The sequence below is a fragment of the Cervus canadensis genome, chromosome 2 (genome assembly GCF_019320065.1).
Source record: "Cervus canadensis isolate Bull #8, Minnesota chromosome 2, ASM1932006v1, whole genome shotgun sequence".
Taxonomy (NCBI): Eukaryota; Metazoa; Chordata; class Mammalia; order Artiodactyla; family Cervidae; genus Cervus; species Cervus canadensis.
The window spans coordinates 13,826,180-13,884,726 of record NC_057387.1 but is presented as its reverse complement, the minus strand read 5'-3'; the positions used below and the strand labels follow the sequence as shown (position 1 = coordinate 13,884,726).

Here is a 58,547-nt window from a genome sequence, read left to right as displayed (position 1 = left end):
GCCCATAACCTCACTATACAAAAGATAAAACTGTAGACATATGAAGACTTCCTTAGGCTCACACTGATTAGTTGTAGAGCAAGGATTTCCAGCTGGCACTAGCAGTAAAGAATCCACCTCCCAAGGCAGGAGACATGGAGACATGGGTTCGATCCCTGGGTCGGGAAGATCCCCTGGATGAGGGCATAGCAACCCACTCCAGTATTCTTGCCTGGAGAATCCCCATGGACAGAGGAGCCTGGTGGGCTACCATCCATAGGGTCACAGAGTAAGACACGACTGGAGACTTAGCAGCAGCAGCAGTCGTAGAACTTTTAGCCTCAGAGCTTAAGACCAATTAATAACTGCTAAACTCCCCTTACATAAAATCTGGATGTAAGGGTTTGTTTTGACCTTTTTACCTGGGGTAAGGAGAGGATAGTCTTGCCAAAAGATCAGAGGATGAAAGCAAGGACTTAGCCATATTCCTAGCACTTTTCATACATTCCTCTCCCAGCCCTGACTTATAGGAGTGGTGGGTGGGGTGGGATCTGATAACTTATATGGTTTGGCAATCACGAATGGAAGAGAATGATCCTTTCCATTCCTAAACCACAGATTACAGATAGCTGTGATCAGTTATCCCTTTACCTTCAGTGATTCTGAACACTTTCTTTTAAATATTTTATTTGGTTGTGTTAGGTCTTAGTTGCAGCATGCGGGACTTTGCTTGCATCACGTGGAGACCTTTTGCTGTGGTGCTTCGGCTCTAGAACGAGCAGGCTTCAGTAGTTGTGGAGCACATGGGCTGTTGCCTGCAGCATGTGGGATCTTAGTTCCCCAACCAGGGATGGAACCTGCTTCCTCTGCATTGTAAGGCAGATTCTTAACCACTGGTCTAGATACGGCTTTACAAAAACCCTTTAAAACCAAGAAGTGTCTTCAGCCAGCCTCCTCTACCCCAGGAAACAAACATCAAGACACCCTCACAACAAAGACCATATCATTTATTTACAAAGGCCAGTGTGGGAGTTGGGGGAGGTAGGGAGGGAAAGCCATACAGACATCCTCTCTGGATTGCTTGGGACCCTTTCCCACTTGGGAGAAAACTCAATTCCTCTTGCCTCCGTATTCTCAGTAACGGGTCCTCCAAGCAGCTGGGCTTAGCAGCAGAGAGAGGAGGTGATTTTGAGCCTCCTCTGTGCTCCACTAGAGTAAAGTCCAATTCCAGATCAAAGGCATCATTGCTGCCCTCTCTTTTCCTTCCTCAAATAGAACTTTCTGGCCTGGAGGGAAACAGTGAAAATTCAAGGGCCGGAGCGGCCAGGGGTTCTAGAGAGAAAGACTCCTCCCCCACTATGCCCCGAAAGCAATGAGAGGAGGGGTAATTAAGGGTGCCGGTCACAGCCCTGACAGCTTCAGAAGGGGTACCCACGCTACCCAGGCATCCAGAGGCCTAGGGGACCTAGCTCTCCAGGGTGTATATATTCCTTTCCTAGACAGGCCCTTCTGCCTATTTCTGTCTGGTGGGATAAAACTCTAAACCAGAAATCAATAAGGTATCCACCCTCCCACTCAACTCACATGCACATGTGTGCGTGCACGCATTCATGCACCCACCCACCCACACACACCCCCACTGCTGAGACAGACCCCAGTCCTCTTCATGTCTTCTGAGCGGGGCTTAAATCACTGGTACCTGGAGATGCGGGCAGGTCCTGGGTTCATGGAAATGTGTGTGAATGTACAGAAGCAGGTGTGTTTGAGGCAACGGAACCAATAATCCCTTGTGAGCCATACAGTTTAGCTTCACTGAACCCTTTTCTTCAACTCAAATTTCATTACCATCTCTAAGTCTCCTTTGCCAGGCCAAAGTCTGGACTCTGTGGACTAAAAGAACTATTAGTGTTTCCATTCCCTGTCAATTCCAACTTCCAAGTCCTCTGCTCAGGCTGTTTCCCCCATTCCCTTCCTCTAGGAAGTCTCACTCCCTCATCCCCTTATTAGGCTGGTCCACGGTTTGTTACTCCTGCTCCAGGGGGCTGCATCTCACGTCTCCCTTCAGACAGGGGGAACAAGCATCTTCCTTCCACTGGGAGTCCCAACAGACCCCATGAAAGTGATCAGAACAGGGGGTGAGGAGGAAAATCACAGCCTGCTTCACCTGCCCCTCCTTCAGAGGATGGAAGTCTAGCACTGGGTAGGCTGGAGGTGGGAGGGGATGAGGGGAAAGAGAGGAGGAAGAGTTACCAAAAGTAAACATAAGACAAGAAAAATCCTAGTGGCAGAGACAGAAGATCCTGTTCTAATAAAGCAGAGAGCGGGTTCCTCCTTCAACGCTGCACTGCCACTGAGACGTGTGAAGGCTGCAAAAGACGGTGGTGGGGTAAGGAGGTGGGGCCAATCAACAAAAACTGAAAACTGTTTAAATAGCTCTGCTCAAGCAGGCAGGACCAGGAGAGAAGGTTCTACAAGAGGTGAAGTAAAACTGGAATTCTCAGACCACGGGGCTGGGCCCACCCCTCTAAAGTCACCCTGCTGTCTGAAGAGAACAAGGGAGGAGAACAGAAGGGATGACAAGCTGCAGAGGGTCGGGCCAACAGAGGAACCACACGCGGCATCAAGGGAAGGGAGACGTATGAGGCCCGGGCTGAGGGATCAGGAGAGCTGAGAGCCCAGGAGTCGCTCAATAGCCGCGTTGATGTCCCCTCCCGTAGCGATCAGAGCCTGCAGGTTGGCCTCACGATTGATGAAGCCCATGGAGTTGAGCTGCTCCAGCTGCTGCTGAAATCTCACTTCCGGCGTCTGCACCTGGAGGGGGACAAGCCTTGTGAAGTGGGCTCAGGACCAACCCCAGAGGGCCTAGCTGATTCTGAGGGTTTTTGATGGAGAGATGAAGTCTTCCTCAGAGTCAACCAATGGGGCAGGGGTCGATAACCAGCAAACAGAAGCCAGCGGAGCCGGCGTCCCAAATCACTAAACAGCTGTGTCATCATAAGGTGGGGGGGCATCTTTCTTGAAATTTCAAAGTAACAAATAGGTCTAGATTAGCTGATATTCCTAACTGCTTTTCATCAGCACTCTGGAGATGTTAACAGGCAGTCCAAAAGCCAAATGTTCTGTGGTCAGTAAATACTGCCCCCAAACCTGCTCCTGGCAACTGTCACACACACGGCCACATTAAAGGTCAGAGAAGGGCCCCCGGAAAACACGAACCTGTTTAATTGTGTTTAACCATCAACAAACAAAGTTATTTACAAAAGAGGAGGCTTTTCATTTCTGACACTCCAAAACACATCTGGAAATGTTTTCCCCAAGGGATGTTCAGGAAGCCATAGCCTAGATCATGAACAGAAGACTCAGGGTTGGAAGGAGCCCAGCAATCAGAGCCCCCAGCCCGCAGCACAGGAGCCCTTTCCCACCCGGGGATGTTTTCATCACAATCCACCCACACTGGGCTCCAGATCCAGCTGGACTGGGCCTTGAAGAGCCCTTCATCCAGCCCTCCCAGTGCCTTGCACAGAGCTGGGCACACTTCCATTTTTGTTGAAAGGCTTTCCCCAGATGTCACAGAGGTCGGAGAAAGGTTCAGGGGCTTACCTGAGATAATCCCCTGCTCTGCCCCCAAGCCCCAGGCCTAGACTTTTTAGCCCAGGGCTCTGGTCACCTCTCCTCCCAGAATCCTCTTCTCCAGTCTCATAGACAGAGGCTGCTTTATTTATTTTTATTTTTGTTTTGGCCACACCACATAGCATATGGGATCTTAGTTCCCTGACCAGGGATAGAACCCGTGCCCCCTGCAGTGGAAATGTGGAGTCTTAAACCACTGGACTGCCAGGGGAGTCCCAAATAGAGGCTGCTTTAATTATCAAAAGAGTCCTCTGATACAGTAGAAGTAGTAAAACACAGTGGTTAAAGTGTAAATTCTGGAACCAATATGCCTCGGTTTGAATTTTAGTTTCATTACTTACTCACTGTGTGACTCTGAGAAAGCCACTTAACCTCTCTGGGATTTAGTTTCCCCCTTTTGTAACACAGAAGGAGTAAGAACAAGGCTGCTATGAAGAATAAAGAAGTGAGCTCTTATGTACAAGGCACATAGACCAGTACTCAGCTGACCCAGTAAGTGCTGTTACTATGCTCATCTCCAGGTCACAGCTGTGGAAACTAAACTTGTGGAAGATCAGTTACTTACTTAAGGCTAGAAAGTAGCAGACCAGGAACTATAGCCAGAGCTGGCTGCTTCCACAGCCTGCTGCTTCCATTTGATCGCCACCCTTACTACTGCAGGGCCCTAGCACCAGGCCCGCTGCCCTGCATACCTGTGAACTTCCGCTTCCAGCCAAAAGCTGGATCATCTGTTGCATGAGCTGCTGCTGAGCGCTGGAGGCCCCTGCTGGAGATGATGTGACTGGGAGGGCGGGCGAGGAGGTGGGCGCCTCGGGCGCAGACCCGGCGTTGCTGCCTGCCGAGGATGCCGGGGGCCGGGCCATCCCAAAAGAGCCAAGGCTGCAGGCAGGAGAGACCAAGGAGGGGGAGATGGCCTCTGAGAAAAGGGTGGGAATGTGAGATCCCGCAGGAAAAGCAGTTGGAAGAAACAGGAAAACAGATCCTCAGGGACATAAGGGCTGCTGAGAGCAGCAGGAAAAGGGCTTGAGGGGGAGGAGGAGCCAGACCCCTTTGCCCACTTGCCCCCGCCCCTCACCTGGGTACCAGCCCTGGGGCTTCGGTCTGCAAGGTCTGCAGTCCCTGCTGGATCTGCAGCAGCGCCTGCATGGCTCGGGGATTGGTGAGAATGGAGAGTGACTCTGGGTTCTGCATCTGGTGGGAAACAACACGGAAAGGCGACAGGAGGTGACGGGAGACAGGAGGTGGCCTAGACCCCGAGTCCACAGCCCAGTGCGGCCCCTCCCTTAAGCTCCACCCACTGGGCCTCTGGGTCTACCCGGGTGGCCCCCAACCTCCACCCGTCCAGGCTCCTCACTTACCTGCTGCAGGAAGACTGGGAGCTGCAGGCGGAGCTGCTCCTGCAGCTGGGGGTTCCCCGCAAAGAGCGGCACGTTCACCATCATCTGCCAGGGTGAAGGTAGCAGGGGGAGGCCTGGGCCTATCCACCCGCACAATGTCCCCACCGCCTCATCTCCCTCAGCACCCCACCACTGTAGGAAACCGGGCCAGCTTTTCCAAGGATCTCAGAGTATCCTGAAGTCCTAGGTGGGACAGTGAGAGGAACTGGAACTATACTCTGGACAAGGACCAGAGTCAGAAGCCAGTCTGATGAGGATGACAATAGCGAACATTTCTGAGTACACAGGGCTTACTCTGTGCCAGGCCATGTGCTAAGCACTTTATGTTATTAACTCACTTAACCCTCACAACTCCAAGGCAGGTACTACTGTTATTACCATTTTACCCATGAGGAAACTGGGGATAAATAACTTGCCTGGCTCATGCAGCTAGGAAGCGGCAGAGCTCAATACAGAAACCCAGGCAGTCTGGCTCTGGAGCATTTTGATCATCACAAGTCACAGCCCCCAGCACACTCCCTCTCATGCCAGTTCCATACCTGAGCAGCAAAGTCGGGGTTCTGGGCAAGCGTTTGCATCATGCTGCGCATGTAGGGGGCTGAGATCACGTTCTGCATCAGCTGGGGGTTCTCAGAGATCTGCTGGAGGAGGGCCTGCATTTCTGGGCTGTTGAACATCCCTAGGATAGGAAGGGGAAAAAACCAACATAACAAGAGGAAAGGGGTCCAAATGGAAACCAGATGCCTCACTTCAATCTACCTTACTTCAGGCACTGAGTGGTTACAAAACTCAGAAAGGCAACAGTGGGCACCCAAGTGCTAGGGAGTGGGTCCAAGTCTCTCTTGACTCTGAGGTCATCTTGCCCTTCTTTGGGCTGGCTCCTTCACCATCTGCTCTGCTATGATCAAGCCGGTTACAAACTGGGTCTGATTCTTATCCCTCTGTTCCCGCCACAGGTCAGATAACATTAGAGTTGGAAAGGATTTGACTAAAGATGACCCAGATCAATGGTTTTCAAACTTGTCCTAGCAATAGAGACCCTTTCCTCAAACCAAATCTCACTTGGAAACCAAGTATGTCAACAGTCTGGCTGGAGCTGGGGCAGAAGGCCTGGAGCCTTTCCCATATGGTCTTTCCTCATCTTGGCGATGGTCCAGACCCCTCAAGCCTCAGAAGTATAATTCTGAAACCATGGATCAGGTTCAAGTCCCTTATTTATGAAATAAGCATATAGAGGGGAAGGGACTTTCCCGACCAAGATATTCCCCAGAGTACAGAGAATTCATGGCATCTACCAGACATCCCCAGGGCCATTTATAGTCATAGTCTTGATAAGTGGGGCATCTCCCAGGGTTGTGCAGTACATAACCTACGCTTCTGTACAAGGCAGCTCTGCGCATCCCTCTCGCCCAGCCTCACATCTACCTGTCCCTCATTCTTCTCACACACCCTCATCCCCAGTCTAACCCATTTACACTGGATAATACCAGCAGAGTTGAAAGAGCTTAGAAAGTGGGGCCTGGTTTACTCATGAGCCTTCACTTAGGTTGCTCCTGGGGACACTGGGGCTAGAACCCAGCCTCACCCTCTGAGGGGTGAGGCCACCACTCTAGGCCAGAGAGCCCTGCCAGTGGCTTCAGTACAGTCTCACCTCTGTCTTCAACATTCTGGAGCAGTGTGAACCCCCTTCAGTCCTGGGGCAGAGGGACTGCCCTGGTGACCCCACTCAGCTCCTTCCACCCTAGGACATACCTGACCCCAGGCTAGCCGCATTGATCCCAAAGGGATTGGAGACTGTCGGGTGCACCTGGCTGGTCCCCGATCCTCCGGTGCCCTCCCCACCGGACCCGGGGGCCTGGGAGGTGGGGGGCGAGGGGCTCCAGGGGTTAGGGAGGGGCTCTCGATTCTCAGTCCGCAGAGGCTGGGAGGATGAGCTGTCGGAGTTCCCGGCCAGGGAAGAGAAGGGGTTGTTGCCAAACTGGGAGGAGGGAAAGGTTTTGGGTTAAGGACTGAAACAAATCAGGGAGAAGGGCTAGGCCCTTTCTTTCTTCTCACCTAATAGCCTCCCCGTCCCCAGGAAAGGGAGAGAGATCTACAACTGTGGAGGCCCTCATGTCAATTTCTGGCCTCACAGTGGGCAACTTCACACTCACCCTGCAAGGTGGGAGTTGGCTGACGCTAATGACTGGATAACTGAGCCCCTCAGATAACGGGAAACATCTCCATCTCCCCTGGTGGCTCGAAATATTTGGTTTCTAGTCTTCTCTGCTCTATAGTACTTTGCACACACCTTTCCTACTGAGAAGCGGAGATGCTTGTTTTCCTTAGCTCTTAAGGGGCAGAGACAATGTCAGATTCACCTTTGCACTCCTGGCCCCTGACACTAGTAGGTGCTCAATAGGTAACTCTTGGCTTGATGGGAGCTGACTCTACTCCAACCCCTATTTGCCTTCAGCTCTCCCTTTTCCAGCCACCTCCGTCCAAGTCTAACTCCACTGAACCTTCTTCCTCACCCCCAGATCCCCCATGTGGCATTCTGTCTATCCAGGCACATCACAGTGGAGCCCCTTAGAGGGGCACACCTCTGGCTGAACACCCTTCCCTAGGTCTTCTCCTCCTCTGTTGCTTCCTCCATGTAATCTCTTCTTTCTCCTCTCCACCCCTATCTTCTTAGACTGGCTGCTTCAGCTAAACAGTCCCCCTTAGCACCAGGCCCTCTAGGATGTTACCCAGGATCGTCTCAGGGTCTGCACCCCACATGATGGGCTGCCCAAGGTGGCACCCGAACCTCCTCCCTCTGGACCCGCTGAGAGCCAGGAAAGAGCTCTGTCTGAGGCATGTGATGGCTGAGGGAGCCCAGGCCTCCTCCCCTTGCTCAGCCTCCCTCTCCTGTTCCCAGGTAGGCCTTACCCACACAGGAGGTACCTGAGCAGCCTAGCCTCACCACACCAAGGAGTTTCATATCCAGTTACTTTTCCTGTTTATTCAAACAGGGGACCAGCTCCTGCTCTGAGTTGTGGTTCCTTTGCCCTACCAGATGCCTGTTCAGATAATAGGGTTTGCAGGCTAGGGATCATGTACCGCAGTTTCAGTCTTTGTCATCATTGCAGATTTCCTGCTCTGGTAACTCGCCTAGCAGCCAACCCCTCCTAGTTCTGGGTCCTGCTTTGCTCTTCCCTTACACCCTAAGTCCTAAATCTCTTTGCCAGAACTCCCCAAAGTGGTAGCAACTGCCATTTATTGAGCACCTACTATGTGCCCGACCCATTCATTCTAATGCTTATAATATCCCTCTAATACACCAGTTCTCAAAGTGTGGTCCTAGGACCTCTGCAAGGTCTGAAAACAGTTTTTAAAACCCAAGACAGTATTTGTCTTTTTCACTCTCATTCTCTCATAAGTATTCAGGGGTGTTTTCCAAAGGCTACATAACATGTGACAATGCAATGGACTGAATGCAGAAGCAGATCTGATCTGAGAACATAGGTACGTAGGCCAGATATTCAAGAGATCTGCAAAGATGTCAAACAAGGCCATTCTTTCCTCTAAAGTTTTGTTTTGGGAAATAAAGTTATTTTTTAAGAGTATGCTGGTTATGTTAATGTGCAATGGGTTTATTGTTATTTTTAAAAGAGTTCATAAATATTTCTTTAAATTCTCAGTTTTAATTTCAGATTCCGTGAATATCAATAGACCTAACCCACAAAAACAAAACTTCCTTGGGGTGCTAACTATATAAAGGGGCCCAGAGTGGAATTCCCTAGTAATCTAGTGGTTAGGTCTCCATGCTTCCACTGCAAGGGGTGCAGGTTTGATCCCAGGTGAGGGAACTAAGATCCCACATGCTGGGCAATAAGGCAAAAAAAAAATTTCTTTTTAATAAATAAATAAGGGATCCAGAGACCAAAATGATTGAGGACTATGCTATAATACATTGTCTCCATTTTGAAAATGAGGCAGCAGAAGACTCAGAGAGGCTTAAGCAACTCACTTAAAATCACGCCACTAAAGGATGGTGGAGCAGGTATTTGAATGCAGGCCTGTTGTTGCCAAACACTGTGTTCTTTTAGCTGAGCCAGTGGTTCTCACACCTTAAAGTACATCAGAATTAGCTGAAGGCTTGTTATAAGCCTTGCTCAACTACTTGAATTTTTTTTTAACCATGTATATGCATTACTTTGATATGCATTTTAAATTAAACACTTTAGTAAAATAAAACTTAAACTAAAAACCCACAGGTAATCTTCATAAGCACTTTCTTTCAATTCCTATAAGCACTTTCTAAAATTTGAAAGAGCAATGCCAATAATCATCAAGATGACGGTGAAGAATAAGCTGCAGGGGGGAGGGGCGAGTCACCCTACCTGATGCCCAGGCTTAATTAAGACGAGGTGGTGTCATCATAGGGACAGAGCCAGCAAGGCATGCACTAAAGAATCTGCCTGCAGCACAGGAGACCTGGGTTTGACCCCTGGGTCAGGAAGATCCCCTGGAGGAGGGCATGGCAACCCACTCCAGTATTCTCGCCTAGAGAATCCCATGGACAGAGGACCCTGGCAGGTTACAGTCCATGAGGCCACAAAGAGTCAGACACAACTGAGTGCCTAACACAACTACTAGCGATGCCATGGACAAGAAATCTGTTGGGATAGCACGGACTGCTTAGGACATGGTGATTTTTCCTTTCCACAAAAAGCAATGTGAGGTCCCACTCTCCTACCTGGGTGCTGGTTGTGGGGGCAGGCTGTTCAGTTTGTGAAAATCCATCAAGCTGAACACTTAGGATATGTGCAGCTTTCTGTAGGTATATTATTCTTCAAATGAAACATTTTTAGATGTTTTTAAAAAGCAAGTCTAAAATTATACAAACAGCATACCACTTCTATAAGGTTGAAAAAATATGCAAAATGATGCCACAGATTATTTATGGATACATACATAGGTAATAAAAGAATCAAAATGACAAACACCAACTTCAGGGTGGTAGTTAGCTCCGAAGAGGAAAGAGAGGTATAAGTTGGGGGAGGGGTATGTGAAGGCTGCAATTCTATGTCTCATATCTTATTTGCTAATGTTAAATATATCTAGGAAAACCACAAAATACTAAAAACATTCATTAACTCCAGGGTAGAAAAGAGAGGGCCGGGAGATGGAAATAGAAGGATCCCTTTTGTATACTTTTATTAAGCTTGTATACCTTTCCACACTTTTTAAATATCCTTTTGTTTACTTTGTGTAACTTCTGAGTTTTGAAACAGGTAAATGCATAATGTATTTAGTGTAAATTAAACTTTAATATGAGAGAATGCTATACTTTTTGTATATTTGGAAAAAATTCACAAAGCGTTTTTGAAAGCACATATTCCCAAGGCTTAATTCCAGAGATTGATTCAATAAGTATCTCAAAGGTAGGAACCAGGAATCTCATGATTGACAAGCACCCCAGGTGCTTCTGACGCAGGTGATCTGTGGACCACACTTGAGACACACCGTGGAAGGGTGGGCTCTTTGACCTCAGGCCTGCCCCACAACCTTGGAGCCCTCGGCGCAAGAAGTCTGTCGGAACAATGTCAGAGCCCTTGGATACTACACTGCCCCCACTCCCTAGGGACCTCTGCTATCTTCTGCCCTAGTGCTTCAGTCCCACGCCGAGATGGACCATCCCTGGCTATGCGCTGTGAAAACCGCCTTCAAGCCAAGGCCTACCCTCAGGGCACTAGGGAAGGAAAGAGGAGCAGAGAGCACCTCAGGCTTGCCTGGGTCTGGGGTGGGTGATCCCGAGTTCAGACTGCCCTCCCACAGCCCAGCCCCTGGCCCCACCTGCTCCCTGGCAGCACTAAACATGGGCTCCTGGATGTCCGTGTACATGCGGCGGAGGGCATTATACCCTCCAGGGATGCTCTCCAGGTTGCTTAGGGCCCGGTCCTGGTTCCGCATCATCTCCTGCATCATGGCTGGATTTCGAGCAAGCTCCATTGTCTGGCGGAAAAGGGAAAGAGAGAGAATGGCTCTGGAACCAGGGGCTCACCAAGCTTGAAAAAGAGTGGGCCTTGAAGAGGGGGACCAGGACTAGGGTCCAGGGCCCAGGAACCGACCCAGAGTGGCTGTGAGGAGGGTGAACTGGATTTCCTTTCTCTATTGTCATCTTGGCTCCGACCCTGCCTCTCTGTGGGCATTCTGGTTGACTTTTGGGGGTACAGCGACCCCAGATGGGGGAGGGCAGCAGCTTTCCTCCCTCAGGTTCAGGGATCTGCAGAAGTATCAGGGAACACAAGGAAGTTACATAAGAAAGGGCATGAGAGGGACCTCCCTTGTGGCCCAGTGGCTAAGACTCCAAGCTCCCAACTCAGGGGGCCCTGGGTTCGATCTCTGCTCAGGGAGCTAGATCCCACATGCCACAACTGAAGATCCTGCATGAAGACCCAGCACAGCCAAATAAATAAACTAAATAAATATTAAAAGAAAGAAAGGACATGAGAAAGGGAGAAAGCAAAAGAGAAAATTAACATCTATTGAACAGTTACTACATATAGGCACTGAGCTAAGAAATTTACAGAATTCAAGTCACTTAATCCCCATGATAACTATCCTAAGTATGTATTTCTGTCCCTATTTAGCAGATAAGAAAATAGGCTCAGAGACTCACTGCCTAGGACCCACAGTCAGTTAGCGGTGGAGACTGGGTTCAAGGCCAGGTTGGTCTGTCTGACCAAGACTAGATTACAGCTTCTGATAAATGACCACAAATTGGTGGGGGGAAAGGATTCAAGCTGGGACGATGCTACCAACACCTTCTGGATCCCACTACAGGTCTTTGGCCTCACTGAATCTTGAGAAATAGGATGAGGGCTTTCACTTGGGAGCCAATGTCTCACTCTCAATAACGAGGGGACAGTAGCACGTAACACAGAAAATGAGCAGAGCGGCGTCTTGTTCCCATCCATTGGAAAGCTTTCCCCGTCCTTCTTCCTAAATCTACTCCATACAGGCCTCTTCTAAGACACTTTTATGCCTATGATAAGCCTCTGATCTCTTATTCCACAAGTCATTCATTTACTAAGTACTTATTGAGTGGTAACTATACACCAGGCACTGTTCTAGGCAGTGAACAAAACAGTTGCAAATACTTGCCCTTCTGGGACTTACCCTCTGGTGAGTCTAGCACTTGTGTCCACAATTCTGCTAAGATCATCTACCCTCGTCCCCAGTGGGTGGCCACGAGATGGAGCCCCCGAAGACCAACACCAAACCCCCTTGCCTGGGTCTTCTTTACCCACCTAACCCTCCCTTATCCACCTGGCCCTGCCCGGCCACAAAGGTCTCCGATCCTATTTTTCATTCCCAGGCCTTTGTGCTTGCTGTCCCTTAACCCTGAATACTCTTCTCTTTTTTTTTCTTCTGGTTCATTCTCCTCTTTTGGGTCTCTGCTTGGGCAACACTTCCTCTATGGCCCCCTCTGAGCCCCAGGGTAGGGTCAGGAGCCCTTCTGCGTGCTCCTAAGGGGTCCTGTGACCATCTCTGTGATACTACTATCCATGCTGTACTGTAAATGCCTTCTTCCTTGTCCTACTTCCCTTTGAGACCAGAAGTTCCTGGGGGGCTTCCCTGGTGGTCCAGCGGTTAAGAACCCGCCTGCCAATGGAGAGGACACGGGTTTGATCCCTGGTCTGGGAATATCCCACGTGCCATGGAGCAACTAAGCCTGTGCACCACTACTACTGAGCCTGAGCTCTAGAGCCCAAGAGCAACAACTACCAAGCCCACGAGCTGCAACTACTGAAGCCCGTGTGCCCTAGAGCCCGTGCTCTGCAACAAGAGAAGCCACCACAATGAGAAGGCCACAACAAAGAGGAGCCCCCACTCGCAGCAACTAGAGAAAGCCCACACAGCAACAAAGACCCAGCACAGCCAAAAATAAATAAATAAATAAAACAAATCTAAAAATAAAAAGATGTAGTTCCCAGAGAGCTAGGCCTATGTCTTTTCATCACTGTACCCCCAGTGCTCAAAACATGGCTGTTGAATGAATGAATGAACAAATCAAGGTAGGAAAAGGCAAGACAGGGCACAGCTGGGTTCCCGGGGTCCTCCACGCCCCCCCAACCTTCTCTCAGACCCACCTGCCTCATGAGCTCAGGGTTGTTGAGCATGTGACTGATCTCAGGGTTCCGCTCCATCAGCTGCTGCATCTGGGGGTTGGCCATGATCATGTGGCGCATCAGGTCAGGGTTAGACATCATGTCCTGGACCAGGGGGTTCTCCATGATCTGCGACAGCATCTCAGGATTGGACATCAGCTGCCTCTGCATCTGCTGCTGCAGCTCCATGAAGTTGGCAGAGCCCAAGCCCAGGCTGCCCAAGCCCAGGATGCCCCCAAAGCCAGCTGTGGGGGAGGGAAGCAGAGTCACACTTTGTCCCGACTCTTCTACCTGGCCAGAGCCACTGAAATCAAGTCACCAGGATGGGCCCTTTCTGCTGCTCACATCTCCCTTTCCCAATCACTTCCACAGCCCCAGTCCTGATCTGTTGCTGGCAGAGAGATAGGAGCCTACTAGACCGAGACCTCTTTGATGGCCGAGGCTGACAGGCAGGCACGGTACTGAACACAGAGAGGACAATCAGCGACAGCCTCCTGAATGAGCAAATAAATATTCTCCAATTGGCTACTGTTGGGCCCACCTTTTCCCCAAACTCCAATACCCTCTCCCAGGGTTTTCTACATCCCCAGCCCCATTTCTCCCTTTACTCTTAACATTTCACCATGCTCCCCTCTTCTGGGAAGCCCTCACAGATTGGTTTCCTCCCCACTTGGCTCAAGCCCCAGTGTCTGGAACCCTATGTTCAGGGGCCCCAATCCCCATCAGATCAGGAGCAGGGATCAATATTTCCCTCTTCTTGGCCTCTCCCCCACTCTACAGACTATAACCGTGTGGTGCCTTCCTCCCTAAAGGCTTACAGAGTATGGATGCAGTGGCACTGGGAGGTCCCTCCCCAGTCCCTGGGGAGGTACCCCCTCCACTGCTCCTTCGGCTTCCACTGCCTGTATCTGAAGTGGCACTTCCAGAAGTGGAGGGCTGGGCAGACGTGGCGGGTGAAGCAGGGGTGGTGGAGGGGGCTGAGGCTGGGTCTGGGGTGGAAGGGGAAGAAGCAGTGGCAGTCGCTGGATCTTGAACCCTGAGAAAGAAAGAAAAATCCTCACTGAAGTGGACACAAAAGGGAAGACCATGACTTCTACGTGTGCTGTGCAGCTCCAGCCCTACACCACACCACGCCACCTCCGAGGTAACCCGGAGGCTGGAGCAGGGTGACGCTGGGGGCAGTCAGGAAATCGGACAGAGGGAGAAAGGAGTCAGCATCCTTTATCTCCAGGTCATTTAGAGTGGGGTAAGTCAGGTTCCCTGGCCCTGCAGATCCGATCACAGGGCCTTCTGGCAGCCCGTCGAAGAGCCACCTTCCTGGATCTTGGCATTCCACGGACCTTCCACAGACGTATGCTTGAATCATGGGTGAGAAAGTGTCAGATGGGGAAAAACAAAGAAAGCCCAATCTGAAGCTGGACCTGCTCCTCTCCTGAACTTACTTCTGAGGGGTCTTGATGACCAGATGAACAGTGAGCCCATCCTTGATCCCATGCTGGTTCAGTGTGTCCCCATCCTTGAGGATCTTGCCTGCGAAGATCAGGACCAGCTGATCCTGCTGTGCCTTAAATCTCCGGGAGATTTCCTCTTTAAACTGTGATCAAGAGGCAAAGGTCACTGTGGAGGCTGCTTGGGCTCCACCAACCAGGGACCCTGCCTCTCCTTCAAAGCTTTCCCTTGCTCCCACCTCTAGTCGTGGGAAGTCTTTTCAGCAGTCTTGACTCCATCCCTCCAGCTGAAATTAGGCGGCTCCTTTCTTAATCAAGGGAGCTGGACCAGTGTGGGGCTCCTCTCAGCAATACTTCAGGGTCTCTCACCCTCCCCAGCCCTGCTTTTATCTGCCACTCCCTCTTCAGTCCCAAGTACCCCCTGAGCGTACTACCTGGGCAGTTCTCTCTGGAAACTCCTTGGCCCAACCCTGCCTCCCTTCAGCCTTGTCTCCCCAGACTTCAAGTCTCTTTTCTCTCTTTATTCCCAGTTTTCTTGTAACAACTACAACAAATAAGTCCCAGTTATTTATAACAGCACTAACTATACATGTTAATTATTACCTCCATTTCAGAGACCAGAAAACTGAGGATTAGAGAAGTTAGATAACTTGCCCTGGACAAACTGGAACTCGGGTCTTGACATCAAAGCCCAGGCTCCTCTTAACCAAACACAAGGTGCGGGGTGGGGGTGGGGGGAAGCTCTCAATTAGAGCTGATTTCAAATTCAGCTTTGCAGGCAAAAATTATTTAAATTATGGAATGTGATCATTTTATAAGGTCCGGGGGGGGGGGAGGGGCAATGATGGCAATAAAGGCTGGCTGGGGAGAGTTAGACTCCTCAAACCTATCACACACACCGTCCCCGCCCCCCATCAACCCAAGCAAATCAAACACATACTCTAAGTAGAGGGTGCACTTGCTAAGCAAAGGCAGCTTCCAGACCCCTCCCTTCCAACCAGACGCCTATCTTAAGCCCCGCCTCTGTGAAATTCGGGAGCAGCCACAGGGGGGTGGTGAACACAGGCAATATTCCCTCATTCACTCATTCACATTTTACTAAGCACCTACTGCACACTGTGTAAATCCCAGAGGGGCTGAGAATCAAATGTATCCACTTTAATTTGAAAGAGTAGGAAAGATCCGGGCAGAGGGAAATCCTCCCCGCACCGACCAGGCGTCCGAATTCTGGGCGTTCTGAGTCGCCCAGTAGGCGCCCAGAGTTCCCCCCAACCTGCGCCCCGCCGCCCGCTCTCCGGGCTCAGCGCCTGGCCCGGCCCCCACTCTGCCTCTGCGCCTCGAACCCCGACCAGTAACCGGGGCCAACACTCCCCTCAAACCTAGGGTCCTCCCCGCTTCCCAGTGCAAGGTGTCCTCTTCCCACTCTCCACCACGCCCCCAGCTCAGGCCACAAGGCAAACCCCGGCCTCCCTTCCCCAACACGCGCCACGCTCCCCCAGATCACCCTCGCAGGATGCCCCCTACCCGCCTGCCCTTCCCTCCCGCTCCTCGAGTGCCTGCTGGGCCCCCGCCCTCCACTCCCCGGCCCTCCCGCACGCCCGACAGTCTCAGAGCCACCCGCCTCTTCGCAGACCCCTCCTCCGCGCTCACCCCCACCCCCGCCTACCTCTTTGACCGAGGCTCGGTCGCAGATCACAATTTCCTCCTTGTCCTTGGGGGTCTTGACGGTGACCCGAATGGGGGGCCTCGTTTCGGCCCCGCTCGGCTCCGCCATGCCACCGCCGCCACCCGGCCGCCCGCCAGCCCGCCCCGGCTCCTCCTCCTCCTCCCCGCCCGCCCGGCCGGCCGGGCTTGGCTCCGGCGCCTCCAACACTGCCCTGTCCCCTCCCCTCCCCAAGGCTTCACCGCCCCCTCCGGACCCGCCACGGCCACAGCGCCCCGGGCGGACTGGGGGGGCCACTGCAGCGGGGTCCGCCCAGGGCCGAGCCCGGGGTCCGGCTGCTTGGACCGGGCCTTGCCGGGCTGCGGCCCCCGGAGGGGTTCGGGGCGGGGGCGGGGCGTGTCCGTCCCTGCGGGGCGGGGGCCGAACTGCCCGCGAGAGACCACAGCCCGATGCAGCCCGCCGGAGCCGAGCCGAGGTGCCCCCTGGGCCCAAAGCTGCCCCCGCCCCTCCGCGGGTAACTCCAGCTTCGGGACAAAGGACTTTCTGTGTCGCCGCTTTATCTCCGTTCCCTGTGATAACTGGCCTTTCTCCGGAAGCCCAAATCCTTTCCAGGCCTGAGACCTATTCCGACTTTGAGGTTGAATTTTTTTACTTCTGGATGTCCACCTAAAACCTCGTCTCTGGGACTGACTTTATTTCCCTGCGAGTAGTGGCTTGCACGAAGTCTACAAAGTACAGTTCCAGAGACCTGAATTTTGCCTGCGCGGCCCTTCTGAACCTTGGTTTCCTCGATAGTTTCTCTCGCCTCATCTCACCTAACTGTATAATGTAGAAAACTGCTTTGAAAAGTAACCAAAGGTGTGCCTGAAAAACATAGGGATTTTACTTTCTTTTAATTACTGAATCGTGACTTGTCATGCGGATATGACTTTCCTCTGCCCGAGGGGATTAAATGTCCTTCCAATACTGCCACTGTCCTTTCACTCCCGCTCTTTTCCCGCATAACCGCGTGGTCGCACTGGAAAGGCTAACTATAGTTCCCAGGGTGCCTCGCGAAGCCGCGGAGAACTACAATTCCCAGCGTTCGCCGCTGCGGGGCAGGGTGGAGTCGGAACCACAAAACCAGGCCCGGAAACTACAACTCCCAGGGCGTTCCGGAGCAAGGCAGCTGGACTACGGAAAGCGACTGGCGGAGGCCAGCAATAGGAAACTCTGGGTTCTGGGTGCAAAAACCCAGGGTTAGGAGCCTCAGGCATGCTGCGTCCCAAGGCTTTGACCCAGGTGCTAAGCCAGGCCAACACTGGAGGTGTTCAGAGCACCCTGTGAGTGCGGACCGAGAAGCCGGGTGGCGAGCACTGGCGTGGGGCCGCGCGCGACTCTCCGAGGGAGGGCTGGGGAAGGCTCTCTGGGAAGGGAGGAGGTGGCAGAGGGGGCAACAACTTGGTGAAAATGACGGAGAGCCCCTCTTGAAAAGGAAACCGACGTGCTGCGTGCCCTGGGCACGTCCCAGGACACACTCAGTCCCAGTGGCGGGAATTGGGATGGGTACCGAGGAGTTTGACTCCCTCTTGAGCACGTTGATATCCCTTCTGATTCTTCACCAGGCTGCTGAATAACGAGGGATCTCTGTTGGCCTACTCCGGCTATGGGGATACAGACGCCCGGGTCACCGCGGCCATCGCCAGTAACATCTGGGCGGCCTACGACCGGAATGGAAACCAAGCGTTTAATGAAGACAATCTCAAATTCATCCTCATGGACTGCATGGTATGAAGAAGGGATCCATTCCTCTGACCCTAAGGGGATCTCAAAGGGCAACCTGGATCCTATCCTGGATGGTTGGAGGGCCAGGGACAGGATGTCTGGAAGACAGTACTAAGAGTTGGTCTGCAACAGCATTTATGATAGATAGGACCCTATGTATTGATGAGAAAGGAGTTCTGGAACCCAGGTCTGGCCGGGGTTCTGGTTTTAGCACTGGTGAAACGTTGGGTAAGTGATTTAACCTCTTTGAGCTTTCTGACCACACTTCCAAGGTGAAAACAATCCCCTCCACCATACCGTGCACACAGGGTTATTCTGATCAAAGAAGAGGGTGAATATAAACTAGAGCGATGTGCAGACACAAAATGTTGTCATCTGAGATTAACAGACCCAGAAGCATGGCGGAGTCTCTAGACCCTGCTGTCCATTCACTTTACAGAGAAAGGTCATGAAGTCCAGAAAGGGGAAGTGGCTATTAGACTGTGAACTTCTTGGAAACAGAAACTGGCTCATACATCTTTATATCTGTCCAGTCAACATATTTTTAGGTCCCTGCAATGTTCTCAGGGCTTGGGGAAAAGTAGGAAACAGCACAGACAAAAGCTGCCACCCTAATGAAGCTTACAGTCTTACATATGAACTTACTGTAAAATAAGTTCATGAATATGTTTTGTAACGTATCTATGTAAGTTTAAAAAGTAGTATGTTAGGTATTGAAAATGCTAGGGGAGGACTTCCCTGGTGATCCCATGGTTGGGACCTGGTGCTTTCACTGCAGGGGCCCCTGGGTTTGACCCCTGGTCAGGGAACAAAGATCCTGCAAGCCATGTGGTGTTACCAAAAAAATAAAAATAATGTAAAAATTAGAAGAAGATGCTACCGAGAAAAAGCAAGGAAGTAAGATAGGATGTGTGTATCGGGGACAACATCGCTGAAAAGGTGACACCTCATCAAAGATCCATCTAAAGGGAGCTGGTAAGCCGTGTGGCTATCTGGGTTAAGAACATTTCTGATAGAACAGTAAATGCAAAGGCCCTGAGGCAGAATGATGCCTGGTCAGAGATAACAAGGTTGAAGTGGCTAGAGTAGCATGAGAATGGGAGAGGTTAGTAGATGATGCCAGAGAGGCAGAGGGTACAACACCTGGTTCCAAGCACGTGGTGGATACTTAGTGAAAATTTGCTGAACCAAATTGAAAAGGCCCCAAGAGTGAATTCTCCTGGAAGTTTTTCCACTGCAACTCAGCCACCTACCTCTTCCTGACTCCCTCCTTAACCACAGATGCCAATTCAACTGATGATTCTTAGGGTCCCTAGCCTAGAGCTGGTACCATAAGCGCAATAGCTTTCAAATGTCTTGACCACAACCCAGCCATAAGAAATATATTTTCAGTCAGAGTCTAGTAAAACAAAAGTTTCATGAAATAGTACTTCCTTTGCTGTATGCAATACACTTTATTTCTCTTTTAATGCTGATCAACCTTCTTAATTGATCTGGGGCTAGTTAGCCCTGGGCCAAACCTACAGTTTGAAAAATATTACCTTGGGAAACGAGGAGAACTATAAGTTGAGTTGTGGTCTCCCCTTACAGTGTCATTGGGGGTGAAACCATATTAATAACGTCACCCATCTGGACAGCCCTTTGTAGACACTGGACTCCTTCCTGTGTATTAGCATCCTCACCAACTGGAGTGAGGTAGGGATTACAGAAAGAGAAACAAAGTTTCTGGGAGGTGGAGTTTTCTTGGGTAACTGGGTTAATAGGTGACTGTGCTGAGGCTGGAATGGGCTCAGGACTTCAGGTTCAGGGCTGTGGCTAAAGTCCCCCAGTGGAAGCTCCTGCCCTGCCTGGGGCATGAAAGGAAGATACAGACCATCTCAAGAGGAGCCCTTGGGGAAAAAAGGGGCAAAGGGTGCAAGCAGATATCACATCCCCTGATATCACCCCCACCAGGAGGGCCGTGTAGCCATCACAAGAGTGGCCAACCTTCTACTGTGCATGTATGCCAAGGAGACCGTTGGCTTCGGAATGCTCAAGGCCAAGGTGTGTATGTGTCCATTCTTGTACAACCCTGGGCTCCGCCTTCATGCTCCATCACTGTATCCACCCCCATCCCCACCATCTTCCCAGAGTCTTTGTCATGTCACCCAGTCAGCATCTGGGGTGGGCTCACAGGCAGCAGCTGGGAGCTGGGGGCTCAGCGGTAGGAGTAGACCTGAATTTAAGATCCCTCGAGTGGCAGGCCTTGTGGGACTGGATTCTTCTCCCTTTCCCACAGGCCCAGGCCTTGGTGCAGTATTTGGAGGAGCCTCTCACCCAAGTAGCAGCATCATAGTGGGCGTTGGTGGAACCTGGGATTCAGAAGAGTGAGATGACCATGTGGTGTGGCAGGGCTCCCTGGGGAAACCTTCCTGGACTGTTGCAGGGGGTTGGAGTGGGGGGACTTTATTCTTCCCAAGAATAAACTTCAACTGCTGTCTCGTGTCTTGGCTGTTTTCTTGGATGGGGGGAATCAGAGGAGAGAAGAAGGAGCAGGGATTGTGCATCATGTTCTTCACGTTCAGCTAGGATGAACAAAGGGCTGGTGGGGGTCATGTTGGACAAAGAGAGAACAGGCTGTGGGAGTTTAGTGTCCTTCAGTTCCAACTTTGGGGGGGCCCCTTTTCTACTCTTGGGATTGGGAGTGTGCCCCCTAGTGGCCTACAAGGGCCACCCCTTCCCTCTTCTCTGGGCATTCACAAGCTTACGCAGACCCCTCTCCAGATCCGGAAGTCCTTTGCACACAGAATGTATCTGCCCTGAAGCTTCAGGTCCTGGGGAAAGAGTAGAAAAAATTAAGAAGTCCTGGCCCAACAGTCAGACTCATCCCTGCACCTGGCTGTTTCTGCCCCAGGTCTCCCCCTTATCCAGTGTCCTTAGAGCAAGGCTGGATCTTTCCCAGTGCTGTAGGAAGGGACTCATCCCAGGGAAGCTGGTAGGTTGCAAGGCCCAGCTCCACCCAGGTTGAGAAACCGCCCATCCCACGTCCTGGGCTGTCAGGGAGGGGCAGAAGTTGCTGCATCCAAGATGCCCCTCCCAGAGCTCTGCCCTGCAGTGGGGTGACCCCAGCCCTTCCCCCCACAGCCCTTCCTCTGGTGCCCCCAGTTACCTATCCTACTAGGCTCCAAGGAATAGCAGAAGGCTGTGTAGTTTCTTGCTCCCTGAGGGACTATTACACACTAGTGGCCGGGCCCCCCCAGCCACAGGTCCCAGGAGCCTAGCAACACACATTTAGTCCTCAGCTGGCTCTCCGAAGGTCCTGTCCCTGTCCTAGCTGCACCCGTTGTCACTCCCTTGAGCCTGCTCACCTGCTTGCAAGAGCCCAGGCTGAGAGCAGACACCCAACCTGTCTAACCTGTCTGACGTCATCATCTCTCCACCCACCTGGGCTCTCGGTCTCCGGCCGCTCACTCTTCCTGTTCTCAGCTTCCGTCCTCTCAGATTCCTAACAGCTCTGCCACCTGCCAGAACTGAGGCTCCCTAGGCCCTGGCTAGCCTAAAGTCGGCCCTTGATCCCTCTCACTGCAGAAGTCTCTTTACTCTCAATGAGAGGAAGGGCGGATCCAGGTGTCTTGAGAGCTGAGGGTTGAGGGCATTGAGCCAAAGCGTAGACCCTTCACCTCTGCCCTCGAAGACACTTGTGCCCTCCATGCGGAGCCAAGATGGGGAACAGAGCCGAGGAAGATTATAACTTTGTCTTCAAGGGTGAGTCTGGGGTCCATAAAGAAAGAGGAACACCTGGGAGACGGAGGCAGAGAACCACAGAGCCAGAGGGCTCCTTCCTGTTTTTGAATCAATTAGCAGGGCCCCCTCCCAGGGCTCATCATTCCTTCAGATCCGAAAGAAAGCTTAAGGAGTGGGGGAGGGTCTGTTTACAGGAGCAAAAGTCCTGGAGCGGCCAGAATGCTCTAGGGAAGTAAATAATGTTGATCGCTCCTTAATGGTGCAAGCCAGGCTCTTCTGCCCCATTCCTAATGGAAGCCCCAGTCCCTAGGAAGAGTTAGCCACTGCAGCACTAGCGATGGAGGTCAGACTTCAGAGAGGATTCCCTCCTGAGAAGGAGGGACAAGCAGACTTAAGAGGAAGAAAGTCACGTTTCTGGGCAGCTGTACAGGAAAGGAGAGATGGGAAGATCTATGCCATCACAGGGCTGGAGGAAGACACAGGGAAGATATGAATCGGGACCGGGGTCTAATAGAATCTGGAGAACTCCCAGCACTGTAGCCTTGTCGGTCTGTCCCTTGGCAGACCCCCTGGGCTCAAATACCAGGAGCTGGGTTTAACCAGGCTATCCCTGGAAGTTTGCATGTATCTTTCCAGCTCCTTTATCTCGCCCCTGTGTTTAGCCAGTCTAGTGTTCCCTACCCCCACCTCCGCACCTCCTTCAGGGCAGGGTGGACTGGCATCGCTATGATTCCCCGTCCAGCCACTCCACCCTCCCAGCCTCAGCCCTGCCCTCACTTGAGCTGGGACTCTCAGGAGACCAGGGCTTGGGAAACCTGTACTCCCAGCATTTTTCCCAGGAAGGGAGACAGGGTGAGGGGTCACAATAGACTGGGGCAATACTGAGTTCAGATCTCAGCCCCGCCACTTACGAGTTATTGCAATTTAGGGTCATTAGAAGCAGACCCGGAGACATTTGGGGTGTGAGCTGTTTATTGTGGCTCAATAGCAGTGAAAGGAAGAGGGAGGACACAGGATCGGGCAGAGGGAGAAGTCACACTGCAAGGCAGGAACACAAAGCCTCGACCAAGGGCGAGCAGCTCTGGGTTTCCCCTGTCCTTGCCAGGGCACTGGGTGCGGCTGCCAGGGAAAGGCATGAGCCCGGGTGAGGCCGCCTCGACATCAGAAGCAGATGCTGAAGGAGCAACAGCTGAAGGCTGGGTGCTGCCTGCACTCCCTGCAGCAGGGGGCAAGTCCTCCCTGGAAGGCTCCTGTGGGCAGCACAGCTCCCGTTTACCTGGCCATTGAACGCCCACCCCCTGTAAACATGGGGTGAGCCTAATAGTGGTACTTGCCTTGTGGCATTGTTGTGAGGAGTAAATGAGTTCAGACATTCAGGAGGGTACCGGGCATACTGTAGGCGCTCAATAAACGTGAACTATTAGTATCTCCATTTTTCAGAGGAGGATGAGACACAGAACAAATAGTTTTCAAAGGATCGCCCAGTCAGCACTCAAACCCAAGTCTGTTTGACTCCAAAGCCAAGGCTCAGAGTCCACCTAGTGGGAGGGATGCGATGGGGATGCGGTTCCCAATAGCAGACACACACACACACACACTCAAGTCCATAAATCCTCTTACCTACACACATCCATACAGCTCCCAGCTCTTCCCCACCCTACACAAATTAGGAATTTTTGAAGTTGGAGTGAGTTTTGTAGATTTTATAAACAGGGAAACTGGGACCCAGAAAAGATGAGCCACTTGTTCAGCGTCACATAGCTAGTCAGAGGCTGAGTGGGGACCAGTGCCCAGATTATGCAGTGCCCAGTCCTGGGGCACCAGCCTGCCTTTCCAGAACCACCCTGGGTAGCTCTGGGCCAGTGGATTATGGCTTATATTTAACATCAGCCCCTACGTTTTAATGCCAGACCCTAGCTCACTCACAGTGGGTAAGGCTGGGCCCTGGATCCTGCCCTTCAACCCAAAGGCTCTTCATGGCCCCTCTGGTATATCCTTGTCTGTGAAAACCTAAAGATAAAAGCACCAGCCTACCAACAACAATGGGCTTCCCAGGCGGCTCGGTGGGTAAAGAATCCACCTGCAATGTAGGAGACACAGGAGACCCAGGTTCTATCCTTGGGTCAGGAAGACCCCCTGGAGGAGGGCATAGCTACCCACTCTAGTATTCTTGCCTGGAGAATCCCATGGACAGAGGAGCCTGGCAAAGTACAGTCCATGGGGTCACAAAGAGTCAGACACGACTGAGTGACGAACGCTTTCACTTTTCACCAACAACAATAATGACAGTAACAGTTTTGCACACTCACTATATCCAGGGCAATATCTTGTTTAACTTCTTGCAACAACTCATAGATAAAATTGTTATTCCCATTTTTTTAATAAGAAAGAGAATAGTAAGTTGCTGAAGGCATGCATAACTGGTCCCACATCCAGTTCCATGGTCTTAAGCATACAAGACTGCCCCTTCTTAGGGATAATGGGATCCTAATTTCTTGCACACATACCCCCATACCTTTCCCCCACCCCCAGATGTGTCAGCTGCCAAACTTTCTCCTCACCCATATTGCTATTCCCACCTCTGCTCCCCTCACAAACACACACAAACTGCCCACTTCTCCTTCCAGCTTGTTTACATAGAAACACGCACATGTTCTCATATTCTCTTGCCTGGAAATGTGCACCCTCCCCACAGACCCCCTACCCTCCCTGCTGCCTCACAACCCTTGAACGCCACTATCCACAGACAGCCCATAGACATCACTCTCTCACCAAATTCATGGGCTGATTCTGCCACCACTTTGCAACAGGCCAGGCCTAGAACCCTTGAAGCCCCTCAGCCTGCTTCAGGCTCTCATCCCTTCTGCCCCAGGGTGGGTGCATCATGTAGAGTTGGAGACCCTTGTCTCTGCCAGGTTTCCCGTGGCACTAGTGGTAAAGAACCCGCCTGCCAATGCAGGAGACTTAAGAGACGCAGGTTAGATCCCTGGATCGGGAAGATCTCCTGGAGGAGGACATGGCAACCCACTCCAATACTCTTGTCTGGAGAATCCCATGGACAGAGGAGCCTGGTGGTCCACAGCCCATGGGGTCGCAAAGAGTAGGACGCGACTGGGCATGCATGCATGGCTCTGCCAGGAGGCCTGACCCGCTCCTCAGTTTTCTGAGTCTTTTCTGATGGGCAGACCCTCCAAGTTCAGTCCTTATCTCTCCACCCCTTCAGTGGTGCTGATCGGCGAGTCAGGAGTGGGGAAGACCAACCTGCTGTCCCGATTCACTCGCAATGAGTTCAGCCACGACAGCCGCACCACCATCGGGGTTGAGTTCTCCACCCGCACTGTCATGCTGGGCACCGCTGCTATCAAGGCCCAGATCTGGGACACGGCTGGCCTGGAGCGGTACCGAGCCATCACTTCGGCGTGAGCCCCGGGCTGGGGGTGTACGGGGGTGCTGGGGTGCTGGGGAAGTCAGGGTATACCACTGGAGGAGAAGTGGAGGAAGAGGAGGCAAGGAACCTCAGCAGGGAGTTCCCTGAATGGGACCGCGGGGCTCAGGTGAGAAGACACGAGTACTCTGAGTTACGAACACTCTGAGACAGGAAGCAATGATACTGACTGCTGGGACTGAAAGCAAGAGTCATCACCACCACTTACCTGTCTTTACTATGTGCCAGGGAAGGTACAAGACACTTTACATGGGGCATTTTATGTACTCCTCCAAATGCCCCAGGAATAAGGTGCTATCATTAATCCCTCTTTAGATATAAGAAGTTTGTGTTTCAAGCAGGTGAGACTGGGGTGCCGCTGTGATGGGGAGATACTCTAGGATCAAGAGCACCCCCCCTCACTTCTGCAGTGCTTTGCACTTGGCAACCTTCACTATCTAACTGCAAGGTGAAAGGCTGGACCCCATAACCACATTTCACAAACCTCAGAGGACACAGAGGAACATAAGCCTCTTGATACTGGACACAGAGCGTCTCCCAGGCAGTGTCAGCCAAAGGTGGTGTGTGTGCTTGTGCATGTGTGTGTGTGGGGGGGGGGGGTGTGGGTGGGTGGGGGGCAGCACTTGCAAGGGGGCAGGAAGCAGGAGCTGGGGGCTTTGTGGCTTTGTTTATACATATTCATCACTCTTGGACTGGTCAATTGACTCTTACAAGCCTCAGCTGACTCATCGATACAATGGGAATAATTTTATACCACCAGTCTGAAGAAGCGCTATCAAACTTCCAAGAGTGAGACTGGATGCTTAGTAAGGGTGCCTCAGATGATCAGGGAGATTCAGCTAGTTCTAGAACGATGGCCATGAGAGAGAAGCGCTGGGGGTCAAGGAGCTATGTGAGGGACATTTGGGGTGTTGGGCATCCAGGAAGCTAGTTTGACCAGAGCCCTGGTATATATCTGTGGATAGCTGTGGCTAACATCAGAACAAAGACCAGAGGCCGCAGAGGGGTTAGGAGGGAGGAGGGAGCCAGTGGTTTTGGAGAAGGGAGGTGAGTCTTCAGAGACTCCAAGACCAGTATCTTGGAGGGCTTTCAGCATCAGACATGGGAGCTCTGGGCTGCCCTGTGTGGTTTGGGTCTCTGGACTGTAATCTTCATATTTCCCTGTCTCTGGTGCTCATCTCTGGCTTTTGGCCTAAGAGCTCTGCTCTGAGGTTAGGCTTGATGGCCCTGACCTTGCCTCTGTCCACCCACTGACCCCCACCCAGGTACTATCGCGGTGCTGTGGGGGCCCTCCTGGTGTTTGACCTAACCAAGCACCAGACTTATGCCGTGGTGGAGCGCTGGCTGAAGGAGCTCTACGACCATGCCGAGGCCACAATCGTCGTCATGCTTGTTGGTAACAAAAGTGACCTCAGCCAGTCCCGGGAGGTGCCCACTGAGGAAGCCCGCATGTTTGCTGGTGAGAGCCCACCACATCCCAGCCTGGCCCCTCCGGCTGCTCTGCCAATGCAATCAATCCCAGCCCCCGCTCCCACTGTGGGGCTCAGGCCTGCACTTCCTGCCCAGGGTCCCCCTACCTCCATTCTGTCGGCCTCAGAATCTCCTAGCCCTTCCCCTCAGTGACCCTGTGTCCCTCATTATGTCCCGCCCCATTTGCCCTGTCTTTATGGGTAAGTATTCATAGTTGGTTTTAAGGCAGCCCACACAGCCATGCTGAGATCATGGCAGATGGGCTTCCCTTGACTGTCTCCTGTCACACTCCCCAGGAGCTTTCTGGGGTTTAGAGGCAGCAGGAGACAGTGGTTAAGGGTGCAGGCTGTGGGGTCCCATGGCCTAGCCCACATCTCTTGGTGAGTGGCTAGATGTGGGACACAAAGCAAGTTCTTTGTTCGTTCTCTCTGTTTTTAGGCTACAGTTTCCTCTTCTAAAAGAAAGGAATAGTATTCCAACCTACCTTCCAGTTTGTTTTAAGGTTTAAATGAGCTACACATGCCAAGGGTTTAGCGTGTAACGAACGTGCATGGTAAAACGTGAAGTAAATATTATTGTCTTGACCCTTCACAACTAATGGTGTGTTTCCTTTCTGTCAGAAAACAATGGGCTGCTCTTCTTGGAGACCTCGGCCCTGGACTCCACCAATGTTGAGCTGGCCTTTGAAACTGTCCTCAAAGGTAGAGTCCCTGCCTCCATTCAGCAGGCACCGCCATCCGACCCCTGAGGCTTCCGCGGGCAGTGGGAGGAACGTAGACACCCAGCCCTCAGCCACGCCAGCCGATTCCTCATCCCCTCTGAGGGCTCCCCCCCAGCCTCCTCAGAGCCTCCCTCATACACCCCCACCCCTGTCAGCTGGAGCTTAGGGAAAGAACCAGGAGGCCACACTCCCAGGGAGCTGAGTCTTAGTCCCACTCCACCCATGTAAGTAGATGGGACCCAGGTGCCCAAACTCCTCTTCCTTCCAGCAAAACCCCCAGCGTTCAGAAAGGGGCACGCAGAGTGTACATGGGGAGGGTGGGCTCCTAATCTTCGTCTGACCTGATCACTGCCCTCTGCCCTCACAGAGATCTTCGCCAAGGTGTCCAGGCAGAAGCAGAACAACACCCGGACCAATGCCGTTACCCTGGGCAGTGGCCCGGCTGGGCAGGAGCTGGGTCCTGGGGAGAAGAGGGCCTGTTGCATCAGCCTCTGACCTGCCCCCACTGTGTTCCGGCGCCCCCCCAGCCCTGCCCAGCTCCAGGAGCTTTCTCTGCCCTGTTGGTCCAGATGTCAGAGTGGCCAGTCCCTGTTCACAGCCCTGCAGAGCTCTAAGGTCTCAATGTGGCCCTCCCCACCCCCAGACCTCTATTATCGGTCACCCCCCTCACAGACTACGGCCCTCCAATAAAGCTGTGTTTTATATCAAGCCTGACCATCCTGCTGCCTCCCCTGCATCTCTGGGCCCTCCTCTGAGTCCTTGTTCCCCTTCCCCTCCCCTCATCCTCCCCACCATATTCACTGCCCCCCAGGGCCAGCTGTCTCTGGAGTCTTGTGGTCTGGGGACAGTGCCAAGGGGGTGGGAGGTGCCCGCCTTTCCCTCTGCCAACCCCCAGGGCAGGTGGAAGAGGGAGGACAGCATGGCAGAGAGGGGGTATCTGGAAGGAGAGACAAAGGATACCATCAGCGGGTACCATCTGGTGCCCTGGGCCCTGGTGCCAAGAGCTGAGGTCACTCCAATGCCAGGGGTGAGGGGAGGAGGCAGGGGGAGATGTTTAAGTAAAGGGGGAGTCAGGGCCAGCCCAGTCTGTGTGTGCTGGGGAAGGGATTTTAAGCCTGGGAGGTGGAAGGCCTGTCTTCCATCCAGGTTTCTGCTTGACCCTGAAGAGAAGATGTGGTGTGTAGGGATGGGTTGAATCTGGTGCGGATTGATGAGAGGGTCAAGCTCTCAGCTCTGCCCTTTCTCCATCAAGTTCAGAAGCTGGCTTTCCAGGCAAGGTCTAGGTGGACTTGCCTAGCCTTCTCCTGTTCTGCAAGGCAGGGTCGAATGAGGTCCCCTGATGCCCCAAGGAACAGAAGGAGGTAAATGGAGAGAAAAGAGGGGTTGAGCACTTGGAGACCCAAGTAGGGAGCTGTGGAGAGCAGACAGATAAGGAGCCATCCACTTCATGCAAGGTGAGCAAGGTCGCCCGGACTGACATTAGAGAAAACCCCACTCACCCTCAGGTGGTTCCAACCAACGTGTCAAGAAAGCAGCCTGAGCCTTAAGTAATAATACTTTTAATAAAATTAAGTTCTTAATAGCACATTTAATACATTAACCCTCCCCCTTCTTGGTTTCTCTGCATTTTGTGCAACATCACTTTGACTTGATTATTCATGGGTCCGTTTTGTTTCCCGCCTTTATTTTGCTTTTGAAATGGTTTTCCTGGTGGACTTGTAACGTGTCTTCACTAGATGCCTCAAATTAAGTCTGACCACAATCCTACTCTACTTCTACAGTGGAGAGACCATTCCCCCTGCCCCAGGGCTGTCTCCCCCCACCCACCCTACCCCACCCGCACCCTCGAGCAGGGAAGAGGAAGCCCTCCCCAACCCAGACGCTACCTTCCCAAACTAGCGGGGTTCCTAGGACAAAAAGAGCAGGGGAAAAGTCTGTCCCTGGGTGGGGTGAGAAGAGTAAATTGGGGAGGAGATATGTTTGGGGTCTAGGGCCAGGGAGGGGCATGACAGAGTCATTAGGGTCATGGAACTTCTTGCCAAGAGTCAAGAGGCTTCTACACCCCCTTGGACAGGCGCGAGGGTGGGGGGACCAACCTGATTACAAGCTGGGGTTGGTAGAAGGCAAGTGCTTAAAAAACGAGTTGATTTCTCACAAGTAAAAGCCAAGCTCCCCAGCCTTCTGTGGGGAGGGTCAGGGTACAGCAGATGACCTCTATCTGAACTCTTACAGATGGCGGTGAACTAAAACAGATGGTTAAGGTAGGGGTCACCCAAAGTCCCTGCTGCACCCCCTGACTTTGTACCCTTAGGGGCCAGTTCTCCCAGGCCTTCAAGGACAGTGTCTCCATTCCACCCCAGTGGATGGCAAGTCCCTGGTATCTTAGAGATAATAGAGCACTTCTGCAAATTTGTAAAGCACAGTGCAGCTTTAAAGGAGACTGATTATTGAGATCATTCTTCTACCTGCTGCCATGGAGGTCAGAAGCTAAGTGAATATTGGGTAGGAATAAGAATGGGGGACAGATACCCTCCAGTCCCCTTGAAGCTCTGAGAAAGTAAGAAGTGTGTGTGTGTGTCTGTTGGTGGAATGACCTACCAGGCTCTTGAATTAATCAGAGGTAGAGTGGATTGCAGTTATACTTCAGGAAGGACTTCCTCAGTTAAGCCTGGGAGAAGTTGTCCCTAGAGGGTGAAAGCTGGGCAGTCTTCCTCCTCTCAGAAAGCCCCAAGAGGACATGTTTGGAATAAGGGCTGCCCAGAGACAGGGAGCCAACCATGCTTTCCCACCTCAGCTGTCCCTAGCCCAGCCCTCCTCTGGTTGAAATGATCAGTGTTCATCCTTTCAAAGACCCTGGGAACTGAGCCCCTCATCTATTTGTCCTATAATTTAAAAATCCAAGGATTCTTAGAATCAACCCCAGCAGACTGGAAGGAAGCTCCCAACCATAACTAGCAACCTGCTCCACCCTGATATCTGAAGATGGGGTGGGGGGGGCTCAGGGTGGACTCAGCCACTTCCCTCCTCTATTTTCCTTTTCATTATGACTTTTATACATTCTACTGGACCCAGGGGCCCTCAATGCTACTAAACTTTAAGCTATCTGAATATCGTCTACTAAGTAACTAGTAATTCTTTCTCTTTGTCTCTAGGATTATATGAAATAAATTTGAATTATTATTATTATTAATTATTATTATTTTGTAGTATTCTTTTCTTTTAAACCCCTCGGTTTTTCTTCTCTCTCATTTTTGGTTAAAAAAAAAAACAAACAAAAAACTATCTCTCTTAAATCTCACACCTCTCTGAGGGTTCCCATAGGCCTGCTAGGCCTCAGTTCTGGACTTCCCCACCTTACTTGCCCCTGGGACTGGACAGGGGAAGCGAGTGGGGGGACACCCCAGGATCCTCAGTCCTACTGCTTCTTCCTTTCTCCTTAATCCCTTTCTTTGTGTGGCTCTGCCGGCTCCCCCAAAGGGGAGGGGGAGAGGGAGGGGGAGCCATGGGGGTGAAATCCAATCTACTTGCAGGGCCCCAGAGGGACCAGGTTCCCCTAGCCCCTGTCTCCACAAGCCATCCCAGGATGCTCCCCCGGAAAAGCAAACGACATTCCTCCCCAAAAAAATGTGGGGGAAAAAAGGAACGTAAACCAGAACATATATTAAAAACACTTTTTTAAGATTTAACTCTGAATACAAATGTATTTTTTTTCTTCTTCTCTCCCTACATATATTCTAAACCTTCTAAAGTTTTTTTATTTTTTTAAGGATCACTTTATCATAAAATAAAATATCCTTTTCATATAATAAATTACCTAATAAAAAGTCTTTTTTTTTTCATATTAGCCCAGGTTCTTTGCTACATTTATACGGTAATAAATGCCTTTATTAAAATAGAATATTAAATTATAAAGAACTGCTTTTTTTTTTCTATTTTTGTTTTCTCTCCTGTGTTGGTTGCCTATCTCGCTCCCTCTCATGCTCTCTTTCTCTCCTCTATTTTGTCTCTCACTGTGTTTTGCGTTGGTTTCTAGGTTTGGCTCAATCAGTAAGAGTGGGATTGTATTTTCCGAGCCCCCTAGCGTAACAGTCTTCCGCCTTTGTGGGTGGTGGAGGGGGGAGGGGATCGACAGACAGACATCCCATCTTCCCACCCCCCACCCCCCCTCGGCGACCGAGGGGTGCCCATTTGGTTTGGTTTCTAATGTACAGACATCTCAGGATGGCTCACATTGGCGGGAAGGAGGGAAGTTGTCACAGGCCAGTTTTCCTGGCTGTGACCTCCTTCCGCTCCCCTCCCTGGCTGGTGGTCTGGAGGGGAAGGCTGAGGAGAGGTGAGTTAATTCACAACAGGAGGAAGGAGAGGAGGAAATCCCCTCTGTGCCCCCATCCCTGCACCCCCTCTCCATCCAGGAAGAATGGGACTCCTGAGCCTCAAGGCTCAGAGATCACTTAGGACAGTCCCACCCTACTATATACAAGAATCTCCTAGGATCCCCGGGGGACTCCCATCCCCCATCCCCTCCTAGCCCGGCCAGCGGAACCAGGAGGGTGGGAGGCTGGTGACTGCCCCAAGTGAGCAGTAGGGAGGCAGCAAAGGGGGGTGCAAGGCCTATAATAATACATGATTCTTAGAACAGGCCCGGCTGCACCCCAATCCTGCTTGGCTCTGGAGTGACCCCTCTGAAGACAAGGTCTCTCCTCAGTGAGTGAGACAAGAGACTTCATGATTAATTTGTTAACAAGGGTTCAGGTCAGGTCCAGAGAGGGGCGCAGGGAATGGGGCACTGCAAGGGAGGAGGACCCTCCCTCCCTCCAGCAGCCTCTCTTCCTGCCTCTCCTGCTCCCCTAGAGCAGACACACTACCCTGGCTCACCCCCTCCCACCACCAGAAAATCCAGCCCCCAAACTGCTCCCTAAATGTAATGCCCAAAGATGATAAAGGTGGAGGTTTGACCCTTTATGTACCCCAGTATTAGTCCCCTCTTCAAATATTCACTGAGAACAGGGATACATTCTATCAAGAATTTGAGGTGTTTCTTTGGAGGAGGAGAAAAGTGGGCCTCCGAATGACAAAGAGGAACTGAGGGGACCATCAAAATGTTTTTTCCCTCTGCCTCTCCCCAGGGGGATAATGTCCCCAAAGCTGGGCTGGGTGGAGCAGGAAGGAGGCGAGAAGGGAAGAAAGAGGAAGAGCAAGACGAGGGCTGGTTGTGACAGCTGGCAAGGGGAAGCAGAGAGAAGAGCTGGAGGAGAGAGCAAAGGAGAGAGGAAAACCCAAAGGGAAGGAGGATGGCGAGGAGAGAGTGGAGGCAAAGCGGAGGAGCACCCCTCTCCAGATTCCCCTAGCCCAGCTTTGTGGGGAGCGGCGAGTTCTGAGCCCTTTATTGATTGGCATACTTCCTCCCCTTCCCCCTCAGAAAATCTATTCAGACTCGTGAAAGGGTCCCAACCCCCTCAGACTGCTGGAAGCCCAGAACAAATCCCCAAACAGAATACAAGGTGGTGGAGGGTCTAAAGGGTCGAGGTTGGAGGTCAGAGGTCAGGACCAGAGGCTTGGGGATTGTTGGAGCACCTCTAGATACAGATGGTAATTCTCCCTCTCCCGTTCCCCGTCCCCTCCCTAGAGGAAGGGGTAGTGTGAGTTGGGCGGGCAGGGAGTCAGGATGCCTTAGCGGCCACCTCTGGCAAAACAAAAGTTTCTCTTAGCTGCTTCCGGATTGAAGGGTATGTTGAGGTATCAGAGTTGTAACTCTAGTAAAATTTCCGGCCTGGCCCCCCTCCCAACCTTTCCAGGACAGGGGGACCAGAGGCTCTGAAAGCGGCCCCGCCCTCCAGCCACCATCGCCTCCCCTCCCCCCTCCCCAGCAAACGAGTATCTAAGCACCTTGCCCCTCAAATCACTGATTTGCAAAAGGCCCCAGTGGAAAACAGCTCCAGGAAGGGCCCCTGGGGAGCGGCCCCAGGAGGCCAGGGGCCAGGGGCTTAGGAAAATATTCGGATGGCTTGCGTGGCTGTGATGTGGCAGACGGGACACTCCGGGTCCGTCCTCTCACAGATGCGTACTGCACACTCCATGCAGAACAGGTTGTGTCCGCAGGGCACCAGTGCGGCAGTCACCTCACTCTCGAAGCACACCATGCAATCCCGCCCGCCGCCGGGGCTCCGCAGGCCGCCCCCCCCAAGTTTAGAGAAGCCCTGGAGCGGCTCTCCCGGCGGGCGTCTCGGGAGTCCGGCCAGCTCGGGCCCCGCGGAGGCGGCAGGAGAGCGATGCGCTCCCGGGGGCCCAGCGCGGGCCTTGGCGGAAGAGGAGGAGGAGGAAGAGGCGGAAGAGAAGAGCACCGAGGTGGGCGTGGCGTTCTCCTGGCCCGCCCAGAGCGGGGGGCTAGTCTCGGCCACTCCGTAGTACACGTCCTGCTTGCCCACGCCATAGCCAGGGAACAGGTACCCGCCGTAGCCAAAGTCCCCTCCCTGCTCGCCGAGGCGCGGGGCCTCAAAGCCAGAGTCCACTCCGCACTCGCCGATGCAGCCCAAGCTGTTCTGCCGGAAGGTGGAGAGGGGCTTGCAGCCGGAAGGGTGCACCCGCCAGGCCTCAGAGTAGCGGCTATCCAGCGCGGCGTCGGGGCTCCCCGCCAGGAAGTCGTTTTCATTGTTGTACTCGAGGATCTTGCCTGTGCGGACCGCGATGTGCGTTTCGATCTCCTCGCGCGCACGCTCCACGTTCCCCGGGGCACCGGTGATCTCGAACACCGGGTCGCGGTCCCGGCTTGGCGTGATAATGTACGTGTTGGTCTGCTGCTGGATGCGTTTGATGGTTGCCCCCTTGGGGCCCACCACCAGTCCCACCACGCGATAGGGCACCCGCACACGAATTGTCACTTGGCCGGGCAGAGCAGGCGCCACTCCAAAGGCGGCGCCCGACTTGTTGCGTGAGGCGCGGATCATGGAGAAGTGCTCGGCCGCTGAGATGATTTCCCGGCGGGCTGTGGCCACGTCCTCCCGCCGCCCAGTCACCATGAACACTGGCTCCTCGCCTCGCACGGGCGTCTTGATGTAGGTGTTGGTCTTGGCCCTCAGAGCCTTAATCTTGCAGCCTGAGATAGGGAAGGGAAGAGAGAAATAAACTCACAAGGCAAGAAGGTTTGTGCTGGAGCCAACAAGCTCCTGCTCCTACTCTGATACCCAGCCCACCAGGAACCTCTGTCTACCCTTAGGGAACGCCCCCCCCCCCCCCCGACTCTAACCAGAACAATTCACTTACTGTATCTTAAATCTATCCAATGTATCTATCAACCACAGACTGCAAAATGTCACAACTTTCCCTTGAATTCCATATAGGACTTCCAAATTCATGCACTCTTTGAAATTCTGAAATAATCACTGACCTTCCCAGACAAGCTGCTAACCTACTCACTAACTCCTCGACAACCATTAGCTGTTTCCCCCAATTTCTCTACTGATTTCTGGCTACTCACAAACTTCCAAATCGCTCAATCACCTGCCCTGCCCTGCAACTGCGATCTCCAGTCTGTCACTGACCCCGATCTTGCCTCAGAAGCCTACAGTCTACTCCTCACTTGATCTCCATGCATTAGAAGTGTCTTCCAGTCTACACTGGGACGACTGACCCACATCTGCTCCCATGCCTTCCACCCATTAGTGTCTCAGCTGGTCCCAAATTCACAGCAAGTTTTCAGCAACTCATGGAGTGTGAGAGGTCAGGAAGGGTCTGAGAATCCGTTTTAGGAAGGAAAGGAGGATAATGATGTGTGAGGGACACAGTGCCTGCCCCTGTCCCCTGGGGCAGGAGAGCCAAGATGGGCCTCGGGCTGAGTAGGGTTGGGGAGAAGGTGTTCTAGACCCATACTCCTGCTTTGAAGAAGGAGGGGGTAAAAGCTGAGAGGCTGGGGAGACAGGCAGGAAGAGAAAGGAGAATGGCCCAGACAAAGAGAGACAAAGAGGGAGAAAGGGAAAGAGAAAAGTGAGGGAGGCTGGGATGGCCAGACTGCAGTCTAAAGGTGGCGGACCTTGACGGCTGACTGGACAAACCTCTCTCCTCCTTTTCCAATTCCCTATCCCTGCCCCTGTCTTCACACAGAACCTCAGAGACTCACATGTTTTCTCAAAGCACACATGCTACATGTGTGTGTTTGTACATGCACACACAGACACGGACCTAGGAGCCGCTATGCAGCTTACCTTTATCTAAACGTTATTTGTGGTGCAAGTCTAATGCACACTTTCACATACCCCTCTCCCTGATACACATGGATTCCCTGTGTTTCATCCTTTCATCCAGCCCACTCTTCCATCCCCATCATTCCCAGGACACATGCAGCACATTCCAATTCACCCCTGCCCACAACTGTTGCCCCCATTCACATTTAGACATTCATACCCGTCTCCATATAAACATTCACAGTTCCCTTTCTCACTCCCCAACCAATGCCAGTGGTCCTAGTTTTCTGACTCTGCCTAACCCTCCAACCATAGGCCTGAGGTGAGCTCATCTTTTTTTCCCTCTCCTTCCTCCACTCCAGATGGCTTCTTCTCCAAACCTACCAGATTGGCATGTGGGAGGAGAGAGTGGGTTGGGGGCAGCTCTCCTCACCTTCAAGAGACCTTAGGAAGGAGAATTTGCTCCTCCCTTTTTGTCTTCAGACCTCTTGGCAGTTGAGAGGTCCTACCTGTTGTCAAGCCCACATCCTTGCTGCTTTAATGTCAGTAAATGATTGTTCTGTTTGGGAGGCACGGGGGGCGGGGGAAGGAACAGTGAAGACCCTTCTCCTACAACTTCTAATTGCATGGCATCTGATAGGCACCTGGGTTCTGGTTCTAAGTTTTGGGCCCCTAAACTTACATGAGAGCTGTTATAGGTGTCTTTGGGGACTGGAATTGGGGTGAGGAGAACAGGCCAGGTATAAAAGTAAGGAGAAAAGCTAGAGGCCTAGAGATGCAGAACTGGTAGCGGATCTTGTCCTACGTTTCCCAACCCCGAAGAAGCATCTCTTGAAGGGAAGACCCACTTGGCTTCACCTTCCTAGAGGTCAAATAGAGCAGCCTTGACACTACAGCAGGAGAAGGGAGGTTAGACAAGAGAAAGGACTTCCATTTCCTTAAGGAGTGAGGGGGAGGCTTGTCTTCTCTGAATAGGAGAAATCCCCCTACTTTTATGAGAGACAGGCCCATCTGATGCGGAGGCAGAAGAGGAAAGAATGACTCCATGAAATTCCGGGGCCTCCCAAGACCACCCCCGCACCCAAGAAAAGATAACAGTGTCCCCACCCGATTCCAGGGCTCTGGGTCCCTAGTTTCTGACAACAAGAGGAAATCCAACTTTTAAAACCAGAAATCTCAAGAGATGGGGTGCCCCAGGGGGATGAGGGCTACGCCGGGGAGTGGCATCTTCCCCTCCTCCATTCTGGATCTCCCAGCAAAATCCCCCCAACCCCCCACACTTCGGGTAGACGAGGTGTGATGTGGAATAGGGGCCCCCCTGACTTGCCTCCCCTCTTCCCCAGCCAGCAGCCGGCCTCCTCCTTCACTCCCAGCCGGAATGCAGCTCCTCTATTGTTCCCCACTGTGGGACAGCTCCTCCCCTGCTCCTCCCCCACCCCACACCTCCCCAGTCCAGCCCCCTTGCAATTTCCAAATCCCGCCCCCCCCACACACTCCCCTTTGGGAAACTGGGAGAGGGAAGGGTCCCCAGGATCCCGTCTGCTCAGTCTGGACCCTTACCAACATTCCCACCCCCACCCGCCCAGGGATGCTGGAGCAGAGGAGGGTGTGGTATCAGACACTCTACATTGGATTAATTCTGTACCCACCCCCCCACTCCCCAACAACACACCCAGACCCATGCCCTCCACCAAATCTCCAGGTGAAGATTCCTCACCCCTCAGCACGCCCCTTCCCACCCTGTCCTACTCTCTTACTACCAGAGACCCCTCTCCAGGCCTCTGGCCCCTTGCCGTGGCCAGCCCAGAACAAAAGCCTGAGAGGGAGGAGAAGAGGTCCACACCGGGACGTGGCACTTCGTTGGAGGCACCCCTTCCAAAATCCCATAGACCATCCAACTTTGGTGTGTGGGTGACCACAGGACTCCCTCCTCCCAGCAGCCCCCCTTCCCCACCTCACCCCCAGGCTGGGACCCTCCCATGAGCCACACCCCCTTCCATTCCTACACTCAGCCCAACAAAGAGACAGATACTCAGTCTGCCTTCCCGGGCCAGGTCTCCCCCAAAGTCTGTAACTCCAGGTGGCTGGGGGTCCCAGGGGTGCCCCCTCCCCAAACCACTAGCAGATGCCATAGTTGGGGCTCCTGAGTAACTCTTTTGCACATTCGGCCAGTTTTTCCGGCTACGAGTGGACACCCCCTCCGGACAGCCTCCCCGGATTGGAAAACCGATCCCCCTCCCTTTTCCCTCTCTCGGAGAGAGGATATTTCTTTGTCTAAGGGCAGAGCCCTAGGGAAGGAAGGATCTGGAGGACAGTTCCAACTAAGGGGGTAGCAGGGAACTTTGAGGCACTTCGAAATCAGGGTAGGGGGCGGGTCCCCCTTTGTGGGGAAGGGACTGAGCCAGAGGCGGGCAAGGAGGGAGGAAGTGAACTTTCCGGGCTAGGGATGGGGTGCCCCCCAACTCCAGTCCCTCTCCGTGGTCCCGGCGCCCGCTTACCTTGCCTGCCCACGATCTCTGCCACGTGCTCGGAGGTGGGCACTGGTACACACTCGGTGGTGTTGCTGCTGCCCTTCAGGCGCAGCTCGGCCTCTTTGTAGAGAGCGCAGAGCTTGGCGTCGCTGGCCCCTTTGGGGGCGGTGGGGGGCTGGGGCGTCTGCGCCGCGGGGGCCGCCGTCGGGGTGGCCGGGGGCGCCGCGGGCGGCGGCGGCGGGGCCGGCTGCGGGGGGGCGGCCGGCTGCGCGGGGGCGCCGCCCCCCCCACCTCCCCCGTCCTCGCCCGCCGTGGGGGCGGGGGGCTCCCCCAAACCCAGGAGGCAGAGTTGATCGAGAGCCAGCTGAAGGGCGCGCTCGTCTTCCAGCAGCCCTCGGTCCTTAGCGCTTCCCCCGAAACATCCTAGTTCTCCAAAGCCCCCATTTCTTTCCATTATTCCAGATACCACTAGACTAGGCATGGCGAAACAAAAGCTGGGGGAGAGAGAGAGAGGGAGAGAGAGAGGTGGTGGAAGGGAAAAGGGGAGAGAGGAGGGGAGGGGAGAGGGGAGGAGGGGGGTGTGTGGGGAGGGGGGAACAAAGAACTGGGGAGGGGGGAAGAAAGCGAGATAGAAAGATAGACCCTCCCTCTAAGCCCCCCTCCCCAAACACCCTGTAACCCGACTCCCCTCGCCCCAGCCCCCGGGGTGGGGGTGGGGGGATAGAGAAGCAAAACCGAGAAAGCAGATCTCCTCTCCTCTCCGGGGGTGACGGGGGGGGCGGGGGGCTGCGGGATCTCTGCCCCCACCCCTCCCGCCTCGGTCCCGGGAGTCTCCAGACCCCACCGTCCAGACGCCCCCCTTAGGCTCCCGCACCCAGCCCCAGTCCAGGAGCGGCGCTCAGTGGCCCCCAATAGAGCCCAGCCCCTTCCAGCGCTCAAACTCTTTTGTTTTAAATGAACTGGATGGAGCAGCATGGAACTGACGGGAGGGGGGCGCGCCGGGGGCGCCCGGGGCATGCCGGGAGTTGTAGTTTCCCGCCCTCGGGGGCGCGGGGACGAATTCCTTGACCCGAGGAAGATAGGGATGTGCCTTCGGTCTTTACCCGCTGCTGGGAGGCGAAGCTGGGGGCGGGAAGGCGATCGAGGTCCCTCATTTTTAAAGAGGAAAGGAGTCAGTGTACAGAAACGGAACGGGTGGAAAACAGGCTAATGGAGTGTGTCCCCCTCCCAAAACGGGCTCCTTCGCGATCCCGGCCAGTCTTAGGTCCCTCTTTCTTATGGTAATGAGGCGGGGGGAAAGGGCGGGGAGCTGTCCCGGCTGGGTCACTGCGGCTTTCTCTCGCTTTCTCTCCCCTCTTCCCCCTCCCTGCCGCGCTCCCTCTCCGCTCTCCGCTCCCCCCTCCCGTTCTCCCAGAGTCGATCCCGGCTCCCGGCCGCGGGCAGAGGTTCTCCGCAGAGCAGACAAAGCCCGCAGCGGCGATGCGTGGAGAACACGGCTCTGCGCGCTGGGGGGTGGGGGTGGGGGGCCGGGATGGGGTGCCGGGTTGGAGGGTGGGACCCCCTGGCAAAAGACGGGGTCCCCTCTTCCCCAAGCGGCAAGCCATCCCCCTTCCTCCCTTCCCTCCCCCCAGTCTCGGAGATCAGAGAAGCACCGACTGGGAGGTGAGTTAGTTAACATCCTTCTCATCAGTGGAGGGGAGCTGGGAGGGCCGTGGGGAAATGAGGTGAGGAGGATGAAGCGGTGGAGAGAGGTAGGGGACCGAGAGAGGGGAGGCCAGGGAAGTCTTAAAGGCATGATAGGAGTTAACAGCTTCGGGTGAGAGCCACGAGCTTTGGGTGCGACGGAAGGAGGAAAGAAGACACCGGGTGGAATGGAGACCCAGACTTCCTCAGGCCCGGGCCGTCCGTTTAGCTCGGGGGTGCTCTGTTCTTTAGCCGTCACCATCATTCCACTTTGCCTCACCCACCTCTCCCGCACTGAAAACCCACTGATTCAGCTCCTTTGACTCTGGAAATTTGGTGAAAGTACAAATCAGTTTTTAAGCCATGAATTGGAGAGCTGGGTATTTTTAGGGGAGTTTGTGGAAGTTGGGGTGTAATGCAATCTTTTCTTCTCCCCTTATCCCGTAGCTTTGGCATTTCTTTTGTCACTCTTTTTATGCCTGGGTCTTTCCCGGGAGGAGAAAGGATGGCGCCGCAACCTGAGGGCTTGAGGACAGACTTTTAAGAAGAACTTCCCAAAAGAGTTTGATAAGAATGGGTGGGTGTTCTTTTCTGGAGTGCCTTGGAAACCAAAAATCTGAGCTAGTTTGTGAGGTAACGTCCTGCTTGGAGGCGGGGGGAATGGGAGGACGGAGGAGATGACCTCATAGACCAGGCACTGTGAGGCCGTGAGGGCTGAGCTGCGAAGCCCAGTTCCCTAAATTGATTCTTGGAAAGAGTAAATTTGCACACCAAGGGGAGGGTGGGAGACGGGGTGGAGGATCTCAGGAGGGCATGGGAGTTGGCTTACTGTGGGTCTCTTGCTTTGCCGGGCGAAGATCCAGGGAAGGGAAGCCATGACAGAGAAACCCTGGAAGGCCCCAGAATTGGGGATGAGATGCCCTCTGGACCAAGGACTTAACAAAGTTAGCAACAAACCTTTTTGTGGAATTGAGTGCTCCCGCCTCTAGGCAAGAGTGAGAGAGGAAGAATTGGAGAGATGAATTGTCCACTCTCCTACCCCGGGAACCCAGGTTGGGGGACCTGGGAGCCGAGGGGGACGCCTCCTGCTCCGTGGACCAGGGGACTGTTTTTCACTATCAGAAATCGCAGACAGTTTTGTAGGTCTGACTGTGTGCCGGGCATTTTTGTCACCAGCTGGTTGAAGCCTTCCTGTCCCCACCAAAATGAGATTCCCCCTAGACACCCACTCCTGAATTTTCCCTGCTTCCACTTTTCTCCCCACTAAGCTAATTAAAGCAGGAGGTTAATGACCAAAGAAGCCCTTGGGGATTTGGCCAGGGAGGAAAACAAAGAACAGTAACAAGGGTATGTGAGCGGGGAGGGGATAGCTGCTGAATGCAAAGGGGTGGACTAAAGGATGGGGGGTAGAGGAAGGGGCAGTCCCTGCTGGACCCCCTCTCACTGATCCAACAAGGACTAATCAGCCCCCCAGGGTGTATTCATGTGCCATGGGTCCACCCTCAGGGTCCCATTGACTCCAAATATCCAAGGCAAGAGAGGCACTTGGCACCTGGAGGGCAGGCTGTGTGTGAACACACTTAGGTCTGGGGCACGGGTGTACAACCAGAGGTGTGCGCCTCCAAATTGTGTGGGGGTACATTCACCCACAGGGGACCTGCCAGAGTGCCCAGCAGCAGAGGGGGGTGGGGCGTGCACGTTGAGGAGGGAGGGCTTTGTTGTTGTTTGGCTGAGGGGCTTGTGAGAACTTAGTTCCCTGACCAGGGATCAAACCTGTGCCCTTGGCAGTGAAAGCTCAAGTCCTAACCAGTGGACCGCCAGGGGGTTCCCTATTCTGAAGCCTTTAAATAACTTATTTGATGAGTCCTTTGGTGGCTTAGATGGTAAAGTGTCTACCTACAATGCGGGAGACCCGGGTTCAATCCCTGGGTTGGGAAGATCCCCTGGAGAAGGAAATGGCAACCTACTCCAGTGTTCTTGCCTGGAGAATCCCATGGATGGAGGACCCTGGTGGGCTACATACAATCCATGAGGTCGCAAAGAGTCGGACACGACTGAGCGACTTCACTTTTGAAATGGCAACCCACTCCAGTATTCTTGCCTGGAGAAGTCCATGGACAGAGAAGCCTGGCGAGCTACAGTCCATGGGGTTGCAAAGAATTGGATGAGACTGAGCGACTAAAACTTCCACTTTCTTTCTTTCCTCACTTCCAGAAGTGGGTGGCTTCCTTTATTCAGGGGACTCCCCTCATCCGCTGACACGTTGGCCAAGCTCTCATTTTCTTCTCCCTCTGCCTACCCAGTCTATTTATTATATTATTATTATTTTCAGGTCGGGTGGGGGCTGCGCTGGATCTTCATTGCTGCTCATGGGCTCTCTCTGGTTGTGATAAGTGGGGGCTGCTCTTCATTGCAGTGCCCAAGCTTCTCATTGCAGTGACTTCTCATGTTGGGGAGCACCAGCGGGTTTCAGTAGGTGCAGCTCACAGGCTTGGTATTTGTAGTCTTAGAGCGCGAGCATGGCCATGGCCATAGTTGCTCTGTGGATGTGGAATCTTCCCAGACCAGGAGTCAAACCTGTGTCCCCTGCGTTGGCAGGTGGATTCTTACCCACTATGCCACTAGGGAAGTCCCTGCCTACTCAATCTAGAATTATGGCCATGAGGACTGAAGACCTTACTTAAACATGTTGCTTAGAAATAGATAGCTATGCCCACCCCTCCCCACCCTTCGCTCTGCCTATGACCGGAAAGGTGGGGAGGCGGCGTGTCTCCCCTTCAGGACCTTGGAGGACAGGACTGTGTGTCTCCCCTTTGTCAGTGTATCCCACCCTGGTCCCCCAGGGTCCAGCACACAGCCCTGCTCAGAGCAGAAACTCTGTAAGGGTGTGGTCAGTGAAGCTGCATATCCCAAGCATCCTGGTGTAAGAGGAAGGAGGTGGCCTCTGGAGCCAAACATGCTGCTTGTTAGTTCTGCTTCTTCTTTATTTATTTGTTGGGTTTTGGCTGCACTGGGTCTTCGTTGCTGCACACGGGCTTTTTCCAGTTGCAGTGAGCGGGGGCTACTCTACTTGCAGTCTGCGGGCTTCTCACTGCAGTGGCTTCTCTTGTTGTGGAGCACAGTAATTGCAGCACTCAGGCTCCGTAGTTGTGGCTCGAGGGCTTAAGAGTGCAGGCTCAGTAGGGGCTGCACACGGGCTTAGATGCTCCATGGCATGTGGAATCTTTACGGACCAGAGGTCGAACCCATGTCCCCTGCATTGGCAGGTGAATTCTTATCCACTGCACCACCAGGGAAGTCCCTGTTATGCTTCTTGAGCAGTCAATTACTGCTGCTCTTCGATTTCCTCATCTTTCAAGTGGAAATAATAAGCCAAGTTCCTAGCACAGTGTCTGGCTCATTTTAGATGTTCAATCAATGTTAGTTTTGGGGCCCTGGTTGTTCTCTGCTGGCAATTGACTTTAGCTAGACTGTGGTCTTCGTTAATTAATTTTAATGCATTCATTCAGCTAACTACTTCCTATTGAGTTCTTAGGACGTGCCAGGCACTGGAGGAGATCCTGATCCACTGTGAGTCACCTGAAGACAGTTCTGGATCTAGACTTGCAGAAATAAGATCATCCCAAACAAACAAATGGAGAGATCCAAACATAATTCCTGTTGAGCCCTGGAATGCAGGCGAACTCTATGTGTCTCTAACACACACACACGGCCTCAGGCCTGAGGAACAGAGGCCCCTGTGGAGTTGTTGAGTTGGCGATATGAGCATGTGTTTCTATGTGCAAGTTGTATATAGGTGGGTGGGGATGTGTACCCACAGGTCTGGCTGCAAGGCAGGAAAGGTGACCTAGTTGAGAGTGGGGTGGGCCAGAACTCCAGTGGAGGCTGGAGGACAGGAGTGGGATGGATGATCCGGACTGTGCTTATCTCTGTGCGTCTATGTCCCTTCTCTTCTAGCAAAACTGGGCACCTGTTATTGCTGTCCAGGCACCAGATATCAAGGGCTGGGGCACAAAGCTAATGCCCGCCCCTCCCTTGTCCTATTCTCAGAGCCCCTAGGGAGGGAGGCAGACACAGGAGGCTACCACCAAGGCTGCCCTTCTAAGCTGGTTGGTCCTTATGGAGGTTATCTCACCTGTGTCCCTTCTGCTCTTGAAAAGCCATCTCCATCTGTCCTACTGAACCTCCTCTACTAAACTTTTAGACTCTGGGGTCAGACAAATCTGGCTTTGAACACTGGAGTGTCCATTTACCAGTTGTGTGACCTAAGCAAGTTACCTAATCTCTCCGAGCCTTAGGTCCCTGATGCTAAGCAGAGATGGCAATTCTAGTCTCTGGGGGTTTTGTTTTCTTTTCTTAATGCTCCTCCCTTATGGGAAGTCTGCCTTGTGATCTAACATCATCCTTCCTGCTGAGAGTGCAGCCAATATTCCCTCTGTTGGGCATATTGCTCAAATACACCCAACTCATTAATTTCCATCAGTAAGAATGTATTGGGTAAAATTCTGTTGTAGGACACATGAAAGAAATGACAGACTTGCTCTCTGCCCACAGAAAGACACAGAAACTAGCCTATCTGACCCACAGAACATGGCCAAACAGGAATAAATGTGAGGGCAAAACAGTCTTTGGGACTTGGAGGGCTGCAGAGTTTGGAGGAGAGAGGAGGCCACTCTGGATCCTCCGCTGTGGACCCAGTCTCCAAGGGCTTTGCCGCCCAGCCTGAGGTTTGGACATGGACAGACAAACTCCTCTCTGTTCCTCCTCCAGCACCACTCCGGAACTCCCCCCAGCAGGTCACCTGCCCTCTCTGATTTCCCCAGGGAGAGCAGCTCAGAGGGGCTGGGGCAGGGCTAGGGTCCCCCAGGACAGCTGGCTGATGGAGCCCCACTGGGATTCCGGGCCGGACCCAGGCGTCCCAGAGGCGGGTGATACCGGAGCTGTGACAGTTGGTCCCCAGATTCCTCACCCAGTGGCGCCAGCTCTGGTTTCTCAGGCTGGGGGGGAGGGGGCACCTGGTGCCAGGCAGGGCTGGGTGTTCTCCTGGGGCAGGGAAGGGGAGGCCGGAAACATGTTCTTGGTAGGGAAGGATTTTCTCCAGTATCCTCAGCCAGGCACTGTGCTGGATACTGACAGGTTGATACTGAAGCATAAGACACCATCTGGCACAGGTGAGTGAATGGATATAAAAGACACACTCACTGTTTAGAATGTCTAGAAACTGAATGAATGAGTGAGTGAGGAAATGAATGAATAGATTTAGCAGTTGTCTCATGGCCTTATTTTACAGAGAGCAAGAAGACCAAGGCCCAGAGAACCCAGGTCCTGTGACTCTTGTGCCTTCTATTTCATCATGCTTCCTTTTTCAGGAAAGGGAAGAGGAAGTTAGAGAGGGGTGGGAAGGGACTTTCTATTTCCCGAGTTTCCTTATTGCTAGGCTCTCTTCTTTCCATTTACACACTTGATCTCATTTCTTGATCTCATTTAATCCTCTTCACAACCCTGTGAGACTGGAATTGCCATCTCTGCTTAGCATCAGGGACCTAAGGCTCGGAGAGATTAGGTAACTTGCTCAGGTCACACAGCTGGTAAATGGACACTCCAGTGTGCAAAGCCAGATTTGTCTGACCCCAGGTCTAAGAACCCAGAGGTCAACAGTGATACCCAGTGAGTAGTCTGGAGGCCGAGGAGAGTGATCACTGACCAGAAGAGGCTTCCTGCATGAAGTGGATCTGGAGTCCCTGAGGATGAGAGAGGTTCATTCAAAGCGAAAGGACTGGAGGGATGACTGAAGGCTGATGCCAGAGGTACTCAGGAGTCTTGCAAGTTGGAGTAGTGGCCAGCTTGCCTGGATTCTGAGCAGCCGGGGACAGGGGGAGGAAAAGCGCCTTTGAACTTTGGCCACGAGGTGGCGCTGCAGACCAGCTACCCGGAGCGGCTCCAGGGTGGGCTTGGACACCAGGGCCCAGAGGTTTCTTCCCTGCCCAAGCTAGGGCTCCAGCCCAATCCAGCCTCCTCAGGTGTCATCTCCAGGTTCCACTTCGCCCTTTTCTGGCAGGGCATCTAACACACGGGAGACAAGGTTACCAGTCTGATGAAAAAGCCAGGTGGCCACGAGCTGGGCATCCACATGGTCTGACCAGCTCCCCAGGTCATCCTGAGCCCTCCAGCTGCTTAAGACTGGTTCATGTCCAGTTGACCTTCTGAGTCCCTGGAAGACACTGTTCGGGGCCAGGCTAACCAGACATTTGAATACCACTGACTTGGATCCGAAGGGGAATAATAATAAAACTTATCTAATAAGGAGTTATAAATTTTCATTCAATAAATACATATTTAACATTTGTTGTGTCAGGCACTGTTCCAGGTGCCTGGAGATATCACTGAACCAGACAGACAAGGTCCTTACTCTCATGGAGCTGATATTCTGTGGGAGAGGAGAGATAGAGAATGAACAAGTAAATCATGTAATTTCTGGTAGTGGGAATCACTGTGAAGAAAAACAAAGCAGGATATGGGGGTAGAAAGGTGAGGTGGTTAATTTAGGAAGGATGGTCATGTGGTGAGAATTTAACTGGACATGTATACCAGCACAGTGCCTGGTACTGACTTAGCAGTGGTTACTATTATCTTATTCCCTTTGCTTCCGTTCCTCTCCATGCCCATGTTCCTCTTCCTCTGTCCCACATTCTCCCCGCCTTCTCCCAGCAGTCCCCCCAGGGAAAACAGGTGCTGGCTTGGAATCAGGAGTCCTGAGTTTTTAGTCCTGGCTCTGTGACAACAGTCCAAACCTGCTCCCCTATCCCCTGCTTCTGGTAAATGACATTACCCTCCACCTGGTGGCTCAAGTCATCTATGATTCCTGTCTTTTCCCTAATTCCTCCCATCTAATCCATCAACAAGTTCTGTCAACTGCGCCTCAAAACATTTCCCAAATCCATCAACTGCTGCTGCTACCCTCCTGGTCCAAGCCATCATCCTTTCCTGTCTGCAGTAATCTCTTACTGGTCTCTCTTCTCCACTCTTGTCTCCCCTGTCCCTTCAATCCATTCTCCACAAGATGGCCAGAGAGATCATAAAAAAAAAAAAAAAAAAATCTGATCATGAAACTCTTCTTCTTAAAACCCTTTATTAGCTCCCTATTGTCATTAGATCCGAGGCCAAACTCCTTAGTATGGTTTGTGCTGCGCTGTGCTCGGTCGGGTCCAACTCTTTGCATCCCATCAATGGAACCCAGTAGGCCCTCTGTCCATGGGATTCTCCAGGCAGGAATACTGAAGTGGGTTGCCATTTCTTTCTGCAGGGTATCTTCCCAACCCAGGGATCGAACCAGTATCTCTTGTTCCACAGCATGTGGAATCTTACCGAATTGGGGATTGGACTCGTGTCTCCTGGATTGGCAGGCAGACTTACTTTAGAACTGAGCCACCTGGGAAGCCCTCAGCTGGTTTACTTAAAACCCTTTTTTTTTTTTGGCTATACAGCACGTGGGATCTTAGTTTTCTGACCAGGGATTGAACCTGTACCCCCTGCATTGGAAACACAGAGATTTAACCACTGGACCACTAGTTTAACCACTAATTTCCTCCCTAGTGTGTTTCAGATTGTCCTTCACATTCCTCCCTCTGCCCAGCAGTTCAGCTGCTCCTGCCCTTCCTCCCTCCACCCCAGCCACACGGGCCCTCTTTCAGGGCTTTCAGCACACCTTGTTCTGCCTGTCATCCAGCTTTGGCCTGGGCTGTCCCATCTACTGTTCCCTCACACTTCACCTGGCTCATGCTGGTTCATCTTGCAGGACTCAAATTACATGTTATTTTCCCCGGGAAATCTCCTCTGGTCATTTTTGGGGACCTCTTACCATTCATCACACTATATTGTAACTGTCCATTTAGGGTTCTGTCTCCCCAGTACCTGGGAGCCACTTGAAGACTGTGACGGGCTCTAGTCCACTCTTGTATTCCCAGCACCTGTGCCTGGCACACAGTAAGTGCTTAATGTTTGTTGCTTAGAAGCTGTGCGTTCTCATCCATACTTTCCTCTTGAACAGCCTTTGGCCCCCACACCCCACCAAATATTCATCTTCTCCCTCTGCTTTTCCATCATACCTCCCACCCTCCACACCCAACTGCCTCTCTCCCCTGCTCTCCCCACCCCCAACCCGGGCCCTCACAGACATTTCTTACCTGATCTCCTAGGGGGTGCTGTTTGTATGATGCTTCATATATACCCTCCCTGGATTCCTCCTCTCCCCAGTGCCTAGTCTGGAACTCATACCCAGCAGGAGCTCAATAATGGTGCTAATTCACTGGTGTGACTTCTGACTGATGGCTCAGAAGGGGTCTAAGCAGTATACCCCCCTCTCGGTTGCTCCTGGTAAAAGGAGTCTTGGACCTAGGGTCCTTGACAGTAGGAAGAAATACCCACAGGTCATGTGCTCCTGCCAGGCCCTCCCCCTGGGCCCTCTCCCCTGCTACACCTTTGCAGATGCTGTTCTCTCTGCCTCCAACCTTCTCGTCCCCATCGTCTTGTCTGTGTTGCACTCATCCTTCAGAGCTTAGCTCAGGAGTCCTGTCCTCCAAGAGGCCTTCCTGCCCATGCTGATGGGCGCTGGTGCCCCTCCTGTCTGCCGTGGCTGTGGTACCTATCCCTTTTGTGGTGATCAGCCCTCAGCGCCATCCCATCACAGCCAGTGAGCATGTTCTGTACGCTAGCCCAGACCTCAGGTGCCCCCCGGACAAGGGACATGTCTCCACAAAGTCTAGCCAGGGGGGGCACTCAGTAAACATTTGTTAAGCAAATGATAAACGAACAAGCGGAAGAAAATTACTGTATGATACTGAAAAAGTCCCTCCCCATCCTTGGGCGTCAGTTTCCTCTTCTGTAAAGTAGGGGCAGGAGAAGGCAGACCAGAGATGTACTTGCTCAAGTTTAATCACAGGGGTGCGGTGAGGGGAAGCCCTGGTTTGCGGCAGTTGTCGATTTCCAGGGTGTAAATTCTCTCACCATGGCTGATTTCAGTGTGAGCAAGGTCTGTTAACAACGGGTACAAGCCACCTTGTACTACAAGTGGGACTACAGGTGGGGTGGCTTGGGCTAAAGGGCCTCCCAGGCACTTTCTTGTTTTAACATCCTTGCATAAGGCCCCCCTCCAGAGCCTGAGGGAGGCCAGGCTGCTCCCCAGTTCTATCCAGTTTGGGACTTGGCTAGTTGTACCCAGGTTGCCAGTTATACCTTTGGCTAAGTCACTTCAGTCGGGTCTCTTTTGCAACCCCATGGACTGTAGCCCACCAGGCTCCTCTGTCCATGGTATTCTCCAGGCAAGAATACAGGAGTGGGTTGCCATTTCCTCCAGGGGATCTTCCCGACCCGGGGATCGAACCCATGTCTCATATCTCCTGCATTGGCAGGCAGGTTCTTTATTAGTAGCGCCATGTGGGAAGCCAATTCTACCCTTATTACCACCCTTTTACCAGTTTTCTTGAGGTACTTCCTTGACCTTCCCAGTGGTAACTCTACCTGTCTCTCCCAGACTGCCTTCCCAGACTACTCCAGGCCTGTTGGTTGGCCCAAGCCCTGACGTCAGACCTGTGCAGAGGGATTACCTACCCTGCTCTCCAGGTGTTTCCGGCCCCACCTTCCCACACTCACCAGCTCCCTCAGAGCAGGGGCTGAGTCCAGTCTCCGCTCGACCACTGACCTCTGACCCTGCTGGTCCCTTCTTCCTTCTCCAAATGCTTTATTTCATCCCTGACTTTTCTCCTACTTGCCTGGTGCTCTTTTTCAGTCTCCTTTGCTCGTCTCCCCTCCTCTGTCCACAGGGCCAGTGGTTCCCAGGCCTGTCGTTTCCTCCCCCGACAGGCACTTTGTCCTTCCTCTCTGCCCAGCTGTTCAAGCAGGAGCCGGTCGTGTGGATGTCCTCCACACCTGGGGATGTGCTCCACACCTGGGCTGCAGGTAGGCAGGTGGTGCTGCTGCCTGCTGCCCATGAGCCCTATGCAAATTGCTTAATGTCTCTGAACTTGTTTTCCGCATCAATAAAGGGAAGATAATGGTAGCAATGACCCCATGGGTTTGTCGTGTGATTAGTGGGAAGAAAGAGGCAGGTAAAGTACTGACGTAGTGTCTAGTAGACAGAAAGTGCTTCATGAATGTTGGTGATTGTTACTCAGGACTTAGCTTAGTCACCCCTGGTTAGGGACCTGGTTCTCTGCCCCTGCCTTCCAGAGCTGCATCTTTTGGGGCACTCGTGCCATTTTTATTGCTTGTTCCACGAGGAAAAGAGCTCTCTGGGGCACACAGATGGTAGATATCTGTGAATGAAGGAACGAACGAACAATGTGGATGACTGCCCTGACGAGGCTCAGAGCCAGGGCCGTCTGCCACTCAGGACCGGCCTGGGCACGCCCACCCGCAGGGAGAAGGTGGGGCTGGTCCCCCCGGGGCCAGCAGGTGGCGCCAGTGCCCGTCAGTCTCTGCCCGTGGCCACCTCCCTTGCCCTTGCTGGTTTCACAATCCCGCGCTAAAGGAGTTTGAACTGGGCCCCCGACGTGGGAGGTGCCGGGAAGCCAGAGCCGGGGCTGACGCTCACTCATCTCTCCCGGGCAGACATTTTTCTAGGGGGTGCCCGGCCTAACCTGGCAGAGAAGGGAGTGGAGGCCACTGGGGAAAGGGGCCCTGCTTGAGGGGCTGTGGGCACAAACCAGGAAGCGGGGACGAGGTTGATAGTATCTTGGGGACGAGAATGAGAAGCGATTCAATCAGTGAGTCAAAAGCCGAGATCTAGGAACCAGAGACAGTGTGGGGGACAATGTGGTGAAATCAATCAGTCAGAGAGGAAGGGGAGGCCCAGTTTCTATGACAATGGTAGTGTTTGCGGCAAGCTGGGGACTCCTGAGTCCCCAGGGTTGGTGAGGAGTGATTCACCACAGGAAAGGGAAAGCTTCAGAGGGACGGGGTGCTAGGCAGCGGATGCCTTGTGGCTCCTTCTTGGTATTCAGCACACGCTCCCCCAACCGCAGCCCCTGGACCTGTGCGCTTTAAGATGCTTCAAGGGGAAGTGAGCCCTGACAAGGGGCAGGGCCCCTGCTCCTCACTGGACATGCACATCTTGCTTGTTGCTCACAACGGCCCCTGGAATTAGTGCTAGCCCATTTTACAGAAGAGGAAACTAGAGGAAACTGTCAGGCTGGCCAAGGGTGACTCTAGTAACTCGAGGGTGACTCAAGTAGGACATGAGTGACTGAGTGAAGATTAGAATCCAGCCTCAGTTCAGTTCAGTCGCTCAGTGGTGTCTGACTCTTTGCAACCCAATGAATCGCAGCACGCCAGGCCTCCCTGTCCATCACCAGCTCCCGGAGTTTACTCAAACTCGTGTCCATCGAGTTGGTGAGGCCATCCAGCCATCTCATCCTCTGTCATCCCCTTCTCCTCCTGCCCCCAATCTCTCCCAGCATCAGGGTCTTTTCCAGTGAGTCAGCTCTTCGCATCAGGTGGCCAAAGTATTGGAGTTTCAGCTTCAGCATCAGTCCTTCCAGTGAACACCCAGGACTGATCTCCTTTAGGATGGACTGGTTGGATCTCCTTGCAGTCCAAGGGACTCTCAAGAGTCTACTCCAACACCACAGTTCAAAAGCATCAATTTTTCTGTGCTCAGCTTTCTTCACAGTCCAACTCTCACATCCATAAATGACCACTGGAAAAACCATAGCCTTGACTGGACCTTCACAAGGATGGTTAGAGTCAGACTTCCTTGTGAAGATCCAGAGAGCAGATCAGGGGCATGGAAGTTACAGTGTGGCTAAGACCCAGAAGGAGACAGGAGGGGACCCCCTCCATCTCCCCCAGCTTCCCTGCTTGCCCTGCCCTCTGTGAATCCAACCCTGATTGAGAGGGAGTTTAGCAAAATGTACAGCCTGATGTGAGCCAAAAACTGCATCTAGCCCGCCTCTCACCATCCTCTGAGTCCAAAGAAGCAGGCCCTAGTTCTGGCCATCCAATATACAACTTTCCGTGTATCCTGGTCCTTGGGGTAGTTGTGTGTGTGTGTGTGTGTGTGAGAGAGAGAGAGAGACAGTGATAGTGAGAAAGGTCATCAAGTTTGTCCCCTTACTTCCCGCTCCCAGCCCCTGCTAGAGCCGGGCAATTCCCAGCATTCTCTGGTGGCTTTCAGGACAGTTTCATTCTTTTTTAATGTTTCCAATGTATCCTTTATTATATTTATTTTTTGTTTTTCAATCTCTTGGCCATGCTGCATGGCATGTGGGATCTTAGTTCCTCAACCAGGGATGGAACCCATGCCCCCTGTATTGGCAGCATGGCATCTTAGCCACTGGGCCACCAGGGAAGTCCCAGCACTGTTTCATTCTTGTCTGGCCGTGGGGCCCCCAGAATTTCAGTATGAAAGGGAATAGTCCTGTCCCATCCCAGGGCCCTGATGACGTGCAAGAAGGAGCTCTAGCTCTTCATCCTCTCGTCCCTTGAAGCAGAAGGGATGGAGTTGGAAATGCCTTGGAAATCTTCCGGCCCAGTCCACCTGTTTTGCAGATGAGAAAACCGAGGCCCGTAGAAGGGAAGCAATTTCTCCAAGGCCACAGAATGAATTAGTAGAAGAGAGAACTATATCCCCTGTCTTCTGACTCTTAAGTTCTATGGTCTCAGAAAGAACTTCTTTTTTTTTTTTTTCATTTATTTTTATTAGTTGGAGGCTAATTACTTCACAACATTGCAGTGGGTTTTGTCATACATTGACATGGATCAGCCATGGAGTTACATGTGTTCCCCATCCCGATCCCCCCTCCCACCTCCCTCTCCACCCGATTCCTCTGGGTCTTCCCAGTGCACCAGGCCCGAGCACTTGTCTCATGCATCCCACCTGGGCTGGTGATCTGTTTCCCTATAGATAATATACATGCTGTTCTCTCGAAACATCCCACCCTCGCCTTCTCCCACAGAGTCCAAAAGTCTGTTCTGTACATCTGTGTCTCTTTTTCTGTTTTGCATATAGGGTTATCATTACCATCTTTCTAAATTCCATATATATGTGTTAGTATGCTGTAATGATCTTTATCTTTCTGGCTTACTTCACTCTGTATAATGGGCTCCAGTTTCATCCATCTCATTAGAACTGATTCAAATGAATTCTTTTTAATGGCTGAGTAATATTCCATGGTGTATATGTACCACAGCTTCTTTATCCATTCATCTGCTGATGGGCATCTAGGTTGCTTCCATGTCCTGGCTATTATAAACAGTGCTGCGATGAACACTGGGGTGCACGTGTCTCTTTCAGATCTGGTTTCCTCAGTGTGTATGCCCAGAAGAGGGATTGCTGGGTCATATGGCAGTTCTATTTCCAGTTTTTTAAGAAATCTCCACACTGTTCAGAAAGAACCTCTTTGACACTGGTTCTTGGAATTGGAGTCAGGCTGAGGAACAGAGGGAGGACAGCAGAGTAAATGGAGAAACCTAACATAGTATAGGTTTGTTGTTGTTTAGTCTCTAAGTTGTGTCCAACTCTTTTGAGACCCCACGGACTGTAGCCCGCCAGGCTCCTCTGTCTATGGGATTTCCAGGCAAGAATACTGGAGTGGGTTGCCATTCTCTTCTTCAGGGGATCTTCCTGACCCAGGGATCAAACCTGTGTTTCCTGCATTGGTAGGTGGATTCTTAACCACTGAGCAACCAGGGCCGCCCATAGTGTAGCACGTGAAAAGAAGGTACACAACTCACGCCCCACCTGTCTGCCATGTGACAGCCGGAATGATAGAGGGGAGGTCATCAGAAAGATTTATCACATATGTCAGGGGGTATAGGATCTTTGGTCAAAGTGGACTGTGTGATCTTAGGCAAATCACTTACCCTCTCTGGGCCCCAGTGATGATATGGAGTGCCCTACCTCCAGGGTTTTCAGGATGATGAATGGGATGGTCCTTATGAATTATGGGGTGACATGAATGTTGTCAGATGTCAAGGAAGGCAAGTCATGCATGGTGGGACTGGAGACAGAGCTGCCCCCCAGTGCAGAGATAGGGGATAAGCCGAGGTGCTTGACCCTTGATCCTTAGGAGAGCAAGGAAGCCAAGTGAACTTTTGCCACGCTCACTATAAGCAGCAATTCTCTTCCCTGGGGGTGGGGAGAGGTGGGCAACAGGTTCCTGCAGACCCCAGGGGTGCCCAGAGGCTGAAGGAAGCTGAGCACTAATTAGCTCTCGCTCCCTAATTGGACTTAATTGCCTGCTTGTGATCAGCAATTAGGAGGCTCCATCAATTAGCACAGGGTAGGTGCCGGCTCAGCTGGGGCTGGTCAGGGCTCCTCTCCAGGAGGCAAGGGAGGCAGACAGGTGGAAGGGGGGTCCCATGGGGAAGTTGCCTCACTGCCCAGCCCCTCATCACCCATCCCCTTCCCCCTCTGTGAGCGAGGGGCTGGGAGCTTCCAGGCCTCCCACCTGGACTGAGGCTTCTCTGCTCTCAGTTTACCCACTCTCACCAGCTTTCTGACTTTTCTGTCTAGAGGAGGTGGCACCTGTCTGGGCCTGGCTCTGCAACTCTGGGGTTGAGAATGTGCGCTTCCAAGCCAGGTCTCTGGGATCTGAATCCCAGCTCCACCACTGATTGGTGTGTGACCCTGGACCCACTGGACTTTGTTTTCTCACTCGTAAAGTGGAGCTGATAATCAGAGTCCTTCCCGTGCAGGGTTACGGTGAGGATCAGGTGACTAATCCACCCGCTCTATTTAGAACAGAGCCGGGCATCATAGGCACTCAGTGTTAGCTGTCATTGTAATTCCTACTCCAAACCTCAGTTTCTCCATCTGTTAAATGAAGACTAAAGTAGTGTTTACTGAAAAATGCCAGGGTTCCACCCTAGACGGGAGAAGGCAATGGCACCCCAGTCCAGTACTCTTGCCTGGAAAATTCCATGGACGGAGGAGCCTGGTAGGCTGCAGTCCATGGGGTTGCGAAGGGTCAGACACGACTGAGCAACTTCACTTTCACTTTTCACTTGCATGCATTGGAAAAAGAAATGGCAACCCACTCCAGCGTTCTTGCCTAGAGAATCCCAGGGACGGCGGAGCCTGGTGGGCTGCCGTCTATGGGGTAGCACGGAGTCAGACACGACTGAAGTGACTTAGCAGTAGCAGCAGCAGGCACCCTAGACGAATTATTGAATCAAAATATCTAAGACTTTGGGCGCTGGCAGTTTTGAAAGCTCCCTCTCCCAAGCGATTTATTATTTTTTTTTTGGCTATGCTGGGTCTTTGTTGTGGCACGTGGGCTTTCTCTAGTTGTGGCGAGAGGGGGCTTCTCTCGTTTCGGAGCAAGGCTCTAGAACGCTTGGGCTTAGTGGTTGCGGGACTCAGGCTTAGTTGTGGGATCTTAGTTCCCTGACCAGGGATTGAAACCACGTACCCTGAGTTGGAAGGCGGGTTCTTAACCACTGAACCATAGAGGAAGTGTCCCCACCTCTCAGCCCCCCACCATTGCCAAATGATTTTGTTGCCCAGTGAGGGTTGAGACCACTGGGTTTCCTCCAGCCATGAATCCTGACAACTCGCAAGTAAATCCTTCCCCACCCTCACCCCCGTTCTGGACAGTAGCCCCCTGACTGAGCCACACGGGACCCTCTGCAAGGCCCGGAGGTGCTGCCACTGAATGCGCGCCCACGACCACCTGTGTGGCCAGAAGCAGGTCTCTCCTTACTCACTTGGACCAAGTCCTCTTCTATAAAGTGAGAATAATGCCCTGGCTGGCTCACCTTTCAGGGCTGCTCAGAGATCATGTTTCACTAGAGATGGGACCTGCTCCACAGGTAGGCAATTACATTGTTCCTTCCCTCAATAAACATTTATTGGCCCAGCATATATTCCATCTCCTTTACACACAGTGACGACAGAGTTATGCACTCCTGGAGAGACTGGTACTGAACCATCGGACAAGTCAGGTTCTTGGACCAATCTCTTTTTTTAGCTTCTGCCTGGTATTGAATGAGCCAATGAATGGAAAGAACCTAGATCAGGCCCTGCCACACAGCAAGCACCCAGTAAACAGTAGCTGTGGTTACTTCTGGTATTGAGACTCGGCTGGGTGTGGAGAGAGGTCTGGCTGCAGGGCATATGAAGAGTTCCGATGCAGGGAGGCAGCAAGAGGCACGTGGGAGGCAGGCGGGGCTAGAATTAGGTGGTGAAGAGTGGGGTGAGTGGAAAAAGTCGAGGGAGAAATCGAGCTTTGGGAGTACCCGTTCAGGAGGGAGATATGTTGAGATGTTCGGCTCACATGTGAAGAGAAACTTCTCTGTCCCTAGGTACCATGCTGGGTATCTCGGAATAAAGGGAAGAGTCAGACCCACCAGCTCAGTTGGTAAAGAATCTGCCTGCAATGCAGGAGACCTGGGTTCAATTCCTGGGTTGGGAAGATGCCCTGGAGAAGGGAATGGCAACCCACTCCAGTATTCTTGTCTGGAGAATCCCATGGAGAGAGGAGCCTGGCAGGCTACTGTCTGTGGGGTCTGTAGAGTTGGAAACGACTTAGCGACTAAAACACCAGCACCAGACCCACCCAGCCTCTACCCTCAAGCAGTTGCCCCAATGTGGGAAGACAGAGGTGAACACTGTGTCAATTTCATGTGACAAGAGATGTTGGGGGCTTAGCAGGACACCTAACCCAGACTTAGTGACTCTCTTGGCTGAGCCTGGAGGATGAGGAGGAGCTGGTCAGAAGGCAAAGTGTGTGCCACATCCCGGAAGGTTAGCTCAGAATAAACGAGAGAGATCGGGACTGCTGGAAGCTAGAGGCAAGCGGCGAGGCTAAAGATAAGGAGCAGAGCCTAGGTCAAAGAGGGCTTTACACTCCAGCTCAAGGAATTTGGACTTTATCCCGAATACAGTCAGGGAGTCTGAAGTCTTGTGGAAACATGTCGAGGTTTACATTTTGGAAAGATGGCTGTGGTTTAGGGAGGAGAAAGGATTGGAACAGAAGCAAAGGTGGAAGCAGGAAGGCTGGCCGGAGGCTCCTGCAGTTCCTCAGGCGACGGCTGAAGGTGTGATATCAGAACCTCGGCGCTGGGGAACTCCCTTGTGGTCCAGTGGTGAGGACTCCACGCTCTCAATGCTGAGGGCCCGGGTTGGGGGAACGAAAATCCCACAAGCCGTGTGTCATGGCCAAAAAAACAAAACAAAAAGAACCACAGGAGCTGGAGGCAGTGGGCAGAACGGAGAGAGATTCTGGATCCAGGGGACTTTGGGGGGTTATTCGCCAAGGGAGACAGAAAGGGTGAGGCTGTGGAAGGAGGCATGGAGCGGGGCTGGAGTGGTGGTGGGGAGACCTGAGGAACTCCATGTGGGGCATCCACAGAGGGATGGCGAGTGTGGGAGCTCAGCAATCACCCTGCCCTGGGAACCTTGGGCGGCCTCTCCAAAGAGCCGTCTGGAGTGGAAGGGCCCCTCACCTTTGGCCCAGGGCCAGGCCTCCCTTTCCTTGGCCTCCCGTGGATAGGCTGGGACTTCCTGGCCCAGGGACACCCTGTGGGGGCAAGCCTGCCGGCATCCTCCCCAGCCCAAAGGGAGAGAGGCCAGCTCCGGGGACACACGTTTTGGGCAGGGAGCCGTGGAGGCGATGAGTTCAGGGAGCTCCGCCACCACTCCCGCCTCCTTGGGCCTCTGGCCTCAGTTGTGGCCTTGGGAATGGATTCTGAGGAGGAGGCCAGAAGGCCGCTCTCTGGGCCTGGGCTCCACAGGGCAGCAGTCACTCTGCAGCAGTTTTGGCTGCGGGCGTGTGAATGAATTCTACTTCCTTCTCTTGAGCATCTCAGTGTTTGGAAGCTGAATTCTCCGGGCCTGAGGTGTTCCCCTGCGGCTAGATTGCCGCACACTTGTCTGCCCCAGCCTGGGACACCTCTATAGACAGCTCCTGCGGTGCCTCTCTGCCTCCTTCAGCCCGCCCTTTACCCTCCCTCATTAAGTATGGTTTCTATGAGAATGTGACTTGAATTAACTCTTGGGAGAAAAAAAAAATCACAGAAATCAGGAAAGGGGGGCCATGGGGAGGGGGCAGTGAGTCATGTTTCCATGTGTATTTTTCAAACTTTCCGACGGGAGTTTGGAAAGCAACACTCTTTCTATTGCCAGCTTAGACCTGGCCCTCCAAGGGTCCCTCTGTCTGTTTCTACAGGGCTGTGCCCTGGCCCACCCAGCAAGTCTGCCTTGCTTCCTGGGATCCCAACCCCTTCTCCCTCTCGGCCGGCTCATGCTGCGTGAGCTCTGGGCTCCGGGAAGTACCCCCTGGGGAGGCGCCTCGGTCTCTTCTCTGGTGTCATTCCATAGTGAAGGCCCTCCATCTACCTCCATTTCAGGGTGGACCCATGGGGCCTGCAGTCACTCTGGCCGACCCTTCGACCCTCAAGAACCTCCATCGGCACCAGGGAGCTTGGGTTCGGAACCGCCTCTCTGCCACAGCAGCTTCCTCTTTGTCCCCTTCCCTCCCCTTCCTGCATCCCAATTTCCAGAGGGTCTGTGGCCGAGGGTGACAACCCACTGACCCCCAAAGAGAAGCCCTGCAGAGCAGAGACCTCACCCTGAGAAGGTGGGTAAAAAGAAGAGAGCCCCTCTCACGTGTTGGGCCTTGAGCTGGGCCCTCGGCACGTCTTCTGTCCTGGGAAGGGGTGTCAGGATGTCTATTCTGCATAAGGAAATCGGGGCTCAGCCAGGGCAATGGATGGGAACCTTGAGGGGGGTTGGGAGGTCATCTCAACCCCTTCTTGCAGGCTGTGAGCCCTCCTACCCTTTCCCAGAGCTCCCATCTGCTCCCCCGAGGGTCCTGAGCTAGCGGTCCTTCTCCCCTGTCCC

At 52.9% G+C, this 58,547-nt stretch overlaps 4 protein-coding genes across 4 annotated transcripts; 2 read left to right on the top strand and 2 right to left on the bottom strand.

The window, feature by feature from the left end:
* Positions 1-965: 965 nt before the first annotated feature.
* Positions 966-16,528, bottom strand: UBQLN4 (ubiquilin 4). Its single transcript, XM_043454044.1, has 11 exons — positions 16,259-16,528; positions 14,587-14,738; positions 13,963-14,180; positions 13,127-13,389; positions 10,827-10,985; positions 6,759-6,984; positions 5,546-5,685; positions 4,968-5,051; positions 4,685-4,800; positions 4,302-4,488; positions 966-2,790 (listed from the first exon to the last, which is right to left on the bottom strand). The coding sequence occupies exons 1-11, from the start codon at positions 16,364-16,366 to the stop codon at positions 2,638-2,640; spliced, it is 1,806 nt and encodes a 601-aa protein (XP_043309979.1). The 5' UTR covers positions 16,367-16,528; the 3' UTR covers positions 966-2,637.
* Positions 16,529-16,770: 242 nt separating this feature from the next.
* Positions 16,771-20,503, top strand: LAMTOR2 (late endosomal/lysosomal adaptor, MAPK and MTOR activator 2). Its single transcript, XM_043454070.1, has 4 exons — positions 16,771-17,577; positions 17,860-18,022; positions 19,973-20,062; positions 20,298-20,503. The coding sequence occupies exons 1-4, from the start codon at positions 17,510-17,512 to the stop codon at positions 20,352-20,354; spliced, it is 378 nt and encodes a 125-aa protein (XP_043310005.1). The 5' UTR covers positions 16,771-17,509; the 3' UTR covers positions 20,355-20,503.
* Positions 20,504-21,475: 972 nt separating this feature from the next.
* On the top strand, positions 21,476-28,086 carry RAB25 (RAB25, member RAS oncogene family). Its single transcript, XM_043454058.1, has 5 exons — positions 21,476-21,763; positions 24,966-25,161; positions 26,453-26,646; positions 27,278-27,358; positions 27,746-28,086. Exons 1-5 carry the CDS (start codon positions 21,721-21,723, stop codon positions 27,871-27,873), a joined length of 642 nt encoding a protein of 213 aa, XP_043309993.1. The 5' UTR covers positions 21,476-21,720; the 3' UTR covers positions 27,874-28,086.
* An 835-nt stretch (positions 28,087-28,921) lies between these two features.
* Positions 28,922-38,985, bottom strand: MEX3A (mex-3 RNA binding family member A). The gene is made up of 2 exons (XM_043453908.1): positions 38,054-38,985; positions 28,922-34,471 (listed from the first exon to the last, which is right to left on the bottom strand). Exons 1-2 carry the CDS (start codon positions 38,505-38,507, stop codon positions 33,363-33,365), a joined length of 1,563 nt encoding a protein of 520 aa, XP_043309843.1. The 5' UTR covers positions 38,508-38,985; the 3' UTR covers positions 28,922-33,362.
* Positions 38,986-58,547: the final 19,562 nt, after the last annotated feature.

What these genes read in the sequence shown, in the direction of transcription:
- LAMTOR2 (XM_043454070.1), top strand. Translation starts at nt 17,510, where the DNA reads ATGCTGCGTCCCAAGGCTTTGACCCAGGTGCTAAGCCAGGCCAACACT. An exon ending in GGAGGTGTTCAGAGCACCCT is followed by an intron (nt 17,578 to 17,859) that starts GTGAGTGCGGAC and finishes ATTCTTCACCAG; the next exon opens with GCTGCTGAATAACGAGGGAT. An exon ending in TCATCCTCATGGACTGCATG is followed by an intron (nt 18,023 to 19,972) that starts GTATGAAGAAGG and finishes CACCCCCACCAG; the next exon opens with GAGGGCCGTGTAGCCATCAC.
- RAB25 (XM_043454058.1), top strand. Translation starts at nt 21,721, where the DNA reads ATGGGGAACAGAGCCGAGGAAGATTATAACTTTGTCTTCAAGG. An exon ending in GGAAGCCCGCATGTTTGCTG is followed by an intron (nt 26,647 to 27,277) that starts GTGAGAGCCCAC and finishes CCTTTCTGTCAG; the next exon opens with AAAACAATGGGCTGCTCTTC. An exon ending in CTTTGAAACTGTCCTCAAAG is followed by an intron (nt 27,359 to 27,745) that starts GTAGAGTCCCTG and finishes CTGCCCTCACAG; the next exon opens with AGATCTTCGCCAAGGTGTCC.
- UBQLN4 (XM_043454044.1), bottom strand. Translation starts at nt 16,366, where the DNA reads ATGGCGGAGCCGAGCGGGGCCGAAACGAGGCCCCCCATTCGGGTCACC. An exon ending in ACCGAGCCTCGGTCAAAGAG is followed by an intron (nt 14,739 to 16,258) that starts GTAGGCGGGGGT and finishes TCTTGATCACAG; the next exon opens with TTTAAAGAGGAAATCTCCCG. An exon ending in TGCCACTGCATCCATACTCT is followed by an intron (nt 13,390 to 13,962) that starts GTAAGCCTTTAG and finishes CCTCCCCCACAG; the next exon opens with CTGGCTTTGGGGGCATCCTG.
- MEX3A (XM_043453908.1), bottom strand. Translation starts at nt 38,507, where the DNA reads ATGCCTAGTCTAGTGGTATCTGGAATAATGGAAAGAAATGGGGGCTTT. An exon ending in AGAGATCGTGGGCAGGCAAG is followed by an intron (nt 34,472 to 38,053) that starts GTAAGCGGGCGC and finishes TCCCTATCTCAG; the next exon opens with GCTGCAAGATTAAGGCTCTG.